Genomic DNA, 72089 nt, shown 5'->3' on the forward strand with positions numbered 1-72089 from the left:
TGGGTATTGGCAATTTTACCTCTAATGTTTAGACCAATGTAAATGGATTTTCAAAAGGAAATATAGTCCTGATGGGTCCGTTGAAAAATACTAAGTTAGATTACTTGTTTTAATTGAAGAGAATTAATTATTTTTTATATTTACCAATTGCATTGGCTACATATCATATAACCTTGAAATCCATTAGATAGATGTTAAAATTGTTTTTGTTAATGGCAAATTAGAGGAAGAAATTTATATGGAGCAGTTAGTGGATTTTGTAGTCCTTGGTAAAGAGAATAAAGTGTATAAGTTAGTCAAATCTTTATATGGTCTAAAATAAGTTCCAAAACAATGGCATGAAATTTTTGATTGGGTAATCCTTTCTTATGGTTCCAATATATTTGATTTTAACAAATACATGTGGTAGATTTTTTTATTATTTTATGTATTTATGTAGAAGACATTTTAACATTTTGAAATGAACATATTAAAATTTTAAAGGTGAAGATATGCCTTAATGATAATTTTGATATGAAAGACCTCAGTTTAGTGAATATAATTTTAGGAATCAAAATAATTAAAAATGGAAATAAGATTGTCTTGGGTCAATCTCATTATGTGGAAAAAAGTTTTGAAACGATTTTGATAGATGAACTTTAAACTGGTTAGCATACCATATGATTTTATTAAAGAAGAATGTTGAGAATATTGTTTCTCATATGAAGTATTCTCAAATTATAAGAAATCTAATATATTTATCAAATTATACCAGACCAAATATTTCTTACATAGTAGTATATTCTGGATTTCCTATTGTACTAGAAGGGTACATTGATGTTAATTGGATTTCTAATCCTGATAACACTAAAGTCACTAGTGGTTTTGTATTTATATTACGTGGTAGGTAGTTTGCTTAGAAATCTTCCAAGTAGACCTTGATTACTAGATCTACTTTGGAAACTGAAATGGTAGCATTAGAGTATGTTTGTGGAAAGGCTCAAACATTCCCATGATGGATAAGCCAACTCCAACTATCTTGATTAATTGTGATTAGGGGTAACATTTAGTCAAACTGGATCGCAAACCATCAAACTTGGCTTAAAAAACTCAGCTCAATTCAATTTTTACTTGAGTTTGACTTGAGTTCAAACTTGGAAGAAAGTTCGTTAATTATCACAATTCGAGATCAAGAATTTTCAATCTCGGTTTGTGAGGTCGTGAGCTGACTCATTAGCATATATTTTTTTTTATTAAAATATCCTTTTACCCTGATTGCAGTTATCGATTCTCTTTTTAGTTGGTTGATGATTGTTCTTATTTACCTCAAACCTCAAAGACGATCGATCGTGTAACCCTTTTAGGTCCCTCAACTTTCGGTGTTGTTGGTTACCAATGGAATAGATGCTATTAATAGAATAGTTCATTTTTTGTATTAGGTCTATTAAGTTGGTTATTGTGCATTAATATGCTCCATTGCAAAGTCTTGGCTCCTCTATAATACATGTAGTTTAATGGTACTAAATTCATTAAACTACATGCTCTCTATTTACTTTTGTAATTTTTATATTTTGTAGTTTTAAATGTATGTTGAGGTCGAACCCGACTCCAGTCCGAGCTTGAACTTATTTAAAAATTTGAAGTTTGAGTTCAAGTTGAATTTAAGGTTTGACGCTGAGCTTGAGCTCGAGCTCGAGTTTGAACTTGAAATCTTGATATCAAGCCAAGCTCAAATCTGCATAGGTTCAAGTTTGTCTTGAATTGATGATAATCAGGAGACTGTAATGAGATTAAAGTAAAAATCATAATTCAAAGTCGTTTAAACATATTGAGCTTCAATATGGAATTTTAAGGAAGCCCACTTCTATTAAAGTTATATCTTTATCTTAAATTAGTGGAAAACTTGGCAAATCACCTAACCAAGGGTTTGTCAAGAGGACAAGTATAATATGCTTTGAGGGGGATAAAATTAAAGCTTATTACTTGAGTCACCATTAATGACAACTCAACCTATGTGAGGGGGATATCCCAAAATGAAGGTTCAATGAGAAAAACAAGTTGAATGAGTGACTAGTTGGAGCACCAACTTAAGTGAACTCAATTCACACCCTAGGGTTTGGGTGGTTTATTGCTGGATATGAGATTGGTGTATGACCTTAATGATATTGAAGCTATTATAGTAAGATATAGAGTTACAATATATCCTAGGAGATATCACCGATGTGAGTGTGATTATGGGGCCACAATTTAACAAAGATTAGGACTTTGTTCTCTAAAAAGCACTCACAAAAAACAAGATACTTGTGGTATGACTAGAATTTGGCAGCTCGTCACTTCCGACTTGAGAGATCTCGAATTCTGAGTCAAGCCAAACTGGCTTGACCGATACGAGCTCGAGGTGGATCCGATACCGGAAAACCCTTTGTCAGTCGCACGTGTCCACGTAAGCTGAACCTCCTCCCGTTACACTCTTCGTAGAAAAGAACTTTGAGGCTTGGAAAAATAGAAAACGTCAAAAAACCTAATAAGAGGCTTGGAAAAATAGAAAACGTCAAAAAACCTAATAAGAGGCTAAGGACTGCTTGCTCTTACCTCCTTTCGCTTCCAGCAGTTCTCCGCCCTGGACCTCGGCAGCTCAAACGGACGAGAGTGACAGAAGAGAGAAAGAGAGTTGGAGAAGTGATGGAGAGTAGCCTCATCTTCGGGAGGCTTCGAAACGGCAGTCCCCTCACCTCACCTTCTCCATTCCCTTCAGCCTCTGAAAAGAGGCACGTCTCCTCGTCTTTCGTGAAGGTACTTCTGCTTATCTTGTTTTCACCTTCGCAGTCTGGAAGTCTTTATGGAAATTGTTGAAGTCGATGCCGGAACGTTTCTGGAATACTGTGGGGAGTTTTCTTGCATCTGTTTTCTGTATCAGGAATCTTTAACTTCACCTCTCTTCTGAGTAGGGATTCACGTTTTAGAGATTCGGGGGGGAGGGGGCGCGTTACTGCAGTTTTGAGAGTGAATTAAAATGAAAGCGAACTTAACTGGTGAAATTGAAAGTGAAAGTGAATGTTTTGTGTTTGAGTGGGTAATAGAAAATATAGTGGAAAGTGTTTTTTTTGTTAGTGTATAGTGAAAATTACAGTAGAAAGTATATATAAAATTTATTAATTTATTAATAAAATACTTTAATCTAATCGATTTAACTTTTATAAGATAGTTTTTATTTAACTTTTTTATTAATAAGTTAAAGATAGATTTTAACTTGTCTGAATTATTAAATAATGAACAAAACTAAACTAACTTTATTTATTTAATTAAATATAAAAAATATTTAAACAAATTTTACTTTTATAATATCCAAATCTTTAATCAAATTGTTACTTTTTAATATCTAAATTCTCACTCTTAAAATATTAATTAAACAGAATATTAAAATCATTAATTTATGTAAATACAAAAGAGGGTATATTATTATACAAAATTAATTTTATAGATTTAATTTTAGAAGATACTTTTATTCAACTAGACTAAAATATATTTTAACTTGTTTAAAATTAATAAATAATTAAAAATAAATTAAGATTATTTATTTAATTAAATATATAAAAAATATAATTATTAAACAAATTCTTACTTTTATAGTATCCAAATGTTAATCAAATTATTACCTTTACAATATCTAAATTCTCACTCTTAAAATAGTCATTAAATATAATATTAAAAATAAGGAATTTAAATAAATAAGTGTATTTAATTATGTAAAATTAATTAATAGAATTTTATTTTATATAAGATAATTTTTGACTAAACTAAAATAAATTTAGCTTGTTTTAAATTAATAAATATTTTTATTAATTTAATTAAATATATAAAAATTAAATGTTTAAACAAATATTTAATTTTATAATATCCAAATAATTAATCAAATTGTTACTTTTGTAATATCTAAATTCTCTCTTAAATTAGAAATCAAATATAATATTAAAATCATGAATTTATATAAATAAAAAAGAGGGTATTTTATTTTATAAAATTACTCTGATTGATTTAATTTTTATAAGATAATTTTATTTAACTATTCTGTTAATAAACTAAGATAAATTTTAACTAGTTTAAATTAATAAATAATTAAAAAAATTAATTAATATTTTCTAATTTAATTAAATGTATAAAATAAAATACTTAAACAAATACTTAATTTTATAATATCCAAAATGTAAGAGTGAGAGGGCATGCTAGTGAAAGTGAATTCTCTAGTCTTAAGGAGTGATTTCATTTTCCCTCGTTTTTCTTAAGAATTAGGTAATTTACTTTCACTCGCAGCTTACAGTGCACATTAACAGGTTTTGGGTTATTTTCACTACTGAAAGTACTTTCACTTTCACTTTTAGAGTGCACTAATAGGGCCTAGATTATTGAGGAAAAACATGACATGATGCAGTTTCAGGAATTGATCCTTTTCTTAAAAAAAAAAAGGGAATTGAAGTAGGGAGTAAAGACAAGTGACCACTCGTGACTTTTGTCAGAGTAAACTATTCGATTCACCACGGCTATGGCACTCATGCTAATGGATGATCCAAGCTTTTCAGTTTGATTTGTGGATGTACTTTCATCTCATCTCTCTTTTGATGGTGTATTTCTACACTATGGAGGAAATAGTCGTATGTTTGTTTTGGTTAAAAAAATGGTGCTTTAACCGCACTTTATTCTTTTGATAAATTATTGCTTATTTTTACGTTACAGCATCGAAATATTACGTCTTGTATATTCCATGTATATGGAACTAAGTCTTCCTTTTGTTGTTACATTAGTTTTGCCGAGGCATGAGAATCAAACTCTCTGTCTCTAGCTGAATTTTGCTTATTGCAGAGCATAACGGGCATTTAGTTTCATATGGAATGATAGTCCACAGGAATTAACTCTTATCATGTGTCCATTGTGCAGCTACCACGTCTCTTTCCTCTTACTTCTGCCAGTCAAGTTGTCGTGAGTAAAATACGCGATGCAACAGTCAATAGCACTTGTCGGTCAGTATCCTAAGCGCTTTTTTTTTTTTTCACCAAATCGATTAGACCAAGCTTAATTTGTACTCATTATTTAATTTTTAAATTGAAGTTCAGTTTATAGGGGGACAACTGGTGGAAATGGTTGGTGGCTTCATTCTTGTCACTAATTAATCATCAATAATGAATCAATGCTTCAGTGTCTATAACATAAATCTCACAAAATGTTTTGATCAAGACATGCTATATGGTGGATATTATGAATTTAAGCAGTAAAGAAGGTTAATAGGTTATATAAAGGCTGAAGGTTGCTCAAAGAATGATCTGTTGTCTTTCTATAGTAGCTAGACCTGAATGATCTGTTGTCTTTCTATAGTAGCTAGACCTTGAACTTTATCAGCCTAATGATTTTTTATATGAATGATTAATGAAAAAAATACTGAAAAATCCTGAATATTTGAGTGGTTCTTTGTGGAGTTCCTGAAATTGTATACATACTAAGCAGAGAAATTAATTAATACTAAGAATTGCTTCATAAGGAGTACTTTTTATTTTTATTTTGGGCTGCTGTTAAGGCACAGCTCCATTTCATCCCTCATCTCTTCTGTAGATTACCTTTTGGAAGAAGCTATCATCAGTAGAAAGCTCATGTCTAGCAGCTGTAACTCAAGCATTCTTCACTGCTTTCTTCAAATATGTTGGCTATCAAGGGCAAGGCATAGGGATTGTGATCGACCTCCTTGTGCATCCTTTCTCTGCTACCGAGTTATTGAAGAGAACGGATTTGATGTACATTACGCTGCTTCCGTTTCTAAACACAAATCCTGGAAGTTGGTGAAGGGGCTTTAATGTCCTTCCAAAATACTATCCTTCGTGGTTTCTTCTCTTCTTGACTGAATAACATTTATTTCTCTGCTCATGCCTACTGTTGCTGTCTCTTTGACTGTATAAATCTTCTAACCTTTTTTTTTTCAAAAGCAATGAGAGATGAGATTTCAGTAAAAGAATCTCCTCAAAGAGGAGTCATTTTTGTCAAGAGGAATTTACAAACTGAAGATGAAAAATCAAATAGGAAGAGAATTGTCTACAAAAAAATGTTGCCTATTAACACCTTCCTTAGCTAGAGATTCTGCCAACCCATTAGCACTTCTAAGAGTGTGGCACCAACAGATATTTAAGTTACAAGAGATATTCATCAAAGTACGAAATCTGCCTGGTGGATTTTTCTTCCCTGAAACCTAACTTATAACTACAAAAGAATCTCCTTCAACAATTGAAGGAGAGGTGACATGTGATGAATAAAGTCTCTATCCTTGAAGAAGAGCCCTCAAATTTGCCACTGCTGAATCATTTAAGCCAAAAGGAGCAGAATTAAATAAGGAGGATATAGCTGTACAGTTCTGAATAGACCAATTCCACCAGCAAGTGCCAGGTTTCTACAATTACTACCATCAAAATTTAATTTAAGGGAACCTTGAGCAGTGGGGGTATTGGCTAAAACTGAGTGAGTGTTTACTCTTTTCCAATTTTTGCTAATGTGAGAACTAGGTTGGTGGGAAGTTTTTGGAAATTTACTAAGCCCAAAAGAGTATACAGTGTGTGACAGCCTTGACAAAACTATCATTGGACCTTTTCTTGTTTTCAAAGTTTTTTTTTTTTTTTTTTTTGGGAGATTCAAAGGTTCTTCTTTTATGCTTTTTCCGTAGACTTTATGCAACAAGAGTTAACTTCCAAATGTTTTTCCAAATCTTACCCATGGGACCATGGATGTCTATTCAATTGTTGAAACAAATCGTTGAGTGAAACACAAATAACGACCAAGTTTTAAAGAGAAGGCAGACCAAACCTGTTTTACAGAAGGATGTAGAAGCAATGAATGATCAATGTTTTCAAGTGCATCACCACACATTTTGAAAATTTGATATTCAATTATTTTCATTTCTCCCAAAGTTGATCCACAATTTAGTTCTTATCTCTTGCTGCTTACTGAAGGAAATGAGTGACTTAAAGGGGTGCAAGGAATCGCCAAAGCATTGCAAATGGATGTTTTTACTGGTTTTCATAACCTGATATGAAATTGTATTGGGAACTAACAATTTAACAATTAGAAGGATGGGCCATCATCTGCTTGTCTAACATAAATGTGTTGTAATTTGGCTATAAAATTACGAGCCTCAGATGTCTCATCATAAGAAATAGCTCTTCTAAAGTTCAAATTTCAATTGCAATGACCATTAATGATTCTATTGGAGTTCATTATTGCTTCCTGACTGGATAAAAGAGGAAAGGCCGAAGCCTGATTGTTCTCTCCTCCCAAATATCTAGCTAAAAATGAGTGAATTCACCATGTCTAACATATATAGTGAATTTATTTGTTGACCCGCTTCTATCCCAAAATGACTAGCCACTTAGGAGGCCTATTGCTCATCAACTTTTTTTCCCCAATTTCAATGTGGGACTTTTTCTCAGTAAACACTTCCCCTCACATCTAGGCTTTATACATAACAAGCTTGAGATATGGGTACAAACTTTCAATGGGGCACACAAATTCCTACTTCATGGTGCCCACAACACACAAATTTCTACTTCATGGTGCCCACAACATACAAATTCATACTTCATAGAGTCTACAACACAAATAACCTTGGGAGCACAAACTGGGCCTTGGCCTGCACACACAACTTGCTCTAATACATGTTCGGTTAGGCCCTGGTTCCATTCTAAAATAACTGGTCACTTAGGAGGCCTTTTACTCAACTTTATAACCCATTAACGTTTCTTCCCATTTTCAATGTGGGACTTTTTCCCACTCAACAAAATTCATTGTTAAAGTACGTCCTAAGTTTAAAAATCTCTTCAAAAAATACAAACAGATTTGTATAAACTTGAAGCATAAGTAGGAGTGCGAGGAGGAGGCCAATCTTTTTTGAAACTTTTATATTTGCTCAAAATGACTCTCCTTCACATCATATTCCTTTCACTACAATACTTCCAAATCATTTTGTCAATAGAGTCAAATTCATGCTTTTAAAATGTGTTTGGCAAGCCATTCAATTGATTTTGGTTTGCAAACTTCATTCTATTTCATTTAAAAAAAAAAAAAAAACTTCATTCCATTTGACTTGGTGGTATTGAAAATTCGATGAAGTACCCCTCCATAGGAATCTCCTTTCAATAGCTTCAAGGTGTTTTGCCGTGCCCATTGGCCATGGCAAAGAGAGTAATAGTTTGATAAGCTTGAAAGAGTTGATCTGATTGATCTTACCCAACCAACCATTGATAGAAGATTACCATGACAACTAGCTAGGTGCTTGTCAAATATTTCCATGATAGGGTTCCAAAGTGCTTTAGTTGGCCTCCTAATGAACACTACAAATCCTAAGAAAGGGAAGGGACGAACCCTGCTTGCAATTGAATACAGCTATCATATTATTCATGAGGCTTGAGTCTATGTTGGTTCCAAAGAATGAAGATTTTGACTAGTTATGCTTTGTCCAAAAGTTAATTCATAAACAAATGGAAGAGCCTTGACATACGTAACTTGGTTAATATCTCCAGTAAAAGGATAAATTGTGTCATTTGCAAATTGAATGAGTGAGTTTCCTGATGAAAAGTCTATGGATGAAGGAGAGTGATCCAACTTTTCCTCCTAGCCATATTGAACAAAGAAGATATTACCTCTCCAACAAGATGAAAGAGTAGAGGTGAGAGAGGGTCACCTTGTCTCAAACCTCTTGAGCTGTGCAAATTCCCATGAGTTGAACCATTTATGATTGGGGAAAATTTTGCTCAAGATATATATATCTTTCAATCCACATTTTCCATCAATCCCAAAAGCCTGCCCATCTTATGAAGGACAAGTCAAGGAAAGACCAACAAGCTCGGTCAAATGTTTATTCCTTGTCCAACATAAGGATGATTCTTGGTCACCCACTATTTGAATAAGAGCAAGAAAGCTCATCAATACTGGTGTTACCTTAGAGCGCTTTGTCTGAGAGCGAGATGAGGTGAGGTGAGGTGAGGTGGAAGAGATTGAGTTGTGGGTTGAGATGTTGTGCCTTAAGGGGGAGGGTTAGGACACAAGTCCATAACCTATTTCTTCCTCCTATTTTCTCCCAATGAGTCCCTCTCTCCTTTTCTCCATGAGCTAAATCCATAGAGTCCTGAAAATTAACACTAAGGAAATATTTGAGGAGTCCCAAGTCTTTTGTCTTGAATTCCTTAAGTTTTCTTTCACCTAGGTGATGATTTTGGAGTCACTTCTTGTTGTAATAATAACATCGAAATACATGGCTAGGAGAACAACCCCTTTGTTAGTATGTTAAACAAAAAATGAGTGATCCTTCATACATAGGGTCAAGCCAAATTATCAAACCATGCTCTAGGTGATTGTTTTAGCCCACATAGAGATTTCTCTTAATTTGCATAACTATTCCTCCTCAACCAAAAAATCAGGTGGTTGATCCATATAAATCTCTTCTTTAATATCACCATTAGAAAAACATTTTTCACATCAAGTTCATATAAGGACCATTGAAAATTTGTAGCAAGAGATAATAAAATCTGTATCTAATTTAATTTGGCCACAAGGAGAATGTCTCCTCATTATCAATACCATAACACTAAGTATATCCTTTAGCTACCCGTCGAGCCTTAAGCCTTGCCATTATGCCATTTGGGTTATGTTTAACTGTAAACACCCATTTACATCCCCTGGTCTTTGTGTGGAGGTGGAGGCCCCAATTGCCAAGTTTATAAAGCTGACATTTCTTCTTCTATTGCTGCTCTCTATCTTGGATGTTGAAGGGCCTCTTGATATGACCTAGGAATAGGAGTTGAAGAAAGTGAAGCAAGATATGTACAACAAGTGGAAGACAACCGATGAGTGGATAAAAAATTAGATGGTTGACTGCAACCGTGGTTCTTTTCTAATGGCAATAGGCCTGGTGTCATAAGAAGGACTAAAACCAATAGGTGAACAGGAGGAGAACTTACCTCAGGAGGATCTGTAGATTCCACAAGAAGGTGTTAACTAATGAGGCAGGGGGATGGAGATTTTGAGTGGATCTTCCAATGGCACCATATGCTTGGGAGAACTTGTTGTAGGTGAAAACCTAGGTGTTGTAGTACCCAAAGGATACAAGGATTTTCCCTGAAGAAAAGTCACATCTGTTGACTCAAACAACTTTTTTTAAGAGGGATCATATCCTTTTTGGGTATGATCTAACAGCCCGAGGGTTTAGCTTGTTTGTGTAAGGAGATGTCTCATGAACAAAATGGTACATCCAAAAACTTTCAAGGGAAAACACATTATCATTGGGGAACAACATAGAGGATGTATTTTTTTGTGGAGAACTGTGGAAGATAACCGATTAACGAGGAAACATGCATTTGGCCAATAAAAATGGGGCACATTCATACACTGTAGTAGATCCCTAATAACTTCAAGTAAGTGTCTATTTTTCCTTTGAGCCACTACTTTCTGTTTTGGAGTGGAAGCACACGATGTGTGATGAATAATGCCATACTCACTATAAAATTTTTGATGTTCACTAGACATATATTATTTGGTATTGTCAGACCAAAGAATTTTTAAATTTTGAATCAAATTGAGTGGAAACTATAGCATTAAAGGATTTAAAAATAGGCAAAACTTCAGACCTATCTTTCATTAAGAATAACCAAGTTACTCTAGTATAGTCATCAAGAAATATGATGAAGTATATTGATTGAGAAATAATTGAAATATTCAGTGGTCTTGCACAACATTATGCATTAAAGAAAATGGCATACCATTCTTAATTTCCGACTGAGGAGAATATGTACTCTTATGGTGTTTACTCGAATAACACACTTCACATTGTAAATCAGAAACAAACTTAAAAGAAGGAAACAGTGTTTGGATGGGTTGAAGTGAAAGATGTCCCGAACCTTTTCTTGTGAACTTGTTGTGGCAGTAATTGCTGGTGTGTCCAAGAAGTAAAGATCCCCTTGCTCATGGCCTCCACCAATCATCTATTTGGTCTGCAGATCCTGAAAGATACAATAAATAGGATAAAAAGTTATAGAATAATTAAATTTTTTGGTTAATTGATTGACATGCATTAGACTCAATAGAAATTGAGGAACAAAATGATCATTGTGAAGAGAGGTTGTAGCGGTAGTAGATCCCAACCCTTGTACCTTGGTTTGAAATTTGCTATGGATACAAACTTTTCTTTTGGACAAGGAGATAAAAAGTTCAAGAGACTAACATTACCAGGGAGGCCCCAGAGTCAATGATCCAAGAAGATGAACAGAGTAGTAGAAAACATACTTGTCATAGTGGTTGCTCCTGTAGCAGAGTTGGATTTTGTGTTGGAGGTAGATTGAAACATAATCTTAAGTTTATGAGGTAATCAAATCCCTGACATTTTGGGATGATTTGTGGACAGGGCTAGAGCCATTGTGGAATTCCTTCAGGAATCTATTCCTCCTTTCTACACAAAGGGAGATGTTAGTTGCCGATGGGGGGGGGGGGGGGGGGGCTGAACCTGCACCCTCGAAGGGGCCTTTCAGACTCAGAGGCCTTGGAAGCGAGTAGTTTATTGGACTCTTTGAATTCTGTCAGAATGAGACTTTTCGATGCGAACAAGCTTATTTGGTGCCCTGACAAAAGTGACGCAATTTCAATTTCATCTGCATACATTAATGGCTGGGATTCGATGTAAAGGGAGCATGATATTCAGTTTGTATGGTGTCTTTGCATACCTCCAAAGATAAAATTCTTCATGTGGAGCTCTTGCCAAAGTAAGATTCTCACGAGTGATGTGCTTAGTAGAAGGGGCCACCCATCTATCGACCGCCTCTGTACTCTCTGCAGCACTAAAGTAGAAACCGCTAGTCATATTCTTCTAAATTGCTCATTTTCATGGAATGTGTGGACCTCTATTCTAGGCAAGATGGGGCTACAATTTTGTATATCAGCTGATCTGATCTCCTTCAGCAAGTCGATCGTTGGCCTCCCCCTTCCTGGTCTCGGAAAAGTGATGATATCTGCCTGTGCCAGTTTCGTACTGTGGGGCCTCTGGAATGAACGCAACCGAAGGCGGTTCGATGCTAAAAGTGAATCTAAAGTAAGAGTAGTGGACAGGGTGTCGGGGCAAATATCCTCTTGGCTTCTAACTAAGAAGGGTTTTTCCTCCTTCAAAGGAACCTCTATCCGTGATAACTGGAGTATTTTGGCAAGGATATACTTTGGGATCAAGACTCTAGCAATGCAAGAGTGGACCCCCCGGAAGCTGGATACCTCAAGTTGAATTTTGATGGCTTTTCTCTCGGCAATCCGGGGATTGCTGGTTTTGGGGGAGTTATTTCGGATCCATCTGGCAATCAATGTTTCTCTTATGCCGGCCCGTTAGGCATTTATGATTCCACGTCGGCTGAGCTCTATGGTCTACTCAATGGGCTTCGCATTTTCAGAGACAACTGCAGTGGTCCCATTCACATTGAAGGTCATTGGATGGTGTGAGTGTGCTTCCCCTCCACCGTGGTGCCATTGTAACATCTTTCGGGAGATTTTAGATATTACCTCACTCCACTCTTGTATTTGGTTTCACATTCCTAGATCTACAAATTCGGTTGCAGATGTGCTAGCCAAACAAGGAGCGTCCCTGCAATCTCTTGTTGTGAGGGATCTGCCCCCTCTTCCTTTGTAATTTTTTCTTATTAATATGAATATATCTTTATCAAAAAAAAAAAAAAATCAAACCCCTGACCTGTTAAGGCTTGTTTGCATTTTTAAGACTCAACATTCCCTTCATTTTTAGCTGCAGTAATGGCGAAAGCTTGATTAACAGTAACCTATTCTGGTTTTTCATGTATAAACTATGTTGGAAGATAGGGCCCAAGCCCACACGACCAAGGAAGGCCCACATATCCAAGTGTATTAGAAGATGGGCCCAAGCCTAAAAGACCAAGGAAGACTCATGCAACCAAGAGATATAGAAGACGGGCTCAAGGCCCACAAATCAAGGAGAAGGCCCATAGGCCCACATACAAGATGGTAGGATGGTAAATAAAGGGTCATTTCATAGAGATGACATTGATGTAATTAAGTTAAAGTTCCAGGGTTAAAACCCTAAACTCTAAACCCTAAGTTCAAGGGTATTATTGTAATACAGTAGTTTCATAAATCTATAAATAAAGCTTCATGGGGAGGATTAGAATAATCAATTCCAGAACCCTTCTTCCTCCAGTTTTCTCCCAATGGGTTTCTTTCCCCTCTTCTCCATGAGCTAAATTCATGGAGTCCTGAAAATCAACATGGTATCAGAGCATTGATTTTCAGAACTCGTAGTATGGTTTTCAGGATTCCAGCTTTGCTTATATTCCTTTTAGTATGGTTGATTATTCTCTGTTATATGTTTCCACGTTGGGTTACTGCTCATCATATCGTCTAAACTGATCTGTTACAGAAAAAACAAGGCCAGTCACGACGGGGAGGGGGGGGGGGTGTCTTTGGTTCTGTTTACTGCTGCATAATCAGATTTTGCTCGGTGGATGATCGATCTGTGGTTGATCATGGTTTTTTGAGTTCTTCATGCTGCTCAGAGAATAAGTCTTCATTTTTCTCTTTTCTCTCATTCAGTTGTTTCACTGCTGCAAGAATGGGATCCGTTTATTGTTTTTGAGATTTGAGGATCGGTATTAGTGGTCTCTCTGTTGAGTCTGGAACTAGCAACAGATCATTGCTTCTTTCTTTGAATTCAGAATCATCATTTTAGATGTTGATGTAAGAAAAACAGTAAGATAAGTGTTTTTCAAAAATTTGATCATGTTCTGGTGCCTTGATGAATCGTGAAAAATCAGCCGACGAAGGAAAGTTTCCAAGTTTCCTGTTCAGAAACATGGAAACTTTCCAGTCTCAGATATTGGACAAAAGGCAAGATGTAGAAGCATATCTTTATTGTTAATTTTTTTTTTCCTAAGTTAAGGAAACCTGGTGAATTAAGACATGATCGTATATGTGATATCCAGTCTCAGATTGTATTCACCATATCTCTGTTTTGAGAATATTTACTGCAGTCATCGGTTAGCAGCAAAGGAAACTTTCTGGTTCTTCGGCTCTGGCATCTGAATCGCTGCTGGGATACGATTGGCTCAGCTTCAGAGGTTGCTCTCTCTGGTTTTCACGTATCTGGCATCTACTTTAATGTTCTGGGTTCAACACGGCCAACTTCCTGCCATTTTAGAAACTTACTGCTGTTGGAAAGTTTCCTCCCGAAGAGAAGGTTTTCCGCTCTGTTCGGCCGTGGGGGGAAGACGACCCACCATTGCCGAAGAAGAAGAAGAAGTCGGCCACCGATGGTTCTCCCTTCCGCAAAGAGCTCCTGACGCCATTGGTGCTGTTGCCGAAGAAGATGACTACCGCTCTGTTTAGAGCCGTGCGGGGAAGACGACCCTGTTGCCTAATTAATTTTTTATGCTCGTCTCCGGAGATAGCATTTTCGTTCTTCCGAGCTGCTGCTGTCCCTCTGTTCGGCCGGCTGCGGGGAGGAAAACGGAAGCTTTGTTTAGTCGCGGGAGGAAGACGAAGACACTGTAGCTGGATTAAATTTTCCTAAATTAAAATTTCCTAACTTAGGAAAATTTAATCAGCGCCGGTTCAGCGCAACCCGCGCCCGTTCCAGCCCAACTTGGACTGGACTGAGTTACCAGCCGACCCGAGGGCACTTACTGTTTCTGTATCAGCTAGACCGAGTCAACTCGGACCAACTCGGTCCGGGTCAACCTGAATCGAGCCACTTATTTTCTGACTCGGTATACGTGCCTAGATTATTGGTCTTCAGCGACTCGGATATATTGGTCTACTATTTGACTCGGTGCGACTTGGTAAATTTTTTCTCTAGCTGGATTATTATTTTGAAGAATTGATAGATTATTCCTTGGTTAGCATATTATTTGGTACAAATATGTGCATTGGATTATTTCATGGGTCATTTTACAAGGATTATTTTGGTTCGTGTTATATGGTCCAAGCCCATTTCAGTTGCTACATTGTGTCTCTTTTGATGAGACATTATTATTGAAGAAGAGGTAGCCTCGTACCATTATTTATTTGTTCCCGTAATAAATATAAAAAATAGTTGTGGTTGGGAGTCCATGATAGAGGAACTTCATCCCCGTCAAAAATATCAAAATTATTTGTGGTTGGGAGTCCATGACGGAGGAATTTCATCGACGTAAAAAATATCAAAATTATTTGTGGTTGGGAGTCCATGTCGGAGGAATTTCATCCCTGTAAAAATATCAAAATTATTTGTGGTTGGGAGTCCATGACGGAGGAACTTCATCCCCATAAAAAATATAAAAAATATAAAAAATATTTGTGGTTGGAAGTCCATGATGGAGGAACTTCATCCCCGTAAAAAATATCAAAAATATTTGTGGTTGGAAGTCCATGACGGAGGAACTTATTATTACATTTATGTTACTTCCCCCCATTAATGTCATATATTACTCTACCACTTCAGAGTCATTGTCCTGTGGAGGAACACGGTACTTGGACTAGTGGCAAATGAAGACTTGCACTAAGAGTTGTTGGATGTAAAGACAACCTTTCTTTATGGTGACTTGGAGGAAGAAATTTACATGATGCAGCCACAGGGTTTCAAAGCACAAGGAAAGGAGAAAATGGTGTGCAAACTTCAAAAGAGCTTGTATGGTCTTAAACAACCTCCAAGACAATGGTATGAGAAGTGTGACACCTTTATGAGTAGTAATGGTTTCGAGCATGAGAAGGGAGGGCTCTACCTGTTTGATGATGTTTCTGTTCCCAAAGCTGTGACACTTACTATTGCACAATCCTCATACTTATATCACCTACATTTGGGGCATCCATCACCAGTTAAGTTGCTTCAGTCTTTTTCTTCCTTGCCAGCAGATATTTCTTTTGATTGTGAATCCTGTCAACTGGGAAAACATCGTTGAGCAAGTTTCTGAGTTAGTTGTAGTCGTAACACCAAATTGTTTGAATTTGTCCATTCTAATGTCAGGGGTCCATGTCGGGTTCCTAGTCCATTTGGATTCAAGTATTTTGTTTTGTTCATAGATGATTTTAGTTGGGTAACTTGACATATCTCTTACAAAAGAAATCTGAAGTATTGGATGTATTCCTAATTTTATTTAATGAAATAAAGACTCAATTTGGTGCTTGTGTTCATGTTTTTCGTACTGATAATGGATGGGAGTATCTCAATCAAAGTTTTCATCATTTTGTGTTCATCATGGTATTACTCATGGGACATCTTGCATATTTTCCTTAACAAAATGGGGTACCAGAATGTAAAAACAGACATCTCCTTGAGGTTTGACTTTTTTACTACATATGAATATTCCTAAATTCTTTTGGGGAGATGTTGTTTTGACTTTGTTTCTTAATTAATCACATGCCCTCATCTGTTTTGCATGGTCAAGTTCCTCTTCAAGTTTTTAAACCTCATTGTAAGTTGTTTGACGTTGTTCCTTGTATATCTGGATACACATATTTTGTACAGGTGTTGGGTAATTCCTCAGATAAGTTGTCACCTTGACCTGTCAAGTGTCTCTTTCTAAGATCTTCTCATCAATAAATGGGATACAAGTGTTATGACCCTATTCATAAAAAACATGTGTTAGTTGATGTAATCTTCTTTAGTATACTCTATATTTTGCATCTTTTGTTGAGTTCTCTTATCATCTAGTCCCTCTATGGGTAGTCCTGTTACTGTAGCAATTTTGGATGCACCAGTCACCTCAGGTTCTTCTTGATCTCTTCAAGTTTATAGTAGGTGCCCTCACAGTGAGTTACCACATACTATACCTCCAGCAGCTCCAACTCCTAAGCCCTCTCCTTCAGATTGACTATCTTCCTTTTCCTGCTGGTCTAGTTCCGTCAAATTTGGATTTACCCATCAGTCTTCTGAAAGGTAAAAGATATTGTACTTCTCATCCTTTCTCAAAGTATGTGTCCTTTGACTTTTTATCCCCATTCTTTCAATCTTTTTGCCATGTCCTTGTCTTCTTCCACTATTCCTCGTTTAGTGTTGGATGCTTTATATTCTCTCGAGTGGAAATAGGCTATGGATGATGAGATGGGTGCTTTAATGTTTAGGGGAACATGACATCTTTGTGATCCACAAATTGGGGCAGCTATTGTAGGGTGTTGGTGAGTATACACCATTAAATATAATGCTGATAGTTCTATTAAATGACACAAAGCAATGCTGGTGGCAAAGGGTATACATTTGATTTTTTTAGGCGTTTTCATCTGTGGCCAGACTTACAACAGTAAGTATATTTGTCTCTGCAGTAGTTAATAAAGGATGATCTCTCTTTCAACTTGATGTGAAAAATGCCTTTTTGTATGATTATCTTCATGAGGAAGTCTATATGGAACAATCTCCTGGGTATGTTGCTCAGGAGTAGACAAGGAAGGTATGTAAGTTAAACAAGGCTATCTATGGACTTAAACAAAGTTTGTGAGTATGTTTGAAAAGTTTAGTACAATAGTGATGCAATTTGGTTTTTACAGAAGCCATTGCAACCATTCTATGTTCTTGCTCAAAAGGAAGATTGGTGTGGTTATCTTGATGGTCTATGTGGATGATATTGTCTTTTCTAGGGAAGATCTTGAAGCCATTGCAGCAGTTAAGAAGCACTTGGCCATTGACTTTCAGACAAAAGATTTGGGTCCTCTGAAGTATTTCTTTGGCATTGAAGTTACTCGCTATAAAAGAGGTATGGTTCTTGCTCAAAGCAAATATGTGTTAGATATGCTGCAGGAATATGGTTTATTTAGGTCCGAAACTAGTAGACACACCTATAGAAATCAATCATAATCTTCATGACACAGAGTCCTCTCAAGGACAAAACACAACAGAAATGCTTGGAATTGCTCTATGCTGTAGTTACTAGGCCCGATATATCCTTTGTTGCGGAAGTTGTGAGTTGAATTCATGGAAAATCTTTAGGAAGTACATTTAGAAGCTTCCTAGAGGATTTGAAAGTATTTGAAGGGTGTCGCGGAAAAGGTTTGTTGTATAATTCGAAAGACAAAATAGATGTGCTTGGATATTTTGATGTAGATAATGTTGGGTGTAAAATGGATAGATAAAGTAAGAAACATATAGTTGTGGTAATGTCGAGTATAGAGGCCGAATATAGAGCAAGAGCTCACATTGTTAGTAAGCTTACGTGGATCAAGTCTATTCTTCTTGAGTTTGATTTCCATATGCCAGAACCTGTGTTATGAAGTGTGACAATCAGGTTGCTATTTTCATTGCAAACAATTTTGTATTCCATGAGAGAAACAAACATAGAGGTTGTTTGTCATTTTATTAGAGATGCAGTTATGCAAGGGAAGGTGGTAACTCCATATGTGAAATCATCAAACCAACTTGGAGATTTGTTTACAAAGCCTTTGGGAAGACGTGAACACTTGTTTTTCTGTGGCAAGTTGGGTTTGTTTGATATCTACTCTTCAAGTTGAAGGAGTATTAAAATACTAATTCAAGGGTATTTTGGTTATTTCCTATACTCTGATTTATCTTAGCTTATGTCTGTTAGTTAGATAATTACATTACACTTTTATGTTTCAAGTTTCAGTCAAAATAGGGTTGTATCATAGGAGTTATATGATCTTTTGTAACTAAGGCGTTTTTGTCCTTCTTGTAATTGTCACTTGAACCCCTAATAAAAGAGAGAGAGCTCATGCTTTTCAGGCACGAACTCCGACGCAGCCAAGTCTGCTTGTTCCCTTATTCTTTTCTCAACTTTCTCCACTTCTTTCTCTCTCTCATACTTCTTTCTTTACAATCTCTTATTTTGGTCCTATGGGAGCATTTGATTCTTCCTCGGCTGATCTCATGGCATTCCTTAAAGGCCTCTTCATCTTTTGGGATCATCTCTCTAGTCCCCTCATTATTGAATATGACTCTACTGTGGTGATAAGTTGGTGCTCCTCCTTCCTTGAGCTCCTTGGCATCAATGGGTCACCTTCCATGACAATAGAGATATTCCTCCCTGTTTTCTTGTATTTGGACTCATGTTCCAAGATCAGCCGATTCTATGGCTGACTCTCTTGCTAAAATTGGAGATTCCCAACAATGTCCTATTATAACAGAAATGCTCCTCTAATTGTATGGTTTTTTTTCTCAATAAAGCTCATTAGTTTAAAAAAAATAAAAAAATTGGGCTCCTTTGTGAGCCTAGTAGGACCAAGTCATTTAGGGAGTTAATTATGGCCAATAACAGAGCCCAAGGTGGAGAAGAAAGCTAGCAATGAGGAGGAGACAAGTGGTTCCAAGAAGAAAGAGCAAAAATGTTAGATCAGGCCCCAAAAAAGTGGTGCCAGTTCGGAGCAAAAGAATCAAAGAAGATTCTTGAGGAGCCAAAACCAGCTTGTTCACGGGCAAAAAACAGTCCAAGAGCATGCTCTAGATAGAGGTGCCACCCAAGCAGGGGCAAAACTATCCAGGAAAGGCCTAGAAGTTGGCGCAACCTAGCTAGAAGGCAGAATTGTTGAATGGACTTCTCCGTAAGGGGCACAACTCAGCAGAAGAGTCTAAAAGCATCTAGGTTCGATGCATGGCTTGGAGCACAAGCAAGGGGCCATCCAAACTCTATTAGTTCCACGTAGGAGAAATTTTAGAAATAGGCCTTAATCCCAATATAGAGTTCTAGAATAGGAGATTGGCAACCTCCTCTCTTAACCACTTCCCTATCTAGACTATTATGCTATCGGTGTCCCTAAGCCCTCAACACCATAACCAACATCGTTATACCACTCTAAACCACTTCCCAATGATAGCCCCAAATACCCACTTCCCAATGGTAGCCCTAAATAACCATTTCCAGCTCATTGGACCAGCTACAACCTTCAATTTAATCTATTCTGTCTAACGAGCTGTTTGTCTGACCTTTGATCCCAAAATTCTCTAAATTGCCACTCGCACACTCTAAACCCTTAAACCCCTAAACTACCAACCCTACCCTCGCTCTCCAACATTCTAAATTACTCAACCACAGCCTCAAAATTTCATTTCCTACCTCTCTATCTTGTCCCATAAGCCCTAAACCCTAATTTCCTTCCTATTATTGCCAACCTGACTCCTAGTCCCAAAACGTCTAAACTTTCAGCTTTCCGCTCTTCAAACCACTACAGACCTTCACTAGTAGATTTTCAACTGCCCATGTTATCAAACTATAGTCTCACTTTCACTTCCCTAACTCCCTTACCCCTTCTTTTAGCATTAAACTCCCAAAACCCTGATACTATCTCTACAACACTTAGAATTCTATCACGCAAACCTACCTAAAATCACTCCTCTTCCATTTAATCTTTCCATTAGATCACCTAGGTTCCAAACTAAGCCCTCTTGCATGGGATCGTAATAGAGAAAGTGGCAACCTTTTTACAGAAAGTGACAATGCAACCCATTGGTTCCAGGGCTTTTCTCACTGAATGACAATGGTGGCAATAATTTCATTGGTTGGTATTGAAGAAGCTGTATCAAGGTGTCTAAGATGAGTCTCATGCAAAGCATATCTCACAAAATTCAAAACCGAGCATATCCCTCAATGTGCTTGTTAGAGATTAGAACAGTATCAGAAGTGAGAGTTCCATCAACTTTTAAAAAAGAGATCTAATTGTTTCTAAACCGAGCTGATGCCAAAGAGTGAAAAAACTTCTTATTTGTGCCCCCTCTGCAAGCCATTTGTTTCAAGCATATTGTTTCCAATATATCCTTTCATGTGAAATAACTTCTTCAATGCTAGCTTGTGGTTTGATCTTGGAAAGCTCTCACTATCTGAAAGTGGCCTTGTTTCTTCTATCATATCAAGCAGCTGAATTGAGGACAGTAGCTCTCTTTTCTTTGCTTGATGTTGCCAAATGAGGATCTTGACCTCCTGTTATTCTTTGCCTTGAGCATCTTCAATTTGAGTGAGAATATTACAAGTTCTGACCCAATAATTAAATTTCTCTATTCCTGTAATAGAAAACAAAAACCTGAATGTTCAAACGATGTTTTTTCAGAACAGAATGGATGCGTGCCTGAAGGAAGAAATCACAATCAGAGTAACTTAGACAATTATCCTTGGGACAGTTTGGGCATGGGCACTAGGAAACAAATTCAACCACTCTGTAGCTGCTAAAAAAAGTCAGTCTAGATAATACTGCTGGTTATTGTCTATTTGACCAGGTAAAGAGGGAATGAGCCATAAACAAATCCACCTACACATTGTTATTGATGAAGTCCGTGGGTGTTGAATCTCATTCCTGGTGTTCCTGGAATGTTCCTCTTCTACTTGTCTTAAATCTTTGCAAGGAGATAGGTTAATATCTATGCCTGTTATCTGATCCGTCCCAGAATGGTAAATACTTCTTTTGGTTGTCTCTGTTTTCGGCTTTTTTTTTTTTTTTTTTGAGAAACTGTTTTCAGCTTTCATTACTTGCCTATGTTACTTATCTGCTGCTGTGTTCACTACACTACCATCATTTCTTACTTTCTTTCCTCGTCTCTTCTCTTTGGAAGTCTAAGCACGGTCCTCTGTTGCTTAAATACACATCTGTTCTTATGTTGACAAATAATATCATGATTAAAATGCTGCTCAACTGCATAAGTTTAAGCACGATCCTCTGTTGCTTAAATACACATCTGTTCTTATGTTGCCTTTTTCTCTTGTTCTTTTTCTTGTCCCTGGCTCTGCTTCTTTCTCAACAAAACGAGAAAAGAGGAAAAATACCATCTTCCCAAGTAAGCGAAAGAGTTGGTGGATGAAGACCTCTAATTGTTAGTCTTTTATTCTTCATTTCTGGGTCCTCTATCTGTAATCTAGTTTTAATTAAGTTGGGGACCTTTACATTATATAATTTTGCTTTTTAGTTAATGCAGTGTAATACCTATTGAGTTGGCGGATATAAATTGGGACAACCTTGAATTTGGACTTGTGCCAACCGATTATATGTATATCATGAAGTGCTCTCGAGATGAAAACTTCACCGAAGGTGAACTCCAGCGTTTTGGCAACATTGAGTTGAGTCCGTCATCTGGAGTGTTGAACTATGGACAGGTTGGTCACCTTAAACTGTTTTTCTTTTTTGATATAGTTGGTCACCTTAAACTGTTAATGTGCTTTGAGTGAAAGTTATTCAATTCAATGCAATTGATATTCGACAAAGCTCCTCGTTCAGCTGGTTTGCTTCCATAATTTTCTGTTGAATTAATTATTTTCCCTCAAACTTCTGTTTTAATTTTTCTTCTTTTCAAATTTTTTTATCATAATTTTTTGTGTATAGGGATTATTTGAAGGTTTGAAAGCTTACAGGAAAGATGATGGTTCGGTCCTGCTCTTCCGTCCAGATGAAAATGCCTTGAGGATGAGAATGGGTGCAGAGAGGATGTGCATGCCTGCGCCTAGTGTGGAGCAATTTGTGGAGGCTGTTAAGCAAACTGTATTGGCAAATAAACGTTGGGTAAGTTTTGTGAATTTTTGTTGGACAAACAGTGATGAAGAGATTTGTTTTTTGTACAATTGCAAGATTGAGAGGATTAAAGAGGAAGAGAGGACGAAAATAGGTAAGTTTTGTGAATTTTTGTTGGACAAACAGTGATGAAGAGATTTGTTTTCTGTACAATTGCAAGATTGAGAGGATTAAAGAGGAAGAGAGAACGAAAATAGAGTCCCAAGAGAGGGAGAAGCAGCTTTGAAGAGCTGCATTGAATGAGGGCAGAAACGATCGAGCCTTCCCTCTTATCTTATTCAATTAAGTGAGTTAAACATGAAATAACCATTCTGCCCCTTCACAAAAATACTTATAACTTCAGAAATATATATCAGAATTAATTGAAATTTGAAATATAAAGTCCTGATAATTAGTCTAAGCTTGCTGTAACCAGATGAGATCCATATGATAGGGTGAAATAACCAAAATATCCCTATAGTATTCTAACACTACCTTTCAAGTTGGAGAGTTAATGTCAAACAGTCCTGGTTTGTTAAAATGTTCACGCTTTCCAAGGGGTTTTGTAAACATATCTCCAAGTCATTCTGAGGACTTCAAATACAGAGTAAAAACTTTCCTTTACATGATAACATCTCTAATGAAATGGCGATCGACGTCCATGTGCTTAGTCCTTTGTGGAATATTTGGTTACTTTGTTATGAATATGGCAGCCTGATTGTCACACTTTATAACCATGAGTTCTAGAATAGGAAAACTAAACCCAAAAGGAATTGACTTCACCCATGTAAGCTCACTAAACTGTGTGAGCCATTGCCTTATACTTTACCTTGACACTTGATCCAGCCTCTACAACTTTTTTCTTACTCTTCCAACTCACTAAGTTACCCCCCAACAAAACAACAGTAACTAGTGATGGACTTCCTATCCATCTTGTACTCAACATAGTCTGCATTAGAATATTCCAACACATCAATTTTCTCATTTCGAGTGTACAACAAACCTTTCCCTGGAGCACCTTCAAATAAATTAGAATCCTTGAGCAGCTTCTAAATGTATTTTTCTTGTTTTTTTTTTTATGAATTACTCACTACTCCCACTGCAAATGATATATCGGCTTAGTCCCCTTTGTAATTTTCTTTGTCAATATATACATCTTTTTCAAAAAAAAAATGATATATCAACCTAGTGATTGTAGCATAAAATCAATTTACCCATTTGGCATCTATATCAAGTCTTGTCCTTAAGTACAAGATTTTTAGAGTCATGGTGGTTAGCATCGACTTCCATGGGAGTATCCATTGGTCTTGCACCCAAGAGACACTCCTACAACATATCTAAAAACATTTTCTGAGAGAAGTTGCTTACTTTGAGCCATTTCAATGCCAAGGAACTATTTTAGTTGTCCTACATCCTTTGTTTCAAAATGTGTGGCCAACTACACTTTTACTTACTCAATTACTTCAAGGTCACTCCTAGATAAAACAATGTCACCAACATACACAACCAAAACAACAATACCGGTGTTCCTTTTAAGAAAAAAATATAGGATGATCACAACGATTTCTATAGAATCCCAGCTTCATCACCTGATTGCTGAATTTTTCAAACCACGCTCTAGATCTTGTTTAAGTCCATAGCTGGCCTTCTTTAACTGACGTATTTTCCCTGTCTCCCCCTAAGCAACATATCTAGGAGGTTGCTTTATATATACTTAATTTTTTCAAAAAAATTTCAACACCGAAGGTTTGTGTATAACTCTTGGTCATTAATCTGGCCTTGTATTGATCAATAATCCCATCAGCTTTGTACATAATTTTGTATACCCAATGACATCCCACATAGCTATCCCTAAAGGTGGATCACAGGAATTCCACGTTCCCCTAGACATCAAACCATCCATCTCATCACCCATAGCTCGTTGCCACTTAGGTAAAGTCGTAGCATCCTGCACTAAACGAGGTATAGTGGACATAGATAATTACATAACAAATGATTTATAGAACGGGGAGAAAAAATCAAGGGAAACATATTATGATATGTGATGAGAAGTACATGACCTTTTACCTTTTTGAAGGCTAATAGGTAAACCCAAATCAAAAGGAATTGGACTTGTAGGCAAAGAGGACTGTGGCTGGTGCATCTATAACAAGAATAGGCATTGGATTATTCATAGAAGGGCTAGATGATGACTAAGACTCTGTAGAAAAGGCAAAGTAGGAAGTATTCTCAAAAAATGTAACATCAGCGGACACATACGTCTTTCGTTTAATAGAATTATAACACTTATATCCTTTTTTATGATATGAATATCCCAAACAAATACATTTAATGGAGCGAATAGACAATATTTGCTGAGTAACTAAATAAATGAACAAAACATGTGGTCCTGAAGATACAAAGAGAAACATCAAACAATTTATACTGAGGTTTTAAAACTTGCATAGGAACTTGTCCTTGCAAAATAGATGAGGGTATATGATTGATTAAGAAACAAGTTGTTAACATTGCATCCTCCCAAAAGGATTTAGGGACATTCATGTGGAGCTGTAAAGTACAAGGAGAAACATCAAACAATTTATATTGAGGTTTTAAAACTTGCGTAAGAACTTGTCCTTGCAAAATAGATGAGGGTATATGATTGATTAAGAAACAAGTTGTTAACATTGCATCCTCCCAATAGGATTTAGGGACATTCATGTGGAGCTGTAAAGTATGAGTAGCTTTAAGATGTTGTTTTTACATTCAACAACCCCATTTTGTTGGGGAGAATATATGCAAGAAGTTTGATGGGTAATACCATGTAGAACACAAACTGAAGTAAATTTGAGATCGAGAAATTCAAGTCCATTATCAGTATGAAAAATATGAATACAAGCGCCAAGCTGATTCTTTATTACATTGAAAAATATATCAAAGACTTTAGATTTCTCTTATAGGAGATACACCCAAGTGACTCTATTGAAATAATTTATAAAAGAAACAAAGTATTTAAAATCAAACGAACTAGGGACTCAACATGTACCCCATACATTTGAATGTATTAGTTCAGAAACTCGAGAGGTATGACTATAACTAGCAGGGAAATTAGTTTGACTATGTTTCCCTAGTTGACATGACACGACTCACAATCAAAAGAAATATCAGCTGGCAAAGATGGAAAGGATTGATGAAGCTTAGCTAGTGATGAATGCCCCTAATGCAAGTGGCATAGGTATGGAGAATCTTTAGTTGTAAGTGCCACAACCTTAGGAATAAACATATCATCCAACAAATAGAGCCTTCCCTTTTTATGTTTGGAGCCAATCTTCCTCTTCGTGTGCAACTTCTGAAAGACACAAAGTCGGGGAAAATGTTAATTGAATAATTTAGAGATTTAGTTATATGACTCACAAACAAAAGATTGCTAGGAAAGTTTGGAACAAAAAATAGAATACAAGGATATCTGACATGTGGTGTGCATAGTACCCTCCCCCTGAATTGGGGAGGTAAACCGATCATCTAAAGTAACATGACAATAGGACTAAGAAGGGTTAACAAACTGAAACAAAGAAGCCATACCTGACATGTGTGTAGATCCTCCTGAATTGATGATCCAGGAAGGAGAATGAAACACATTCAGTGCTACTTGCTGAGAAAGAGGAGTCCGGCTCAATGGTAGGTGTGGTGGTCAATTGACCAAGCCTTTGGAGTAACTGTTGAATTTCCTACTGAGGACCAGAATAAAAAGTAGTGTCTCTACCTGTCATAGTAGATTTTGCCTTTGTTGGTTTGCCAAAAAATTTCCAGCATTTGTCAAATAAGTGGTTTGTTCGGCCACAATGAATACACTTCATGCCCTCTATTACTACGACCACGACCTCGATTAGAGGAATCTCTACCACAACTTTGGGCCTTAGACTTACTAAAAGATGAATAGGTTGAGAGCAATTGTATCATAGAGTTTTTGTTTCCTTCTCACTTTTACTTGTCATTGCTCCTGCCCGAATAACTCATTTAAAAGCTTGTTCAAGTGTAGTCACATGATCATTAGCTAACAATTGTGCCTGAATAGTGTCATTTTTAGATTCTAGACTGTCTAAAAACCTTGCCACCTGAACTTTGGTTTTTCTCCTTTGGAATGCCATTTGTATTCGTAGTAAAAGGATGATAGGTGTTGATCTCCTTTTAAACACCTTACATCCTTGTAAAACACCTTCCGTCTTTAGAACAAATGGGAGCCGATGTAGTCCACACCGGAAGTCTCACAACTCAAGATCTGATCACTAAATCGTGGCTCCATGTTACCTACTAACCAAGTCATAACTTGATTTGTTTTTGGTCGTCCAATCTTCAGTTATGAGACTAGGAGGACCATCCCTGATGTATTTTACCTTCTTTTTTGCCTTAAAAAAATGAGTAAAAATTTGCACCAATTCACATAATTGGACCCATTCAGCTTTATTGAAGTAATCTGGATGAATGAGAGTCTTTACTGTTTGAACTCTCAAGGGGCTTAAGTACAACAGCATGCTTGTTGGAATCTGCTATTTAGTCCTTTGTATACACAACAATTGGACCAAAGAAGATGCTCTTAATCCAAAGAATCAATCAACACATAATCCACCTAGTGCAAGTCAAGTGGGCCGTACACTTCGAAATTAGGCACAACCACAACACCACAAAGAGCAATAACATGCACAACCATGATGCAGTCATAGAAGAGATGACACAGGCACAAAATGGTTGTGCATGTAGGGATGAAACAAAAGCTTTAATTGGGAACCCTTTACGGGCATAATGGCTGCTCAATTAGCTGTAGAAGCCATCAACCAAATGGTTATGATAGAAAAAAAGGAAAAAATCTGACCTTTTACCAGTAGAGAAATTGTTTGAAGAACCTTCTATAGGGATGATTAAATGGGGAAGAGAACTCAAGAACTGTAGAAGAACTGCACAAGACCATCTTCTATCACTCTGATATCATGTAGAAATGCAAGATTGAGAAGATTGAAGAGGAAGAAAAGTGGAAAATACAGAGTCGAAGGAGAGAGGGAAGCAGCTTTGAAGAGCTGCAATGAATGAGGCTGAAAGGATCAAGTCTTCCCTCTTTTCTCATTCACTTAAGCGAGTTTTACATGAAAGGACTATTCTGCCCCTTATTACAAAAATACTTAAAACTCTAGAAATATATATCAGAATTAAATGAAACTTGAAATATAAAGTCTTGATAACTAGTCTAGCTCGTTGTAACCAGATGAGACCTATATGAAATTGTGAAATGACCAGATGCGTCTATGGTTTTAATTTCATGTAATTAGGTGTGTGTGTGTTAGGTTATAGACATGCAAGTGTATAGAGGGCATTTATTTCTTTTTACCCTTTTTCACTTAAGTTATAATAAGGCAGGGAGATTGTGCACGAATTCCAATGAGAACTCTCCCTATTTGCTCTCTTTTCTGAACTACCTTCTCCTCTCCTTTTTCATTCAATCCTCTTTAATCTTTAATTTTTTAGAGAAGGTTTTGGTTGCCTTGGTGATTGCTCTGAATTGTTCTCTTCTCAGTCGCTCCATCTTTCACCTATTTCACTTGTCTCCTATAGTGTTAAGATCAGATGATAGAAAGGTCGTTTCCATATGAAATTTCAAAGTGAGCGTGAGCATGAGCCCACAACCTTTGAATTTCTTGGGCTCACAACGGCGAGGATCAGCAACAAGGAACGTGGAAACATGCGTATAAACTTCTATCGGAAATGATTTTTATCGGTTATGGGCTCTATTGTGACAAGAGAAAGAGGATGGATGAAACTCAGCAGAGATGCTAGATACAAATTAAAGGCATGGAAGTGAGGATGCTGAAAGTGAAGGTCCAAAAGTGATACCAAAAGTGAACGTCCGTTGAGGTGTATCAGATATGGATTTTGAGGACCTTTTCAGAAGAGTAATAATAAGAGGATTCAAAGGCTGAAATGTAGAATTAATTTTACCACATAGACTAAATTTATGAACTAAAACAAAGAAACAAATTGAGAAGAAGAGTTTCATTCTCTTAGAATGACCTAGTCAATAGATGGGTCATAGAGGATGAGCTGCTTTGACACCATTTAAATTTGGCAGGAGAAAAAATGATTCAAAGATTATGAATTATAGACTCCTTTCTTCTATTTATAGCTTACACAATATCCAAAATTACATTCATGTCTCTACTAGAATAATAAGATGATTCAAAGGGACAAAGACGGATTATTTTTACAGTTAAATTGGGTCCAAGGTCCATCCAAAAATGACTAGCCACTTAGGAAACTTCTTTTGCCAACTAATAAACTCAAGATCTTTGATCTCACTAATCCATGTGGGACTATTCCGCTCCAACCGCTGCCCTTCCACCGGACAATGCGATTTCATCCGCCCTAGCCGCTGCTCTTCCATCGGACGATGCGATTCTGTCCGCCCCAGTCGCCTCCAGTGCTGCTGCTCTTCATTTGGACGATGCTATTCTATCCGCCCTAGCCGCTTCCAGTGTCGCTGCTCTCTCCAGACCACTTCCGAGAACACGCTTCCTCCTCTTGGAGCTCTTGATAGAGATAAAGATAAAGATAGTGATAGAGATAAAGATAACTGGTGATTGAATTAGAGATAAACTCAAATTGTAGAGTTGTAATCTTCTACTGTTATTGTTGTAACTCTTGTAGAGTTGTAATCGTCTATTGTCACTGTTGTAACTCTATCAATAGTGTACACCTGATCAATAATAATCACGGCAATATTATTCTTCATTCCTATATTTAATATGGTATCAAAGCAAGTTCTGTGAGTTGACTTGGTCAACCCACAGAGATAATGTGTTCCTTTTCTGATCTATTATCTCCAGTAGTTTAAATTCGTATTTATCTTTTTTTTTCTCTTTTCAGTCCCTATACTTGTTGTTTGCTTTGCGTTTTCACCTCTATATTGACCTTTTCATATTGCATATTATATATTGGTGGAAAGATATTCGAATTTACTTTCCAAAGAAAAATGAATTTTGGCAATCGGAGTTTTCTACAAAAAGAAATTAATATTTGAAGCAGCTAGGTCAGATTGCAAAAGAGGTTCGAGTAGTAGCAGAAAACTTCAACTTTCGAGCCATTTTATGCTATCAAGAACGAGACTTTATATGGAGAATTATATGTCAAAAGAAATATTTGTAAGTCTATTTTCTTACCTATTCAACCAATTCTCTATCTGAGTTTTTTATATGGAGATATTGATTTTGGAAGAGTCAATGATCATGCTGGAAAAAGGAGAAAGAGTACTTAGTTCGGCCATATTATAGAGAGCGAAATCTATCAGATTATTTATCTCAAAAGAAGCATATTTTATGGAGAGAAGTTATACTTGGATGAAAGGTATTTAAGTCTAGTTTTAGAAGGAGAAAATTTCGTGTCAATATGATCTATATTAAGGATATATTCGCATTGGAAGAATCAAAGGTCATGTTGGTATCCTGTTGCATTCAAAAATCCAAATGTAAGCCGATTTTTTTGCGTCGGTTGTTGTTATTGATCAATAATATTAGGCAAATATCTCACTTACCTCTTTTGTTGGTTACCTTTCTCCTACCATCCTTTATTTGACTGTTACATACCCCTTTGGGCCAACCTCTTGTGTGTTGTTTCGATTTGTTTACCTTGCTATATATATATATATATATATATAAAGAGGTGTTTTAAGTCCATTGAGACTTTTTATATGTATCCGTGGTTTTTTTATTGCCGTCTTGTGAATGTCAGGCATTACCCACTTATCACCTAGTTCTACCTTTGAGAGTCGGTGCCCGGGTTGGGACACCGTGATGGAGGAGTTTATTACTACATCTATGTTATTTGGTTCAAGTTGGGATTACTACATTTACCTCCCAGCTTGAGGGGGAGAATTAAAATAAGTATAAGAAAGGTATTTTATTCCATATGTTGTGGTCAAGAAAGGGGGAACACAAAAGACGAAGTTTTTGCATCTATGAAGAATTGTATTTGTCAAGAATTTTTTTCAGCAAAAGAAAATTGAAGACCAATAATCCTTTTCATTGCAAGCTGAAGTTATAAACTTCACCTTGAGGGGGTGTGTTGAGGAGTAAATATGGAAGAGTCTTACATGACTCTCACAATAAGAAGTCTTACATAGCCAAAATTATTATGGAAGCATGTATGACAGAAGAGTTTCAGTTTAAAGGTGTTTTAGTTATGCTAGTCTTCTATTTATGTTGAGTTATTTAATTATGCTAGGACTTATCTTTAAGTGTTAGAGTTTGGGTGTAATTGGGACAATGGTAGTTTAATTGTAATTGGATTCTACTAATTTCCTTTATTATAACTAGGGGTTCATGTACTCTGATTACAATAAGTCAATGGAGTTTTTCTCTTTTCCATAAATTCAACATATACCACATAGACTAAATTTAAAAACTAAAACAAAGAGTCAAATTGACAAGAAGAGCTTCACTGTCTTGAGAATTGACCTAGTTGACTGATGGATCATATAGGATAAGCTGCTCTTACACCATATAGATTTTGCAGGAGAAAAAATGATTAAGAGATTATGGTTTATAGAGTCCTCTCCCCTATTTATTGCTTAAAAAAATCCAAAATTACACATATGTCCCTACAACTTGTAAACGGTTGAATATATTTTCTAAAGTAAAATACTTGACTAGATAAGAAGGAAAACTTAACTCAAAATAACAACTTTAACAAATCATAATAAAGAACCTCAATAGGGTGTCTGCCTTGGCAGCATGTTCAAATGTTCCACCAAATGACTTTATATAGCAGGTGCTGGTGGAGGTTTATGATAGGTCATCAAAAAGACTTGTTGCTGGAATCACGTATTATGTGTCTTTGATGTGGCTTTATGATTTTCTGCAGGTACCACCTCCAGGCAAGGGCTCTCTATACATTAGACCATTGCTGATGGGAAGTGGAGCAGTTCTTGGTCTTGCTCCTGCTCCTGAATACACATTTTTGATTTACGTATCTCCTGTTGGAAACTATTTCAAGGTTGGTTGGACAAACTCGTTTGTTTTCTGTTTTTCCAAAAAATAAAATAATTGAATCCATTTCGTTTTAGGAGGGTTTGTCACCTATCAACTTGGTTGTTGAGAATGAATTTCATAGGGCCACTCCTGGTGGAACTGGAGGTGTTAAGACCATAGGAAACTATGCTGCGGTAAACTCTGACTGTCTTTGATTATGTTTAACTTTTTTTTGTTTTTAAGTTATTGCTAATTAAACAACCTCCCTCAGTTTTTTGACTGTCATATATAGGTTTTGAAGGCTCAAGCTGCAGCGAAAGTGAAAGGCTATTCTGATGTTTTATATCTTGATTCTGTTTGCAAGAGATATCTTGAAGAGGTTTCGTCATGTAATGTTTTTATTGTCAAGGTATATATTGGATGTCTTTTGAGTTTCTTCTGTTTCTCTGGTAGTTAGGAAGAAGGCTGACTTCTTACTAGGATGATCAAAACATATAAACATCATGTAATTGGGAGATTTTATCAAGAGAGAGGACCAGAAAAGGCTAAAAGTACAAAATGAAAGAAGAGAAATAAAGAATACAAGTAACAGAAATATAACAGCCAAATTACAATGATAAGCCAAAGTACACCAAGAAATAGAAAAGAAAGATCTGTCCACGAGTTAGTGCAATCTCTACCTTATTTATTTATGTATTTCCATGTTTTCTTTGGAGTATCTTCTATAACTATTGCATTGTATGAAATGTTAAGGGAGTTGCTGTTATTATGTATGTTAAATGTGTTGCCTTCATGGAAGGGAAGAGGACCTAAAATCTCTATGAAAGATTGATTTGTAACATTAGAATGGTTGTCTATGCTCTCTTCACTGGAAATCCATGGAGACATACCTGTTAATGGTTCAAACCTTAATTCACAAATGCATTCTAGGTCATCAAATCTGATAGTTAGGTGGTGTATTTTTTGCTTTTGGTCTGTCATGAAGTTTGTATTGCTATTATCTTTTTTCCTTGGTACTCAGTGTGTGTGTGTGTGTATATTGTAAAAATCCAGATTTGGGTGAAGGAAGAGGAGAAAATTGAGAGAAAAAGGAGAAAGGAGAAGAAAAAATTTCGGAAGTGCCTGAAAGGTTTCGTTGGGAACTGTACACGAATTCCCAGACTTCTTAAATAGGTGTTTTGAGTTATAAATTACAAAAATGCTCTTATGCACTTAATAAAACTTAATCACCTTATATCTCCCTAACTGCACATCCTATGTACATGAAAATTTAACCATTGATATAATTTAACATGCATAACAAGATTACATAAAGAAAATTAACCACTGAAGTGGTAAAATGACTAAAATACCCCTGGGGGGTAAAATGACCAAACTAACCCTGGATGTATTTTCTAACACTCTCCCTTAAAGCTGGAGCGTATATATCCAGGAGTCCCACTTGTTGTAGAATGATATAAATTCTTGCTCGGCAAGGGCCTTGGTGAAGACATCTTCGAATTGATTTCTAGACCAAACAAATGGAGTCACTACCTCCTTTTTCATCATCGCATCTCGAATGAAGTGGCAATTCACTTCTATATGTTTAGTCATCTCATGGAAAACTGGGCTGCTTGCAATAAAGATCGCAACTTGATTATCACAAAACATGCTCATCTACTCATCCTGGTTGAAATCCAACTCTCATGAGACTGACCTAACTCACTTCAACTCACTCACTGTGTGAGGCATTGCCTTATATTTAGCTTCTGCACCAGACCAGGCTACAACATTTTGCTTTTTACTTCGCCAACACACCAAATTTCCTCTTAAGGAGACACAATATCCAGAGGTTGATTTTTTGTCCAGTTTGGACCTTGCATATTTTGCATCACAGAAAGCCTCTATCTTCATTTGATTGTTAGGTCTAAAGAAAAGACCTTTTCTTGGTGCTCCTTTAAAATACCTCAAATTTCTTTGTGTAGCTTCTATGTGCTTTTTGAGGACGTTCCATAAACTGGCTCACTACACTTACTATAAAAGAAATGTCAGATCTAGTAACTGTTGCATAAATTAACTTTCCCACTAATCTCCGATACTGTGTTCTATCATTTAATTCATCACTTTGCTCATCATGGAGATCATGTCCCACTTCCATTGGGGTATTAGGTGGCTTGGATCCCAACAAACCATACTTTTGAAGCATATATGTGACATACTTACGTTCTGTCATCACAACGCTTCTTTACTTTTCGTTACTTCAATGCCCAAAAAGTGTTTTAATGGTCTCAAGTCTTTAATTTGAAAAAGTGCAAACAAATGAGAATTGGTATCCTCTATATCATAAATATCATTCTCAGATAATATAATGTCATCTACATAAACCAAAAGCATCACAATTTCGGAGGACCTCTTCATTACAAACAAGGATTGATCACAATGACTCCTTGAGAATCCCATAGATACCACAACTTGGCTGAATTTTTCAAGCCAAGCACGTGGACTCTGCTTTAGGCCATAAATTGCCTTCTTAAGTCTGCATATTTCATGTGTCTCTCCCTGAGCAAAATATCTTGGAGGTTATTCCATATATATCTCTTCTTCTAGAACACCATATAAGAAGGCACTTTTAATGTTCAGTTGATGTAGGGACCACTCCTGATTCACTGGAACTAATAGAAAAATATGGACAAACGACAAACGAGCAACAAGTGAAAAGGTTTCAAATACATCAATACCAAAGGTTTGAGTATACCCCTTTGCAACCAACCGAGCTTTATACCGCTCAATAGAACTGTTTGCATTACACTTGATAGTATGAACCCAGTGGCAGCCAACAACTTTGGCCCTAGATGGTAGATCACGCAGTTGCCAAGCATACCGATCTATCAAAGTATCCATAGTTTGCTTCCAATTAGACGAGAAGGCCTCGTGCACTGAAGAAGGAATAGTGCAGGTAGAAAAGGACAATTTTTTTATAGGAGTCAGATAAGGAACAAAAAGACACATATTGAGATAACGGATACCGCGTACCTTTACCTTTCCTGACACCCTTCTTGAGTGCAATAGGAAGATGTCAGTGGTGATACTTCTTTTTGGCGTTTATATACCTGTAATGGTTTCTCGATAGTGGCAGCTTGTGATGGTCCAACGGGCTCATCAACTGGTACATGGATAACTGGTAAAGACAACATGATCAGAAGGTAAAGACACAAATAAAAAGAACTGTACATCCTCAAAGAATTTAACATCAGTAGATACAAATGTTTTTCTAGTGGATGAATAAAAACATTTGTACCCTTTTTGTGTGCGAGAGTATCCCAAAAATACACACTTAACTGCTCGAGAAGACAACTTATCCTTTGAAGACCCAAATACATGAGCAAAGTAGACACATCCAAACACGCGGGGAGAAATGCAAATAAAGGAGTGAATGACAAAAGAACCTGCAAATGAATTTTTCCTTCTAACACAGACGAAGACATTCTATTAACCAAGAAACAAGATGTAAGAACATCATCACCCCAATAAGACTTGGACACATGCATATGTATCATCATTGTCCTAGCTACCTCTAGTAAATGGCGATTCTTACGTTAAACTATGCCAATTTGCTGAGGGGTAAAGACAACCTCTAATGAATAATTCCCTATGCTTGACAAAAAACTTGGAATTTATGACTCATGAACTCAAGGCCATTATCACTATGCAAGATATGAAATGAAGTAGCAAACTATTTTTTATTTCATTGAAGAAAAACTTGAATACATCAAAAGCCTTAGATTTCTCCTTATGAAGGCGAATTCAAGTACATCTACTAAAATCATCAATAAAGGAAAGAAATTAGCTATGACCAAACTGATTCGTCACAGGACAAAGACCGTTGATGTCTGAGTGTACAATCTCAAATAGATGGCTGGTTTTATGAGACGTGATTGGAAACAAACTTTTGTGATGCTTGCCTAGTTGACATAGACTCGCACTGAAAAAAAGAATTAGACGGGAAGTTTGGAAATACTTGAGTCAGTTTTGCTGTAGACGGATGACCTAACCGCAAGTGCCATTGTAGAGGAGAATCTGTGGTATGTAATGCCTGGATACTATTCTGTCGATGGTTATCCAAGTAGTATAGCTCATCTCTATCACGAGCGGAACCAATCATCTTTCTCGACGCAAGATCCTTAAAAACACGATGAGTAGGATAAAATGTGAGGGAACAACTCATTGACTTGGCTAGTTGACTAACCGACAACAAATTTAGAGGATACTTGGCAACAAAAAGCGCTGATTGAGGAGACAAAGGAAGGAGTAACATTACCTACTCCTACCCATATCAAAGGCTAGCTTGCATTTAGAATCGTGAAAACCCCCTGACCCCCCTGAGGCCCCGTCATTCCCCTCCCTTCACGGCCCTCATCTCTGCCCCACCTCTCTGAGTGGGACAAGCCTTAGAAAGAGAAACGGGAACCGCACAGATCGAACCAATGCAGTAGCGGCAACGAAACGGATCACCACCAGAGGAATCTAGAACGAAGCTACCAGAAGATGACCCAGGATGGCAAACTGTCATTAGTCGCACATTGAGACGAAGGATTAGGGTAGATGATCCTACAACGCTTCACTTCCAGAATGGAAGCACCTCCGTCTCCTTTTGGCGAGCAAAGGACAAAAATGGAGAAACAATCCGAATCCTCTCCCGATTTGGTGCAAAAAAATCTTTCATCTCAATCCCTATTAGAGCAGTAGAAGCATTCGTTGTCATCCTGGACAAGGTCTTGGTCGGCAGGATGGGAAGGAGCATGGGAAGATCTCTCTTCACCGGAGATCTGGAATTCCAAATAAACACGCAGTACCACGGAGGGAAACTCGAGTGTTCCATCATGCAGCGGCGAGGAAAATAAATCATGGGTATGCTATTTCTCCCTCAAAGCCCCACCTTTGGTCTAGGAGGGAAGAAATTCCACCTCTCTCTCACAAATTATTTAGAAAGCAACCCCCTCCAAGAAGCCAACATCATTGCCTCGTACCAAAAAAAGGCCAACCCTCCACCTCCCACCATGTCCCTCCCAGGAAACAAAACTGCGCCTCAACTCCAGCTTCCTACCCCCCACAAAACCCAAAGCCAAACCTCAAACTTCCGCCTTTGCCCACACCACAAATTAACCAAGCGCCTATCCATGATTGCAGTCATCTTAGTCCATCCCGATTATAACTCAGGTAAGCAGATTGGAGACTAGATCTAGAAAAACGCCAAAGCCCTCTGGACAATGGACATCACTTACATTCAGGAAAGACAATAGTTCATTATCTTCGGATCACAAGATGATCAAAATACACTGCAATGTACCAGGAGTGAAGCCGATTCCCCAATTCTGTGCATGGAAAGTTGGGCCCCTGGCCTCACAATCACTGGCCACTAGGTAACAACCAAGATACTTTGATCTAGACACCTTGTACAAAAGTTTTCTTCTCTACTGCTTCAGCATACAACTTTCTCTGTAACTTTTGCTCAGCTGAATCAAATCACTCTGCGACCACTGCTTGGAATGTCCTTGCCCCGCCTTGAGCAAAATTTTTTATCTGGATTGTCTGTAGGAATAAAATCCTCACCTCTGACTCCTTAATCCGGCAGGGAACCCCCATCCCGGACCTCTTGTGCCCTTTCTGTCAAAATGATCCAGAAACAACCAATCACATTCTCCTATCCTGCCATTATGCCCATTCTATCTAGACCACTCTTTTAAACAAAATCAGGCTCCAGTAGTGCATTACATAGAATCTGTCATCCACTATTCTCTCACTCACTGACACTGGCCTCCCAATGCTAGGAAAGATGATTCTCTTGTGCTGCATTGGGCATATCCTATGGGGACTATGGAAAGAAAGAAATAGGAGGAAATTCAAATTCAAATCTTTTCCCACTGAAATTCTGATTGATAACATTACGGGCCAAGAAACCATCTGGCTTCTAAACTGAAAAGAATTCAGAAACTTCAGCAGCTAAAACTTTAGAGGAAATTGGCAGCTGGTTGCTGGGCTGTCTCAGCCCTCTCGCCCCCCAATCATGGCTATTTGGCTACTTCGATGGAAGCGCTCTTGGTTGCTCTGGTCTTGCGGGATATGATGCAAATGGTCATCTCATCTTCTTCTGCGTAGGCCCTCTTGGTATTTCTGACTCCACAATAGTAGAACTCTTGGGCTTGCTGAATGGAATTCAAGTTTTCTCTAATCGGCTCACGGGCCCACTCTGCATCAAAGGAGACTCAAAGATTGTCATTAATTGGTGTGCAAACTCCATCAATCCTCCGTGGCGTCACTGGGACATGTACTCAGAAATTTGTAATTTAATTTCCCTTTTGAATTGTACTTGGAAGCACATTCCTTGTCTTGCCAATCATGTGACATACATTTAGGCTAAGGCGGGCATTTCACTCCAACACTTTGTTGTGGAGGAAAGACCTCTTTCCTAGGTTTTGATTTGTACTTTCACTCTTCTTTTAATAGTTTTTACACATCATTTCAAAAAAAAAAAAAATTACCTACTCCTTGAATAGGAGATGTAGAACCATTTGCAAGATTAACATGTTTGACACATAGAGACTCTTTGAAGTCAAAAAACAATGACAACATACCTGACATATGTCTGGAGGCTCCCGAGTCAAGAACCCATGATAGTGACGAGTGAGCATGATAAATCGCCACACCTGAGTCAACACTGGTAGAACTAGGAACTGGGATGAAACCATGAGCTACAGATGCTGAGGTTGAAGCAACAGAGATCCGGGCCATGTGTTGAGCAATTTGCTGCTACTACTGTATAAATTGTTGCATCTCATTTGGAGCACCAAGTGTAGCCAACATAGAAGAATCTAAACTCCCACTTCTACTATCAGGAGTTGTAGAATTTGCCCATGCAGGCTTCCCAAACTTAACTCAACATCTATTAGAATAATGATTATTTCTGCCACAATGAATACACTTCCTTTTTGACTTACAATCACCACGTCTAATACCTCTGCTTGGGCCCTCTCTACCTCGGCCTCTACCTCTACATCTAGAGGAATTTGTAGGGGCTGATGTAGTGTTGGAAGCATTGAGAGCAGTGACTTCCATTATCTTACTTCTTTTACTTGTTCCAAGTACAATAGTCTTTCTCAACCCTCATAATCCGATTAAAAGTGGTAGAGAGAGTAGGGATTTCATCTGAAGCTAACACTTGGCTTTTAATAACATCAAATTTAGCACCTAAACCATCCAAAATTTTTGCAACAAGCAATTGATTTTGCTGTTTTTCAACTACTTTGATCCATAGTAAATGGATTTATGCATTGATCTCTTGCCATATGCTAAGGAGTGCACTATAATATTCTGTAACAGTTCGATTTCCTCTTTTCAACCTAAAAAAGTCTATATTCAGCTCATGAACTCAAGAGAGATTACTCTCCTGTGCATTAATGATTCTAGAGACGGCCACATAACCTTTGCTATCTCACAATTCATCACCTGATTTCTAAGAGTAGAATCAATACTATTGACAATCTAGGTCATAACCTGACTGTCCACTTACTCCCAATCATCATCTGGAGGCACTGGAGGATCATCTCGGATAAACTTCAACTTCTTTCTACCCTAAAGATATATTTTGATAGACTTAGCCCATTTAAGATAATTAGACCTCGTCAATTTTTCCGAAGTAACCATGATGGTATCTTTTCCATCAAACCCAGAATTTACTCTAGTTGGGGTATAAACTTCTCCTGTCTCAGCTGTAATACTGATATTTGATCACAAAATAACCAATTTAAGCTTCAAGATTTATCACCATGGTGGGCCACTCACAAAATTAGGGTTAGGACACAAAAACAGGATATGCACACTTCAACAATCTAATAACCAACAATTCATAGCTATTTTAACCAATATCATGCAAAAGTGGTAGCAATTAGGGCTGACATCATCAATTGGGTGATGACGCAGGAATCCAACACTGGGTTGGGTGACGCAAATTTAAAAAAACTCAATTAGGGCAATTAAAGTGTAGAAAATTCTTCAATGATTCATAAAGACTTAGTAACCCTATGGTTATGACAGAGAAACAAAGAAAAAAACTAACTTTGATGAACCAACATCAAAATCCTGTAGTTTTTCTCCTTTCAGCAGGTCATCCTCTTAAAAAATGCAAGAATCTGCACTAGAATGCTCCCAGCAACAAGCTATTGCTCTGATACCATTTAAAAATCCAGATTTGGGTGAAGGAAGAGGAGAAAATTGAGAGAAAAAGGAAAAAGGAGAAGAAAATATTTCTGAAGACCCTGAAAGGCTTCGTTGGGAACTGTGCACGAATTCCCAGACTTCTTAAATAGGTGTTTTGAGTTGTAACTTACAAAAATGCCCCTATACACTTAATAAAACTTAATCTCCTTATATCTCTCTTAACTACATATCCTATGTACATGAAAATTTAACCATTGATATAATTTAACATGCATAACAAGATTTCATAAGTAAAATTAACTACTGAAGCGATAAAATGACCAAAATACCCCTGTACCCCTAGAGGGTAAAATAACCAAACTACCCCTGAATGTATTTTCTAACATATATATATATTTTGATTATTTACTAAAAAATGTGATATCTAGATACAAGAACGAATCTTGCTTTTCGCTTTCATGTTTATGCTAGACTGGCTGCCAAGTTTCCTAGTGTGCTCTGAAACTCAAAATTCTTTATGGACGAACTGACATCTCAAGGGTCCACCTCCATTGGAGTTGGCATTCAAGCTACTCAAATGGAGCAGAATGTGCATACAGTAAGAGGAGCCTTACTCTTCATGTATGAATTGATTAGGAGACACCATGGCTATCTCTGAAGTTGGGCTAAGGTTGTCATCATCTAACAGTTTAAATCATGATTAGGTTAACCAAGTGGGATGATCACTGACCATTTTTTATGGACCCCATTTAAATCAGATCAATCTTGTCAATTGTTTCTATTACAAGCTGTACTAACTGCTTTTATTCTATTTGACAATTTAATCCTCACTTAAATCTAAACTGCAAATGAAAAAACAAATGATCATGTAGTACTTTCGAGTAGTGAATTTAGCTAACTAAATAATATCAATAATGTCTTTGGCTATTCTCTGACTCTTGCAAGGCATTTCACGCTTAAGATTCACAGCAGTTGAATATGGATGGAAACATAAAGTTTGTTAGAATATTCCTTTTTTTTTTTTTTTTTTGTATTTGGTGATTCTTATAATTCTCCATTAATTTATTTTTCTTGATACGCTTACCAATAGGGTGAAGTTATTGCAACTCCAGCCATACAAGGGACAATTCTGCCTGGAATTACACGGAAAAGCTTAATTGATGTTGCTCGCAGTCAAGGGTACCAGGTTTGGCCTTTTTGTCATTTAATTCTTTTCAACCTCTTGCATAAAACTTTGATTGATTTTACAGTTTTAGTTGCAGTTTTAATTCTATACAGTTCACAACTTGATGAAGGGCATATATTCAGAGATTATATCTTTGTATGTACACCCTTATGTACCAGGCATTAGGAACATTGTTCTTATATTATGACTGGTGAATTATGCTGTATCACTTTTATCCTTTTCATTTGCTGGTGTTTCTTCCTTTTTTCTTCATACAGATATTTACGACATGTTGTGACAGTCATACTAGGCTATCTCACTTTATATGGCTCTGCAAATAATGAGACTGTTTTTTGCAGCAGTGTTGTAGTATATCATGGAAGACACCATAACTTGGAGTTTTAAGAAATTTATAGAAAGTCGGAATTGCTCCGCAAATAATGAGACTGTTTTTTGCAGCAGTGTTGTAGTATATCATGGAAGACACCATAACGTGGAGTTTTAAGAAATTTATAGAAAGTCGGAATATACCTTCATATCACTTTCTTTACTATGAACTTTAATTTTGAGTAACTATAAGGAACTTTAACAATTTGTGCATTGAAGTGTATTATTTCAGTTTCTGAAAAAAAATGCAGATGTGAATGTGTCTGAGGTGTCAATATACTTTCTTCTGTCTGATTGAATTCTTGGCTTGGATAGACCAGATTTTATCTTTTCCTTAGTATCAAATATTAGATTCACTGTTACTATTCTCTGGTTTGAGAGGGTCTAAGCTCTGTGTAGGCTCTTATTATTCAGTGTTTGACTAGAAACTTGAGATGAAGTGTCAAATTACCTTGTCTGTCTCGTTGAATTATTGGCTTGAATAAAATATCCAAACTTATTTTTTTCAGTGTCCATGGTAGAGAGTCATGATTACTATTCTCTGGTTTTAGCGTGAATGCTATCATAATCATGCTCTAAAGGGCTTTCACTGCTGTCAATTACTGCTTGGATTTTTTTTTAATTTTTTTTTATTTTTGGGGGTGGGGGCATGGGTGTTCAATTGACAACTTAAGAGTTTTATATGGTTTATAAGCACTTTGCTTTTGGCAATTGCAAATAGAATTCAGCATAATAGCTAGGTCTAGTTCTGGAATAGGTTCGGCCCTGTCAACTGATAACTAGAGAACAAAACCGGGATAAAGACCAATGCTTTTAGCAATTGCAAATAGAGCTCGGCATAATAGCTAGGTTTAATTCAATAAACTAGTCAAATTTAATCTACTTTAATTTTCAATAATTTATGGCAGTGGATATAATAGACTTAAAAAAGTTCAGATAATCCATTTTCTTTATTTAAATTTTTTTTATTACACACGCATACTCCCTTTCCTGCATTGAAGTTTTATCCCATTATCTCAAATTAACCACCATCCTCCTCCCTCGATGTGGCAATTGAACCAAAGGTCCAATCTACAGTTCTACTATTCTCTCTTTCTTTTTTGTGAAAATCAATTCTCATATTCTTTTAAACTGTTATATAATTATACTTTGTTAGATTTGTCCTGCTTTTGTCTTGTTCTCCGTTTCTGATGTTCTTATAGTAACGGTTGGTCCACCTTCCATCCCCTTGGCTTACCTTTTCACAACAAGCTACTTCCACAAATGTTGTAATTTTGGGTTAAAATATCACCGTGTGGCAAGACTAGCTTTACCTTACTAGTATGTCATCTAAATATGATGAGACCTGAGAGTGGTAGTTTCTCTCCAAAACAGGTAAAAAACAGTTGTTAGATGTTTATTGGTCACTTTATTATCTTGGCTCTAATTCTGCAGGTTGAGGAGCGGCTAATATCAATAGAGGAGTTGCTTGAGGCAGATGAAGTGTTTTGTACAGGAACAGCTGTGGTCGTGTCACCTGTGGGCAGCATAACGTATCTTGGTGAAAGGTTGATATCTCATGCTTAAGAATTACAAACTATTTGACATGGACCTGTATGACTGGCTCTTTCCTGACTAAACCAGTTTCCTCCAGTACTAGTTATGTGATGGTCTAGATGATTATGAAAATTAATGTTGTAAATCCTCATCTAATAAGGTGACCAGGTTTGGTTGAACTTGTTATGACATTATTTGATGTCAATGTTGATAAATTATGGTGAGGAAGGAAGTCTCTCCAGACCATGGACTGGGGGAAGGGAGGGTTCTGACTCCATTTTTTCTCTGCTGAGGACTCCCCGCGGTTGTGATTGCCACATAATTGTGGGATGGAACAGAGGGTGCCACGTAATGGCGGTAGGGTGGGGGATCCCTTATCAACAAATAAAAGAAGGGAGGAGCAGGGGAATAAAAGAGGGGAGTCCTGTACAGAGGCTTCTCATCTGTACAGGGGAAGCCGCCACCCCTCTTCCCCCCCCCCCCCCCCCCCCATTTTTTTTCATTGATATGAGACGACTTGCTCCCTTGCTGTTTGAGGGAGGGATTGGCTCTCCTCGTCCCTGCTTCTGTCTTGTGGTAATTCGGGTTCTACAGTTTTCAGACCCAGTAAGGGACAGAAGCACTGGTCAATAATATTATAGTTTCACATGAATAATTTTTTTGAAGTTTGCTCAAGCTGTTTTACGTGTTTGGCAGGGTGTCATATGGAAACAAAGGAGTCGGCATAGTGTCTCAGAAACTCTATTCAGCCCTAACAAGTCTCCAGATGGGTCAGGTAGAAGACAAAATGGGTTGGACTACGGAGTTAAAATGACGTGCGGTAATTCCTGCCTCATTTAAGCGATAGATTTAGAATTCATCTTGAAAGTGAAAATTCACGATGAAGATTAGATGTATACATTTTAGGTCTTCTTCCTGTATTGCGTAAATTGATATATTCAACTGCACAATTAAGCAAAAGGGTTGGTTGCTTATTTGGAGTGGTAGTTTAGTGGCAAAGTTTCCCACTTGGAAGTCAGAGTAGGTAATGATGAAAGTACTCATTTGGCCATGACTTGCAAATGTGGTTAAATTTAAATAAACCATTTCAGCAGCAAAAGACCAATATAATGATGGAAGTAAATATTTCAAACATTGATGGAGGAGAGAAAAAGTTGGAGGCAATATTGAACACATGGTTCTAAGAAACTTCCAATTACAAGTTTCTTTCCTTAATTCACTCCATTCATATCTTATCTTTGTGACGATATTGTCAAACCTTTACAGATCAGGTCCAAACAGACTGGTTCTCATCCTCCCAGTCTAACACGCACAGAACACCGGAGTCAGAGAAAAGGAGGTCTAAACACTTAAGTTAGATAAAAGGTGCTCTTGATAGTTTACTCGGTTCAATTGATAAATGAACAAGTACACCTCACTGAGCGAGCCAAAAATCAAGTCATGAGAGGTCCCTTCTTGTGCAATGTGCAATGCAAAAATAGAGGGCACTGTTTTTTGCATCGACTAAAAGGCCCGCCTCCCCTCCCTATGGTTGGCTCTTGGTAAGGGTTTTGACACTGCTTTATTTATTTATTTTTAATTGATCTGACTTAGAAATTTGAGTTCATGCATAAGTGATTAACGTACACAACAAAGGAATCAATTGTAAAATAAACCAAAGAGTTCTAGGTGGTTCTTGTTGAAGAGCATGAATAAAAGAATCTTAAATGATTCTCATAGTAAGAAGTTTCATAGAACCAGAATTAATATAGTGAGTCTTAGGAGTGTCATAGGAGGTCTTGTAGAAGAGTCTCATTTAAATGTGTTTTAGTTATGTGAGTCTTCTATTTGTGTTTGGTTATTCAATTATTTTAGTATTTATATTTTATTATTTAACTTTGGGTGTAACTGGGATAAAAGTAGTTTAATTATAATTAGATTCTATTTGTTTTCTCTATTATAAATAAAAGCTTATTGTATTTAAATTAGAACAATTTAATGAAGTATTTCTCTTTTCCAAAAATTCAACATAGTCTGTGAGTGGGTTCTATAAGTTGAGTTGGTCAACCCACAATGATAATGTGTTTCTTTTCTGAAGTGTCATCTCTATTAGTTTAGGTTTGGATTCTATCTTTTTTTTTATTTCATGTCCCATTCCCTATTGTTTTCTTAGCGTTCACACCTCCTTATAAAATATTTCATATTGTAAATTATATATTAGCAGAAAGATTTTTGAGTCTACTTTACATTGCAAAAATAATTTTGGCAATCAGAGTTTTATACAAAAATAAATTCATATTTGAAATAACAAATGTCAGATTGCAAGAGAGGTTCTAGCAGTACTAAAAAACTTCAACTTTTGAGCTATTTTATACTTTCAAGAATGAGATTTTATATGGAGAATTATTTATCAAAAGAATTATTTTTAAGTCTATTTTCTTACTTGTTCGACCAATTCTCATTCAAAGTTTTTTAGAGGGAGATGTTGATCTCAAAAGAGTTAATGGTCATATTGGTCAAAGAAGAAAGTGTACTCGGTTTGGCCCTATTAAAGAATCCAAAATCTATCAATTTTTCCTCTCAAAAGAAGAATAATTTATGAAGAAAAATTATATTTGGATGAAATGTATCAAAGTCTAGTTTTAGAAGAAGAAAGTTTCATGTCAATCTGATTTATATTTAAGGAGTTATTCGTATAGGAGTAGGCAAAGATCCTATAGAACAAAAAAAAAAATCAATAGGTCTTAAAAGATTCAAGAATGAAGTTTTTTATGTCAAATTAAGTATCAATTTAAATATGGTTAAGTCTAGTTTCTTTAAAAACAACCTTTTGTGATTTTGAGCTATATTTTTTGAGATATCGATATTGGAAATAGCAAAGGTCAGTTTTGCCAAAAATCTCTCTTTTTTTCCTTACTTTCTCTTCTTTTTTCTCTCCATCTGTTGACGTGAATTGAGTTTCCTTTTCTCTTAAAATTTAAGTATTTTAGCCAAGTTTCTCTTCTAATTAGAGAGTTTTTATTAGACTTAATCACTCCATGATGTGCTCATTCAAGGTAATTAATATCCTGCTTCGATGTTGTTTTCAAGTTTTACATTTTTTTTAGTTGGTTATGTACTCCAAAAAACATGGTCACCCCAAATGAATTTATACTGCATCAAATTTATTAAGTTCTATCATCATAGTTTCCCCTAATTTTTTTTAAAGGTCACTTTAGAACTATGAGTATTGCATAATTACATCCGGTTAAAGTTGTTTTCCTCTAGTATCTCTTTAGTTTATCATTTTATGTTTTAATAACTTCGAGCAATGCCTAGACTCACCACCTAAAGAAGTATACGAGTGTGTCGAACATCCAGCTTGAGTCAAGTCTTTTGTTTTTCACCCAAGAGGTGATTTGTGTTTGAACTACCCTTAAAAAGTGAGTGGTTTCTTTGTCGTACCCTAAAGTTAAACTAGTGTTCCACCTTAAAAATTGAGCGGAGACTGTTTTAATTGTTGTTTGGAGTTTTTTTTCGTATAGCTTCAATTGATTTTCTTCTCCCATATTGTGTTTTATCCAAGCTGGGTTTCTATGTCCTTTCTATCCCCAACTCGAGGGGGAGAAGTAGAATAAATACAAGAAAGAGGTGTTTTGTTCCACATGTTTTAGTAATTTTTATGTGACCAAAATATTCAAGAAAGGGAGAGAACAAATGATGAAGTTTTGCATCTATGAAGAAGTTTTAGTCAATGAATAATGAAGACCAAGATTGAAAACCAAAAATATTTTTCATAGCAAGTTGAAGTAGTAAACTCCAACTTGAGTGGAAGTGTTGAAGTACAGGTATGGAAGAGTCTCACATGACTCTCACAACATGAAGACTCACAGAGCCAAAATTAATATGGTAAAGTCTTACAGGAGTCTTACAAGAGGTCTCATAGAAAAGTCTTAGTTAAAGGTGTTTTAGTTATGTTAGTCTTCTATTTGTGTTCAGTTGTTCAATTGTTATAGTACTTATCTTTTAGTGTTTAACTTTAGGTGTAACTAGGATAAAAGTAGTTTAATTATAATTGGATTGTTCTTGTTTCCTCTCTTATAAATAGAGGTTCATTCTACTCAAATTACAACAAGTTAGTGAAGTATTTATCTCTTCCAGAAATTCAATAGCGCAATTTTTCTATAGATTGTTGGTCCACTCCCGAGATGTTTTTATATCTTTAGGTTCCACTAAGTTAGGGTGACCGTATGACATTTATAACAAAATGTCTCTAATGCCAATTGTAACGCTACACATATAGGGACTTGTTGCTCTCAAATGAATAAATAATTGTTGGAATATGGGCCCAAGCCCACACGCCCAAGGAATGCCTACATATCCAAGTGTGTTAGAAGATGGGTCCAAGTCCATAAGATATGGACCCACCATGATCACACGAGCTGGTGGGACCCATCATGATCAGGTGAGGAGTCTTACACAATAAGAAGTCTTATAGAGCCACAATTATTATGGAAGCAGGTCTCATAGAAGAGTTTCAGTTTAAAGGTGTTTTAGTCATGTTAGTCTTCTATTTATATTGGGGTATTTAATTATGCTAGGACTTATATTTAAGTGTTAGAGTTTGGTGTAATTGGGACAAAGATAGTTTAATTGTAGTTGGACTATACTACTCTCCTCTATTATAAATAGATGTTCATGTACTCTGATTATAATTAGTTAATGAACTATTTCTCTTTTCCATAAATTCAACATGGTATCAGAGTCAGGTTCTATGAGTTGACTCGATCAACCCACAAAGATAATGTGATCCTTTTTTTTATCTGTTATCTTTAGCAGTTTAGGTTTGTATTTATCTTTTTTTTTAATCCCTATCCTGTTATTTGCTTTACGTTTTCACCTTTATACTGCTATTCTATTTCCGGGAGTTTCTGGTTCATGAACACCGACCGCGATGATCCCTCTTTGCCTTTGAAGCTTCTCCCCCTTGGCATCACCTGTGGGAAGATATATATTACAATTTGGACGTCTCCCTATTTGGATTAATCTCTATTATTCAAGTGTCGTCACGTTACTGTTTTTCTCCGATCCAAGATATATATTACAATTTGGACGTCTCCCATTAATCTCGTATTGCTCTATTTGCTAGAAGTCTTCCACATTGCTTCATAACCCGTTCGTCTTTTTGCTTCGTAATTTCCATTGTTGAATATTGAATTTAGGATCCCTTTTCCAATATTCCGAGCAAGAGAAGGGAGAAAGAAAACGAAGAAAAAGGAAGAAGAGTTATCGGGTAGAGAAAAGAGAAGAGGAAAAGAGAGATGTGCGCTAACCAAAGAGAGAGAGATGTACTCAAGAATGAATTATGTAACTTGATTAATTCTGAATTAAAACACCTCTATTTATAATAGAGGAAGTGATAGAGTCCTTATACAATTAACCTTTTAATCTTCTAATTACATTCCAACTCTAACTCTCTAAGATAAGTCTATCATGAAAAGATAACACAATCCACTAGAGGTCTAATATAAGTTGAACTAGAACTCTTCTTCAATAATGTGGACATAAGGGAGGAGGCTAGCTCGTGGCCTTATCCTTGTGGGTTCCACATGATCTTCCAGCTCATATTGATAAGATTACCAGCTCGTGGTATCTTTGTGGGTCCCACTTGATCTACAAGTCTTCTAACTCATTTCAACTTGTGCTTCTTATCTACTTAACTCATACTAGCTTGGGTGAGGAATCTTCTTGGCATCCCACGTCCTCATGGTGGGTCCCACCAGCTCGTACATTGTGGTAGGTCCCACATTGTAACACTCCCCCTCAAGTTGGGGGTGAGAAAACATCGTAGATGCCCAACTTGTTGTAGATGGTAGACATAATTTTTTGAGTGACTGGCTTGGTGAGAATATCTGCAATTTCACTTTGTGATGATATAGCCTTAGAGATAAAAAGCCTGCTTGGAACTTTTCTCATATAAAATGGCAATCCACTTCAATATGTTTTGTTCTTTCATGGGAGACTGGATTTGATGTAATGTGTATTGCTGTTCGATTATCACAATATAGATCCATCAGAGTTTCTTTGTAGAATCCCAATTCAGTGAGAAGAGATTTTATCCATAGGAGTTTACTAACAGTGTGTGTCATGGCTTTGTATTCTGCTTCTACACTAGACCGTGCTACAACATTTTGCTTATTGCTTTTTCATGTAACCAAATTCCCTCCAACCATCGTACAAAATCCTGAAGTAGATTTTTTTGTCATTCGGGGATCTGGCCCAGTCTGCATCTAAGAATCCTTTAATGTTAAAGTGACCATGGTTTTTATAGAGAAACCCTCTTCCCGGAGCTCCTTTAAGATATCGTAGTATATTTTCAAGTATTTTCTAATGACTAAGTTGTGGCTTGTGTATGTATTGACTCACCACACTTACTTCATATGATATATCTGGCCTTGCTATACACAAGTAAATAAGTCTTCCCACTAGTCTTTGATATTTTCCAGTATCTACATCTTCCCCAGTGCCTCCACATAATTTTGTATTTGAGTCCATATGAGTTTCTACTAGTTTGCATCCCATCATTCATGTCTCCTCTAATAGATCAAGGGCATACTTCCTTTAGGATAGCACAATCCTATGTCTGGATTGTAATACATCAATACCCAAAAAATGTTTGAGTAGTCCAAGATCCTTTGTCTTGAATTATGCACATATTTTTTCCTTTGTTTTCTGGATGCCCTCGGAATCACTACCGATTAAAATGATATCATCAACATATACTACCAGAATTACCTTACCTCTCGGTGTGTTTTCAATATATACTGAGTGATCTCCAGAGCATTTGTAAAATCCGGCCCGTATGAGGGTTTGACTAAATTTCTCAAACCAAGCCCGAGGGGACTGCTTGAGATCATACAAAGATTTTTTTAGTCAACATACTGACTCCTCCTCAACCACATACCCAGGTGGTTGTTGCATATAAATTTCTTCTTTAATATCCCCATTCAGAAATGCATTTTTAACATCAAGTTGATATATCAGCCATGATGAATTGGCCACCAGAGATAATAATATACGTATCGGGTTCATTTTTGCCACTAGAAGGTTTCTTCATAATCAATACCATAACACTGAGTATAACCTTTAGCAACCAGTCGAGCCTTCAACCGTGCTATTGACCTATCCAGATTATGTTTGAAAGTATAAACCCACTTGCAACCGACGGGGTTTTATCTGTTGGAAGAGGAACCAATAACCTTGTCTGATTGTCATTAAATGCCTTCATTTCTTCATCCATAGTTGTTTTCCACACTGGATGTTGTAGAGCCTCCTGACAGGACTATGGAACAAATATGGATGAAATAGAAGAAAGAAACTGGCAACATAAAGGTGAAAGGCAATGATGAGACACAAAATTTGAAATGGGATGAGAAGTAGAAGGTCTAGTGCATCTAGGTTCTTTCCGTACAACAATAGGATGAGTATCATATTGAGGGGAAATGAAGGACTTACCTGTGTGGGATTTGTTAACTCGACAGATGTGGTGTCGGCCACTTGCTCTGGGGTTGAATAATCTCTTTATCACGGGTCACAACCAGTCAAGGGGAACCTGGTACTGGGGACAAACCAGGAGGAGCACTGACATAATAAAATGAGGAGTCTTAAAAAAAGTTTCATCCATAGACACAAATAAAAGTTGAAGAGTGAGACTATAACAAACACAATCCTTTTGTGTGGGAGAGTATACCAAGAAGATACACTTGATAGATTTATGATCAAGTTTGTTGTGTCTAGGAAATGAATTATGAACAAAGCATTGACAGCTGAAGTCTCTCAAAGGTAGTGAAAAACAGATCATCATTTGGTAATAATCTAGAGTAAGGAGATTTATTACCAAAAACGGAAGATGGTAGACGATTTATAAGAAAGCAGACTGTAAAGACTGCATGAGGCCAATAAAAGTAGGAAACTTTCATGGCATATAATAAACCTTGACCTACCTCAAGAATATGATGATTTTTCTGTTCTGCTACACCATTTTGTTGAGGAGTGTTCGCTCATGATGTTTGATGGATAATGCTATTTTCTTGACACAAAGAGTCAAGGTATTTGGAAATGTATTCTTTGGCATTATCAGACCGGAGTATTTTTATTTTTTTATCAAATTGTGTGAGTACCATAGCATGAAATGACTTAAAAATCAATGATATTTCATAACGCTCCTTAAATACAAACAACCAAGTTGAGCTACCTCCTCCCCCCCCCCCCACACACACACACACACACACTTTAGTATGAATTAAATAAAAGGGAATAACACTTTTGACTTATGGACGAGGAGAGTATGTACTCCTTCGATGTTTACTCATTAGACAAACCTTGACCTTACTTTAAGAGTAGGAAACATATAATGAAGAGATTGTGCAGATGGATGTCTCGACCAATTGTGTCATAGCCTTATCTCATTTTTTAGTGGTGGAAACCATATTTATTTTTGGCACGTCCAAGTAGTAAAACCCCTCTTGTTCATGGCCTCCACCAATCACTTGCTTCGTTATAAGATCCTGAAAGACACATGAAGTGGGTGAGAAGGTAATAGAGAAATTAAAATATATTCTCAGCTAACTAACAGATAATAGATTCAAAGGGAAAGTAGGAACGAATAGAATATCAGTGAGCAGAAGTGAGGGTGTGACAGAAGTTGATCCTTTCCCTTGGTCTTTGGTTTGAGAATCGTCAACTATGGTAATAAACTTGTGTGAAAGACATGAAAATAGAGAATGTAATAAATTTTTATTACCTGTAAGTTGCTAAGAAGCTCCTGAGTCAATTATCCAGGATGAACTTGAAACAAATAGCATACCTGAAGCCGTAGTGGCTGAGGAACTAGAAGAAGAACCCAACATTGTCTTTATTTTCTGAAATAGCTCATACTCTTCATCAGTAAAAAAATTTTATGTGCTGCTGATTTGGTGGGTTGTTCTTCTTTTGTATCACTTGCAAAGGTTTGATTAGCCTTTGTCAATTCTGATTGACCATTGGCTTTATGGCATATTTATTTAGAATGACCATATTGTCCACAGTGACTGCTTGGCTTGTAATGGCATTGATCTACAGTGTGGCCAAATTTCTTACAATTAGTACATTCTTTGCCATCTGCTCTACTGAAGCCATTCCTTCGACCTCTTCCTCGGCCTCCTCTATAACCTCTGCCTCGGCCTCGACCTCGACCTTGGCCGTAGTCAGATGATGTTTCCCTATGATCTGAATACATAGCAAATGATACGTCAGTAGTGGAGGAAGAAGTGTCTGGAATACGGAGTAGTGTTGCACATACATCATCAAACATGGGGACAACATAAGCACTCAAAAGTTGACTCTTGGCAATCTCAAGATGTGGTTTAAAATTTGCAAGACAAATAACAGTAATTAAGGCTTCCTTCTATTTGTCTTGGACAAAAATATTTGTGGTTGAAGGCTGAGCTAACTTCCACTCTTGAAGAAAACCTCTAAAGTGGGCCAAGTACTCATGGATATTTTCTCCTTGTTTAGTATTCAACATCCTTTGGAAAATATCATATGGTCTATGTAGAGTATTCGGGCTAGAGTACATCTTTGCACATGTCGTCCAAATTTGTTTAGCAGTGTCAAGATGAATGACATTGTTAGAGACATATTCTTCCATGTTGTTCAACCATTTGTTATAAAAAATATCTTCTTCATCAATAGGTGGTCCTCGGTTGGTGAGGTGACCAAGTAGGTCCTTTGTTATAAGAAACCTCCGAACCGATATGGACCAACTTATAAAATTTGATATCCCATGTAAGGGTATAATGGTAATTCTTAGTATATCAACTTTGATATTTATATTCTCATCGGCCATGATAGGCCCTTCTCCAAAAAAAAAAAAAAATCTAACAATAACACCAAGTAGTATTCTTCAAACAACTCGATGTATGGAGAACTTTAGCATTGATGCTAAATCATTATTCTGATTTTTTTTCATTAATACCACTATAAGAGACTCAATATCCATCTTCTATATCAGGTGACTCTTATTCCCATGATTGTTTTTTCAACAATTTGATCATGGACTGGTCTCGGTTAACAAGATTTGCAAACCAACAAAACTGTTTTGATAGCTTCTTCTAGATGGAGAGACATGCATATCCACAATATCATAAGATGAAAAGCATTCACAAACTCATCTTGAAATCATCTTCTAAATTTGGAAACCAGTAACATGAAGTAATAAAAAAAATGAAGAACTTATATCACGGTTTGTGATCTTTCTTCACAAAAGAGCCTTCTTTGAGTGGTGTTGATCATATCTTCTTAGAGCATTCCTTTTGACGTAGGATCCTAAATTTAATGCTCTGATACCATGTTGAATTTAGGATCCCTTTTCCAATATTCCGAGCAACAGAAGGGAGAAAGAAAAAGAAGAAAAGGGAGGAAGAGCTCTTGGATAGAGAGAAGAGAAGAGGAAAAAAGAGATGTGCACCAAGCAAAGAGAGAGAAAGATTTACTCAAGAATGAATTGTGTAACTTGATTAATCCCGAATCAAGACACCTTTATTTATAGTAGAGGAAGTGATAGAGTCCTTATACAATTAACCTTTCAATCTCCTTACATTCCAACTCTAACTCTTTAAGATAAGTCTATCATGAAAAGATAACACAGTCTACTAGAGGTCGAATATAAGTTGAACTAGAATTCTTCTTCAATAATGTGGACATAAGGGAGGAGGCTAGCTTGTGGCCTTATCCTTGTGGGTCCCACATGATCTTCCAGTGCATTTTGATAAGATTACCAGCTTATGGTATCTTTGTGGGCCCCACTTGATCTTCAAGTCTTCTAACTCATTTCAACTTGGTTTTCTTATCTTCTTAACTTGTGCTTGCTTGGGTGAGGACTCTTCTTTGCATCCCACGTCCTCATGGTGGGTCCCACATTGTAACAGTGAATTGATGGAATTATGTACTGGTGCTATTTGGAAAGTTGCCGATTACATATGATTTCTTCTGCTAGGTTAGTCTGCTTTGATTCTGCTCAACTTCTTGCTATCATCTGGCTATAATATCGTATCTTTCATCTATGGTATAATTTCTTCATCCAACAAGTCATATGCTGGAAGATTGCTAGACAAACGTCGCCCTGGCCTTATCTGTTGTCATCCGACTGCAAGTCAACCATAATTAGCTCACTGTAGAGCCACGACTGAGACGGATTGGTGCCGAAGCATCAGCTGCTGATTTGCCTATTTGTTTCCGAAAACTTATCTTGATATTACTATTGATTTTTAGAAAAATCCACTGATCGGCATTTAATCTACCAGAAAGAGGTCTCTGTTTCTGCTCGTTGATCTTATCTCTGTTTCAGAATTTTTCGGAGGTTTCTGTTTGCCGCCCGAGATCTCTCGCCAACTATTCTGGAGCCAGTGTCGCGGGATGACTTTGATATCCCCCGTTGTTCGGGGAGATGATGATTGCAATTTAAAGGTAAATCTACATCTTTCCTAAGTTTCAGATACACTACGCCAATTCAGCGCTTGCCTTGACTCAGACCGAACTCTCCCAAGTAAGCCATGGAACCAGCGACCCAAGGTTGCTTCTTTTTTGCCAAGTCAACTCGGTCGGGTCAACTCAAGTCCAGGTCAACCTGACTCGGCCCACTTATTTTTTGCCTCGACTATAGTGGTCTACTATTTGACTTAGCGCAACTCGATTCTTTTTCTCCGGTTGGATTATTATTTTGAGGTATTTGCAACATATTCCTTGGTCAACATATTACTTGGTGCATATACTCACATCGGATTATTTCATGGGTCCTTTTACAAGGATTTTTATTATTTTAGTTCGTGTTATATGGGCCCAGACCCATTTCAGCTACAGCTATTGTGTCTCTTTGGATGAGACATTATTATTGAATAAGCGGTGACCTCAACATCCTATCTTCTTGTTTACCCATTACTTATTGGTTATTTGACAACCTTACTCGTACCATCCTTTATTTGACTCTCACATACATCTTTGGGCCAACCTTTTGAGTGTTGCTTCGGTTGGAAGTTTAAGTCCATCACGTATATGGGTGTTTTAAGTCCATGGAGACTTTATATATATATATACCCGTGGGTCTTTTATCGTCGCCTTGTGAATGACAGGCATTACCCACTTATCACGTCCTTTATTGTCGTCTTGTGAATGACAGACATTTATCATGTATCACGTCTTTTATCGCCATCTTATGAATGACAGGCCTTTATCACCCATTTGTACCTGTGAGAGTTGGTGCCCGGGTTGGCACACCGTGATGGAGGAGCTTATTACTACATATATGTTACCCCCCTTAATTAACATTGATTACTCCTACCTTTTGAGAGTCATTGTCCTGTGGAGGGACACGGTGTTGGAGAAGTTTTTATTACACTTCTGAGCATTACGTATAGACCCACTAACTTTGAAAGATAGGAGTGCCACTACTTGAGAATGATAGTTGAGAATGATAGGAGTTTGGCCTGCATCTAGCATGGGTTATGATTAGAGTATGGAGCGATGTCATATGGCTTGGAATGATTTTACTCTTACTTATTTTATGCCAACTGGGCCTCATGGAAGAGAGCACAAATATGAGGGGAAGTTTTGGAAGATATGGAGGATTTTCATTTTATACAAGAATATTTTATTCATCATTTGCAGCAAGCTGGAAGTTCATGATGTTCTCTAACCCCCAGCTAGAGGGGAGTGTTGGAAGATGGGCCCAAGCCCACATATTCAAGTGTATTGGAAGATGGGCCCAAACCCATAAGATATGGACCCACCATGATCACATGAGCTGGTGGGACCCATCATGATCACGTGAGGAGTCTTACACAATAAGAAGTCTTACATAGCAGGTCTCATAGAAGAGTTTCAATTTAAAGGTATTTTAGTCATGTTAGTCTTCTATTTATATAGGGTTATTTAATTATGCTAGGACTTATCTTTAAGTGTTATAGTTTAGGTGTAATTGGGACAAATATAGTTTAATTGTAGTTGGACTCTACTACTTTCCTCTATTCTAAATAGAAGTTCATGTACTCTGATTACAATAAGTAAATTAAGTGTTTCTCTTTTCCATAAATTCAACAACAACAAACTTATATATTACAACCTTAGATTTATAGTAGCTAACTAGGCTCTCAACATATAACCATAAAGGGATTTTCAACAACTTATTAGGTAATGTTGCTTAGACCCAAAATGAGATTTTTAGCATCGTTGGCTTGCACAATGTCTTACAATTCAAAAAAATAGCAACAACAATGGTTCTCAACCCTTTTCCTCTTTTGCCACACCGACTTCAATCAATCAACTTGAGTTGATGATAGTCTTTCTTATGCAAGGCTTGACCTAAATTACAAGGGTTATTTACTTTCACAATTTGAGCACAATAAGATAGACACACAAATCTTTAAATACCTATGCAATGTTATAGTAGCTCAAAAGTTCTTAAATGATGAGATTTCAAAATATAAGATTAATGAGATTGGATTGTTTTTTAAATGGGTTTGGGGGGCAACATATAAAGCAACTCAAGTCAAATATGATTTCACAGTATAAGTGCACAAGTTAGGGATCTAAATCTTTGAGTTTAAATTTTCTAGAGAAAGATCCATAAAAAAATTAAAAGTGTAAGAAGCTCTACGATACTTGGATCTTGAAAATATGCTCTAAACGATTAAAACTTTGTAAAATCCATTTTTAAATGTTCTAAATGATTTCAAACCAATGTAACAACCACTTTAAATTCACTTGTTAGAATAATCAAATCTATTTCAATGTAATGGTGCACAAACTCTAGCAAGGCTAAGGAAATGACATTTCCAAGTAAAAGTAAAAGCACAAGAAAGTACTTAACTCTTAACTACATGGTCTTTTCAGTTGCAATTCCAATCTCCAAGTTTAATTTCAAAGTACAAGAGTGCTTAGGAGTGGTTGTTTTTGCTACAGGAATCAAGAATGAAAAATCTTGGAGCAAGATCAACTAAAATAAACAAGTTATCAAAGTTCAAATTTGGACTTGTTGAGGTTGAATAGGGACAATTTATCCTTCTTGAAATCTCAACAAATCTAGTTTAAAATTCATGAGAAATACTTAAAATGTTTGTAATGAGCTACTCGTCACATAGATACGTCACGTTAAAATTTTGGGAGATCTTGGCCGAATTGATACCATCAATCTTGTCTTGTAACTTTTCTAGAACTTGTTGTTTGGTTGACTTGGAGTTGATCAAACAGTCTTTGATCTTCTCTTCTGAATGTTCAACCTCTTTGGCTTGATTGTCTAGTCGTCCCAACAAAGTCGCTTTTATCTCTTCTCGTCTAGTTAACTTGGCATTATTCAATTGACAATTATATGTGTTCCTTTTTTCTTGCTTTTGTGTGCCTTGGTTGTCAGATTGTCCTGGCTTACAACTTCCAACAAAGATTTTCTCTCTATTGGCCAATCAACCTTCATTATCTCCCCTTGGGATTTTTTATTCAATATTTGGTTGATCAAACTTAGACAGATAAGGTGATTTTGTTGACCGTATGTAGGCTCCTTCTTGATTTTGATGATAATAAAATTAATAGAGCTAGCAATTGTAAATCTAGTATTTCAGATCATTTTCCTTCAAGAGACTTCCATTTCAAGGTCTAAAACATTAAAATGAAACAAGCTTCTCAAGACCTCAAACTTCATGGAAAGTTAAGAAATCTTGAAGAAGTGAAGACTAGAGTTTTAGGATTCATTGAAAATTGTCAAAACTCAGTCAATCTAAAGAGAATTATTGACTCTTTCCAATTTGAGTTACAATACAAACTTGGAGCGTTAGGATATATTTTGCATTCAAATATGTTTTCACAAAATCACATACATATTTCATACAAGTTAGAAACACTTAGGATTATTTATTCCCATGCTCTAAAATTTTGTTAGATGAATTGACACAGGAATTATTGATCAATATCTGTCAATGATTGATCAACCAGAAGTGCGCAAGCCAAAATTATAAAAAATATCGATCAACCTAACTCGATAGATCGTGTATCCAGAACATTGCCAAACCATGCTATAAATGGGATGATCAATCAATAATGTCCATCAAAAGCAAATTCATATTGATTGATCAATCAACTTCTAAGACTAATCGATCATATAAAACTTTGCCAGTTAGGGACATAAAACATGATTGATGATTGGAAGATCATTGATCGATCATATTTTCAATACACTATCAGAGAGAATTCTAATTGATCAATTATACCATGTCATTCATCAATCAACTTAAAATGTCAGACCCAATCAAAAGATATTTTTTTATTATACCATCGATCAATAAGACACATTCTGTAAGAAAAATAGTCGTTGTACTCGATTGATCGATCAATCACTTTACACTGATTGATAAATATAAAACTCAACTTTTTGCAAATGGGCAAAAATAGGGCTAGTTTGGCTTGAGGAACCTATAAATACCCCATTGAACCTTCCATCGAGAAGTTAATGAGCATTTATTGGCATATCTACAACCCTTGATTTTTAATCCTTTGAAAAATCCTCCTAAAGTGCTTTTTTGAGAAAGAATGAGCCCAAACTCTGGAATTTTTTTTCCGCGTTTCTCAAATCCTCTCCTTTGCATACACATTAGACAAGCTCCATCATTTACATTGTGCTACAAAATTTCCTTCCTTCAATTTTTTTTTGTTTGATCTCACATTGCATTAGTTTCCTTTAGAAGTCTTTCCCATTATGGTCTCCTTTTCGAAAAAGTCTAAATTTTTTTATTTAGAAAGGTTTATGTCCAAATTCTAGATTCAAAATAAGTGTTCTAAATCTCCCTTATTCCAAAATTACCTCTTGAATATTTTATTTGTAACATTGTCAAGTTTTGTTAAAAAGTAATTGCCTTATATGAAAAGTATATTTTTACAAAGTTTTCATTATTATGTTCCATCTCAAAACTTTCTTATCGAGTTTTTTTTTTAAATTTTCTTAATCATCATGTTCATGGAAGAAGGATTCAACCCTGACTGAAGTTGTTGAATAAGAAGGATCATACCCCTACAAAAAAGTAGCGACTCCTAAGGAAAATAGAAGATATGGGATTCAAGACAAAGGATTCGACTGTGAAAAGAGTCATTGGAGCATAATGGATTTGACCCCAGAGCAAAGGATCTGATCCCAAGCTATAGAAATGGAAATTCAAGATAATCAAGAAGCCATAACTTTGGTTATCCATCTCCAATTCATATAAGCAACCTATCAAAATGAAGCAACACTAGGAGAATTTATTATTATTTTTTATTTTTGGATTATTTTTCTATGATTTTTAATGAAAGCTAGGAATAAGCCTTATTGAAATTTAGGATTACATGATGTATAATCACAATAGAAGAAAATTAAGGGGTGAGAAGATGAAGAAGATTTGTGGAGAGAAGGTTTTAGGAGGAGAAGAGGAAGAGTGACGAATTTGGGGAAAAGAGGAGAAAGATTAGGGTAATGGACTTGTCCAAACCTTCCTTCTTAAGTTGTATTTATAGATATCAAAAGTTCTAATATTACATGTTGAATTTAGGACCCCATGACAGAAATCTAGAGCAAGGTGAGAGAGGGAGAAAAAGAGAAGGAGAGAGAGAGCTCTCGGGTAGAGAGAAGAGAAGAGAAAAAAAGGAAAAAAAAAGAGTTTAGGCTAGAGAGGAATACTTCACGAGTTGAGAAGTGGAGAACTAATTTGTTTGATTATAATTCGAGTACATGAACTTCTATTTATAGTAGAGGAAAGTGGTAGAGTCCAAATACAATTAAACTACCTTGTCCCAATTACACCCAAACTCTAACACTTAAAAATAAGTCCTAGCTTAATTAAATAACTCATCATAACTAGAAGACTAACATAACTACAACTAAAACTCTTCTATGATACACATGATCATATGATAAGGATGCCAACCCATGGTTATCATGGTGGGTCCCACTTGATTGCCAAATTTTCCAACTCATGCCAGTAACTCGTGTAACCATGGTGGGTCCCACATTGTAACACTCCCCCTCAAGCTGGGGGTGAGAAAACATTATAAACGCCCAACTTGCTACAGATGGTGGACAAGATCTTATGAGTAACTGGTTTGGTGAGAATGTCTGCAACTTGGCCTTGTCAAGATATATATTTGAGAGATAATATGCCGGTTTGGAATTTCTCTCGTATGAAATGGCAATCTACTTTGATGTGTTTTGTTCTCTCATGGAAAACTGGATTTGAGGTGATATGTAGTGTTGTCCGATTATCACAATGTAGATCCATAAGGGCTTCTTTATAGAATCCCAGTTTAGTGAGAAGGGATCTGATCCATAGAAGTTCACTAACTGTGTGTACCATAACTCTGTATTCTGCTTCTGCACTAGACAATGCAACTACATTCTGCCTCTTGCTTCTCCATATAAGCAAGTTCCCTCCAACCATTGTACAATATCCTGAAGTAAATTTTCTATCATCTAAGGATCCGGCCTAGTTTGCAGCTGAGAATTATTCTATGTTGAAGTGACCATGGTTCTTATAGAGAAGCCCTCTTCTTGGAGCTCCTTTCAAATATCGCAATATTCTTTCTAGTGTTTGCCAATGACTGAGTTGTGGTTTGTGCATATATTGACTCACTACACTTACTGCATATGATATATCCGACCTTGTTACACAAAGATAAATGAGTTTCCCCACAAGTCTTTGATATTTTCCAACATCCACATCATCTCCAGTACTTGCAAACAATTTTGTATTTGAATCCATAGGGATTTTTGCTAGTCTACACCCTATCATTCTTGTCTCCTCCAGTAGATCAAGGACATACGTCCTTTGAGATAGTACAATCCAATGTTTGGACCATAGTACTTTAATACCCAGTAAATATTTAAGTTAGTCCAAAATATTTTGTCTTGAATTCTGCACATATCTTTTCCTTGGTTTCTTGAATGCCCTCGGGATCACTACTAGTTAAGACAATATCAACAACATATATTGATTGCCTTTAGGTGTGTCTTTAATAAATACGGAGTGATCTACAAAACATCTTTGAAATCTAGCCTGTATGAGTGCTTGGCTAAATTTATCCAACCATGCACGAGGAGACTGTTTCAGACCATAAATGGATTTCTTCAATCGACATACCGACTCCCCCTCAACCACAAATCTAAGTGGTTGTTGCATATAAATTTCTTCATTGATATCCCCATTGAGAAAAACATTTTTCACATCAAGCTAATAGACCTGCCAGGAAGAATTAGCAGCAAGAGATAATAAAATATATACCGAGTTCATTTTGGCCACCAGAGAGAATGTTTCTCATAATCGATCCCATAACATTGTGTATAGCCTTTAGCAATGAGGAGGGCCTTAAGGTGAGCAACGTACCCATCCGGATTGTGTTTCATAGTAAAAACCCACTTACAACCGATAGGTTTCTTATCTGATGGAAGAGGAAATAGACCCCATGTCTGATTTTCATAGAGTGCCTGCATTTCTTCGTCCATTGCCGCCTTCCACCCTGGATGTTTTCGAGCCTCTTGATGGGACTATGGGACTGAAATGGAGGAGATCGATGAAATAAATTGACAACATGAAGGGGATAAATGATGGAGAGACACAAAATTGGATATGGGGTGAGAAGTAGAGGGTCTAGTGCAAGTTTTGGATTATTTTCTTAAGGCAATGGGACGAGTATCATATTGTCGGTCAAAAACAACAGGAGAAGATGGGCTTACCTCGAAGGGATCCGTAAACTCTGCAGGTGTGGTGTCAACCAGTGTGTCTCGGGTTGAACAGTTTCCATAGCACGGGGCACAACCGATTGAGGAGAGGTTGCTACTGAAGAGAGACCTGGAGGAGCATTGTCAGAGTAGTAAAAAATCTTCTAAAAAAGTTATATCCCTAGACATAAGTAACCTTTGGAGAGTGGGATTATAGAAAATATAACCCTTTTGTGTCTGAGAGTACCCTAAGAAGATACACTTGATAGATTTTGGGTCAAGTTTACTTTGTTGTGGGGAGGTAATATGAACAAAGCATGTACACCCAAAGACTTTCAAGGGAAGTGAAAAAGGATCATCATGTGGTAGTAATAATGAATATGGGGATTTATTACCAAGAACGGAAGAGGGTAGCCTATTTATAAGAAAGCATAATGTAAGAATGATATGCGGCCAATAAAAGTATGGGACTTTCATGGTATACAGTAAACTGCAAGCTACCTCAAGAAGATGACGATTCTTTCGTTTTGCTACACCATTTTGTTGAGGAGTGTAGGCACACGATGATTGATGGATAATGTCATTCTCTTGACAAAAAAAATCCAAGGTCTCTCGAAGTATATTCTTTGGCATTATCAGACCGAAGTACTTTGATTTTCTAACCAAATTGAGTGAACACCATAGTATGAAAGATTTAAATATGGATGGTATTTCATAACGTTCTTTAAAAATAAATAGCTATGTGGTACGAGTAAAATCATTAATAAATGTAATAAAGTACTTGACTTGGGAAATATTTGAGACGCTCAAGGGTCCCCATACATCTGTGTGGATCAATGAAAAAGGAGCAACACTCTTAAGTTCTGGACAAGGTGAGTATGTAGTTCTCTGGTGTTTGCTTAGTTGACAAACTTCACAATTTAAATATGACCTATCTTTAAACATATGGAAAAGACCATGAAGAAATTGTGTGGATGGATGTTCCAACCGATTGTGTCATAGACTTGTCTATGTTTCACTTTTTAAAACGGTATTTATTTTAGGCACGTCCAGGTAGTAGAGCCCCCCTTGTTCACGGCCTCCACCAATTACCTACTCCGTTATATGATCCTGAAACACACAAGAAATGGGTGAGAAGGTAATGGAGCAATTAAAATAATTTGTTAGCTGACTAACAGATAAAGGATTCAAGGGAAAAGTAGGAACAAAAAGAATATATGTGAGCGGAAGTGGTGTAACAAAGGTGAATGCTTTCCCGAAAACTTTAGTTTGAGAGTCGTCAGCTATGGTAACAAATTTATTTGCGAGATAAGGAGAAACTAAGTGGAGTAGATTTTTGTTACCTGTGAGATGTTCGGAGGCCCTTGAGTCAATTAGCCAAGATGAAGAGGAGGCAGGGAGCATACTTGAGGAGGAACTCGAAGAAGAGACCATCAATGTTTTAATTTTTTGGAATAAGTCATACTCATCATCGGTAAGGGTTTTCTTTTCTGTTGATGTAGTAGATTGGTACTCCTTTGTATCACTTACTAAGGCTTGATTAGCCTTCATCCAATTCGGTTTGCCATGGATTCTATAACATGTCTCTATAGTGTGGTCATATTTCCCACAATGTGTGCATTCCCTGTAATAGCACGTATCTATGGTGTGGTCATATCCCCCACACTGAGTGCATTCCTTGCCATTTGTTCTGACAAAACCATTCCTTCCACTTCTTCCTCGTCCTCCTCTATAATTTCTTCCATGGCCTCAGCTACGGTCAGTTGATGTTCCCCTATGCCTAGAGTACATAGCAGATGATACTTCAGTAATAGAAGAAGAAAAAAAGTCTAAAATATGAAGTAATGTCGCACATACATCATCAAAAGTGGGAATAGCAGAGGTGCTAAGGAGTTGACTTTTAGCAACTTCAAGATATGGCTTAATGTTTGCAATGCATGGTAGGACCCGCCATGGAGTCACAAGCTAGTGGGACCCACCCCCAAGGGTTGGTTTTGCTCGGTTCTATTGTGGGACCCACCATGGAGGTACAAGCTAGTGGGACCCACCATGAGGGCATGGGCCAGATTTACTTTACTACAATGTGGGACCGACGATGGTGACACAAGTTGGTGGGACCCACCATGAGATCTGGTGGGACCCACAAGGATATCCACGAGTTGGCAACTTATCTTAGAAGATCTCGTGGAATCCACCACAATATCTACGAGTTGGCAACTAATCTTAGAAGATCATGTTGGAATTAAGTTAGGTTTCTATTTTTAGCCAAGTTACTTAAGTTTTCCTTTAATTGAATGTAATTAGGGGTAGAGATTTATTTACCTAGATTCTACAACATCCTCCATTATAAATAGAGGACTTGAACAAAGATTAAAAAAACCTTTGATCATTATTGATATTGTGTGAGTTATTCACTTTTTCCGAACTTATCAATGTTTTCCTTGTGGCGTTCAATATCGACTTATCAAACGGATTTCTATCCCCATTTGTGGCGTCTTCACCGTACCAAGGTTTTTGCTTTGCTAAGCAACTGGTCATGGTTTCCATCCAAACTTGAAAGGTCTTGGGGACGATTATCAGATTTGGTATCGGGTTTCGTCACAAGTTGATGTGGTTCGTATCAGTTGGTATCAGAGCTTTGGTTAATCAGGTTTGCCTATCTTCTTTTGTTTATTTTTCTTGTTTGTCAAAAAATAAAATCCAAAAAAAGAAGAGAAAAAAAAATAGTTCGTCGTTGCCGAGAAGGATAAAAAAAAACAGTAGAAGAGAATGATTGATTTAGCCTTGGCCAAGAAGGAAGAGGAGAGAAAAAATGAGAAAAAAAAAGAAAATGAACGACTATTTCTTTGTTCGTGCCGTTGCCGAAGAAGAGTTTCTTCTGCGCTGTTGCCGAAGAGAAAAAAAACAGAAAAGAAAGAAAGACGACGCTGGTGTTGAGGCTCGCGAAAGAGAAGGAGTGGAGTTTAGCTGCTCTCTGTTCGTGCTTTGCCAAAGGAGGAGAAGTCTTCTCGACGTCGTCGCCGGAGAAGAAGAAGCTCTGTTCTGTGCCGTTGCCGAAGAAAAAAAAATTACTACGCCGACGAAGACGACGGCCTCTGAGCCCGTCGGATAATCACCGAGCTTTCGGGAAGCAAATCGGACGTTCCTTTATCCTCGAAGAACCACTGGAATGTGTCGTGAGGAAGACGAAGACCGTCTTCCGCTCTGTTCGGTGCCGTGAGGGAGAATACCTCTATTCGGTGCCGTGAGGAAAAAAGATGACCATCGCCCGCCATTTTCGTTGCCGTGAGGGAAGGATTTAGCTGTCGAAAGATTTTCCGAATTTACCGACGCCGGACTGTTCGGGATTGGCAGAAGGAAGAGGTTGGAGACGATGCCCGATTAAAATTTTTCCTAAGTCAGGAAAAATTTAATCAGCTCCGGGTCGCGCCTCTTCAACTCAGTGAGCTGAGTCTCGCGTCGGACCGGGTCGACTGAACCGAGTCAACCCAGGCCAACTCGGACTGAGTCAACTAGGGTAAAAGAAGAGTATTCCCTGGCAAACTCAGACCAGGTCAACTCAGTGAGTCAACTCAGGTCAAAGCAAAAAAAAAAAAAAAAGTACGCAGACCCATTCTTTTTTGCATGTTATTCTAACCTTGTTTGCAGATTTTCAATCATGCCACATCATCAAGAGATTTCATCATTCGGTGGTTCAAATCTGCCATTATAAGCATTAGTGGGGGAGATGAAAAGGATGATGAGGGACGAGTTTGGGAGGTTGGAAAGGGCAGAAAAGGGAGCACAACGGGTATAACAATCATTTATTCCGAATATCCCAAGAAGGAACAAGTTGTACCGAAGGGAAGTTGAGGATATGGGCGAATTTGACAATTTCGAGAAGTATGATAGGATGTCAATGGCCAGCCATAGGAGACGACCGGAATCGAGAAGCTAGGAACCGGGTAGATCACAACTTGGGAAGTATCAAGATGAAAATTCCCGTGTTTCAAGGCAAAAGTGATCCTGAAGCATACCTCGAGTGGGAAAAGAAGATGGAGTTGGTTTTCGATTGTCACGACTACTCCGAATTCAAGAAGGTCAAACTCGCTACAATTCAATTTACTGATTATGCTATTGTGTGGTGGGATCAGTTGTGCATCAACAGGAGGCGGAATGGAGAACGTCCTATTGAAAATTGGGATGAGATGAAGAAAGTGATGAGACGATGATATGTGTCAAGTCACTACTACCGGGATCTACACCTCAAGCTGCAAGGTCTCTATCCAGGTAACCCAAGTGTTTATGATTATTATAAAAGAGATGGAGATGGCTATGATTAGAGCCAATGTGAAGGAGGATCGAGAGGCGACAATGGCCAGATTTTTGAATGGTTTAAACCGAGAGATGGAGGAGTTTTATTATACTTCTGAGCATTGCGTATGGCTTGGAGTAATTTTACTCTCACTAGGCCTCATGGAAGAGACCACCAACGTGAGGGGGAGTGTTGGAAGATATGGACTACCATTTTATATGTCATTTAATACGAGAAGATTTTATACATCATTTGTAGCAAGCTAGAAGTTCATGATGTTCTCTCACCCCCAACTTGAGGGGAGTGTTGGAAGATGGGCCCAAGCCCACACGACCAAGGAAGACCCACATATCCAAGAGTGTTGGAAGATGGGCCCAATCCCATAAGATATGGACTCACCACGATCACATGAGTTAGTGGGACCCATCACGATAAGAAGTCTTACACAATAAGAAGTCTAACAGAGCCACAATTATTATAGAAATAGGTCTCACAGAAGCGTTTCAGTTTAAAGGTGTTTTAGACATGTTAGTCTTCTATTTATATTGAGTTATTTAATTATGCTAGACTTATCTTTAATTGTTATAGTTTGGGTGTAATTGGGACAAGGGTAGTTTAATTGTAGTTGGACTCTACTACCTTCCTCTATTATAAATAGAGGTTCATGTACTCTAATTACATTAAGTCAATGAAGTATTTCTCTTTTCCGCATATTCAACACTAAGAAAATATGGGATACTTGTGCAAAACTATACTCTAGTTTAGACAATTTTCAAAAATTGTATGATGTCTTTTAGACAATGTTTAATACAAAACATGGGGAGAATTTGCATGAGTATCTAGCTCAGTTTAGAGGGCTTATTCAAGAATGGAAGATTGCTCAATCTTACTCTACAGATATTTTGGTTTAGGAGAACCAACAGAGGCAACTTCTATTAGTTTTGCTAGTATCAAACCGTATCTAGAGGTGGGAAAATCACAGCTTCTCAGTTCTACGGCTCTTCCATCCTTTGATAATGTTGATTTTCAAGGCCCCATGATTTAGCTCATGGAGAAAAAGAGAGAGGACTCATTGAGAGAAAACAAGAGGAAGAAGAGTTTATGGACTTATATCCAAACCCTCCTCCTAAGCTCAATTTATAGATTAATCAACCTAAAATATTACAATTATTACCCTGGAACTTTAACCTAATCACATCAATGCCATCTCTATGAGGTGACTCTTTATTTACTATCCTGCCATCATTGTATGGGCCTGTGGGACTTCTCCTTGATCTATGGGCCTTGAGCCGATCTTCTATATCTCTTGGATGTGTGGGCCTTCCTTGGTCTTATGGGTTTAGGCCTATCTTCCAACACACTTAGATATGTGGGTCTTCCTTGGTCGTGTGGGCTTGGGTCCATCTTCTAACACTCCTCAAGTTGGGGGTGAAAGAACGTCATGAATTCATAGCTTGTTGCAAATGGTGATTAAGATCTTCTCGTAAAAAATAACAATCCCCCATATCTTCCAACACTCTCCCTCATGCTAGTGAGCTCTTCCATGAAACCCAGTTGGTATAAGATAAGTGAGAGTAAAATCACTCAAAGTCGTATGACATCGCTCCATACTCCAGTCATAACCCATACTGGATGTATGGCACACTCCTATCTTCTGTAGGTAGTGGGTCTATATGCAGTGCTCAAAAGTGTAATAAAACTCCTCCATCATCATGTCCCAACCCGGGACACCAACTCTCAAGTGGTAGGAATAATAAATGCCAATTATGGGGGTAATAGATAATTACCCATAAGATAATATTTTGGGGCCACATTGGCTTTCGTCATCCATCTAAATAGCCAAAAAATCAGCAACTGAGAAGTCCTTCAATAATAATATCTCATCCAAAGAGACACAATAACATGAACCAAAATAATAAAAATCCTTTTAAAAGGACCCACAAAAAAATCCGATGCGAGTATCTATACCAAATAATATGTTGACCAAGGAATATGTTGTGAATACCTCAAAATAATAATCTAGTCAAAGAAAAGGAACCGAGTCGCGCCAAGTCAAATAGTAGACCAATATAGCCGAGTCGTAGGAAAAATAGGTATAAACCTTGTGACTCGGACCCGTATAACTGAGGCAGGAAATAAGTGGGCCAAGTCAGGTTGACCCAGATTCGAGTTGACTCACTGAGTTGACCCATACCGAGTTGGCCCGAGTTAACTTGGTAGACTGGTGCTGCTCGACAACAACTATAAGGGCAGCCCGATTCGCTGGGTTGACCTAGAAAGGTTTGGTCCAAGTTAGGCTAGCACTCAATTAAAACCAGTTTTTTAGGTTGGGAAACATTTAATTTTGCTATAGTGTTCTTCTTCTCCACGGCATCAAACAGAGGCAGATTAAACTTTCTTTCTCCCCCTTAGTGGAGGCTGTAATAGACAACAACTCAGTAACTCAGTGGAGGCTGGGGTTGTCGTCCCCTCCGACACCAACAGAGCTATTGATGAACATAAAATAGCGTCAACATCTTCCAGTGCAACACTAGCATAACCGAATAAGCAACAGCACATGGTACTAGCTTAGAAGAAATTTCCATAAATAAACTTGATGCTAGTAAAATGCCAGGACAGCAGAAAACCGCACCAAGTAGCAACAATTCCAGCCACAACATGCTGTCGTCGTCCCCGCTTCCAAACAGAGCGAAAAACTAGAGATAGCAACGCTAGCATTGAACAAAAACTTGATCTTTCCAAAAATAATTCTATCTTGTAGAGAGTCAATCACTGGGGCAAAATAATCTCATGGAGTTGCAGGGACGAAGGCGGAGTTTCAAAAATGGCGAAGAAGATATCTCCCAGAGAATCAACATTAAATTTTCCCAAACACAACAAATATATTTTTGGCAATCTTCCCAAAATAAACCAGCCGACAGAGATGATCACTGATTCAAAACAATGCAACAGAGCAAAGATCGCGGCTCCAGCAAAGATCACTCTACTCAATCATCGGTGTTGAGGATTCAATCTATGCTGATAGATATAGCAGTCATCCAAACAACACCGGGAAATCAGCAACATCAGCAAGATACCAAGAAGATGATAGAGGAGTTTCCAAAAAAAAATGGTTCACCTGTATGACAGAAAATGGTATTTGCAACGGTTAAATAATAGAGATTTTCTAAAGATAGCAAAAAATCTCAGAGAAGCAGTAGTGTTGAGAAATCAATCACCCAAATTTCCCAACCACAAAACAGAGAAGAAAGTGTTTGAACTTCTATTGTTCAAGTCTAACATGCAGCAGTAAATCTTTCTGAAACACCACGGCTAGGGGTGGCTTCGAACCGAGCCAGTCCGCGAGCCGGCTCGGTTCGGCTTGGTTCGATTAGTCATTTATTGAGCTCGAGTACCGAAATTGGCTCGTTTACCTTAACGAGCCGAGCTCGACCGAAGCTAGGTTCGGTACGTTGGCTCGCGAGCCGGCTCGAAATGAGTCGGATCGGTATGAATCGGTAAGGGGATCGTGAGCGAGCGGGGGAGCGGGAGGGGGGGGGGGGGGGGGGGGGGGGGGGGGGGGGGGGGGGATTTTTCCTCCCCCCTCGTTACCGCCGACCCCTCCCACTGGTTGTTGTCGCCGCCTCTACCGCCGTCGTAGCTGTTCGCCGGTGTCCATACCGCCATCGCAGCTGCTCGTCGGCCGCCTCTGTGGCCGTTCGTTCAATTTCTTCCTCTCCTCGCCGTTGCCTCTGTTTCCGTCACCGCCGACTCCGTCATAGCCGTCATCCCCGACGATAGGTCCTCCCCGACGCCGTAACCCCCAACGATAGGTCCTCCCCGGCGCTGTAACCCCCTTCCCTCCGCGTCGTCGGCGGAAAACCAGAACAGGGGAGAAATAATCTCCCCCTTCCTCGCGAGATCATAAAATAAAAAAATAAAAAAATTCATCTGGAAAAAATTAAAAATAAATTTTATAGAAATAATTTTCTATAAACTATTAGTGTCTCATGTTTTTTTAAATATTTTTCTAATTGAAATTTTTTATTAAAAATCATATAAGTTTCTAAGTAAGATTTTTCGTACCAAGATGGGGTAGAAAACTATATAGAAAATTTTTGAATAAGTATTTAACAGTTGATGCTGTAATACTTTTAGCATGAAGCAATTTTCATTGCAATTTTGTGTTTGATATTTTATTTAATTAAATTTTTATCGATAAGTATAATAATATATTAGATTGATTATTAATTTTTATTTATTTCCCTAGAAGAGACAATAAAAAGTCCATTTAACTTTACTAAGAAAATTTTAAAATATTTCCTGTAATTTTCTAATAAGTCACTAATAGTAATAAGATTTTATTTAAAGGTTTTTTTGGGAATATGTATCATAGGAAAAATATTTTTAGTTTTTCCTAGAATATAAATTTTTATCTAGGGGCACTAAGGAGGCCATAATAAATTATGGCCAGATTCAAAAATTACAAAAAAAGCTAGACAACAATTGGAGTAAAAAATATTAATATTGGTGTATTTTAATCCATTATTGAAATTCAATCCTGAACCTCCCCTATCATTATATTTTTTAAAAATGTATGCATAATTTTATATATAATTTATTCAAAGCCACCCCTACGTGCGAGATCATAAACAAGGAAAAAAAAACTCTTTGTCCCTTTCTCATGACTCTTAAATAAATTGAAAAGATATTTTAGTAGAAATACGTTTCTAGAGACTATTAGTAGTTTTTTCAATAAATGTTGAAAAGACATTTTTAATAGAAATATAGGGACCATTAGTGTCTCATATTTTTTCAAAATATTTTTCTAATTATAAATTCTTTTTAAAAAATCATATAATTTTCCAAGTAAGATTTTCTTGCCAAGATGGGTTAGAAAACCATATAGAAAATTTTTGAATAATTATTTGACAGTTGATGATATAATACTGAGGCAATTTTCATAACAATTTTGTGTTTGACATTTTATGTGATTAAAAATTTATCGATAAGTATAATAATATATTAGATTAATTATTAATTTTTATTTATTCCTTAGAAAAGGCAATAAGAGGTCCATTTAACTTTCCTAAGAAAAAATTAAAATATTTCTTGTAATTTTCTAGTAAGTCTGTAATAGTAATAGGATTTTATTTAAAGGATTTATAGTTTTTATTTGGGTGATTGTAAATTGATAGTGATATTTTATTTAATTTTGTTGTGTTTGATTATTGTATGGAATTTATTTATAATGTTATGCAGTGTATGGAGTGTTTAGATTATTTTATGAAGTATATAAACAATTTCATGAAGTGTTTATGGAATGTATAGACAATTTTATGGAGTGTTTATGGAGTGTTTATGCAGGTATTATGTATATTGATTATGCCCAATTTTAAGTAGAGGTCATGCCGAATTTTATATAAGTATTATATATATAGATTATGCTCAATTTTAAGTAGAGGTTATGCCCAATCTTATACACATATTATATATATAAGTTATGCCCAATTTTATGTAGAGGTCATGCCCAATTTTATGTAAAATGTATGCATAATTTTATATATATTTTATTCGATATATATTTTTTGAAAAGTTTTAAATGTATATTGAGGCTCGAGCTCGGCTCGAACTCATTAGGCTCGAGCTCGATAACAATTTCAGGATCGAGACGAGGCTCGCTCAAAGCTCGGCTCAAAATATTTAAATCAAGCTCGACTCGAACATAAGCAAGTTCAGGCTCGGCTCGGCTCGATGCCACCCCTCACCACGGCAACAAGGTTTCTTGTCATACTTACAAATATCCAAGACCAAAAAAAATAGACACCATGCTCAACCTTATATTGACAAAGAACATAGCTCCTTATTCGTTGATTCATGAAAGGACACAAGGACGACATCTTGCCTTCAAAACATATGCATGCATGAACAGAAACGTGATCACCTGATATGGGTTCTCATCTTAAAACAAAAACACGAGCATCAGCCAATCGATCAACCCACAGAAGGGAATAGAGCAAGCACTGGACTGGACTCACGTCGCTAGGCAGCGGAATAAAATGAGTAGTAATAAAAAAGGAAGTTCTAATAACTATGAAAAAATGAACCAAAATGGGTTTTTGGAATCCAGAAAACCATAGCTATGAGTTCTGAAAATCAATGCTCTAATACCATGTTGATTTTCAGGACTCCATGATTTAGCTCATGGAGAAAAAAAAAAAGACTCATTGAGAGAAAACAAGAGGAAGAAGAGGCTATAAACTTATATCCAAACCCTCCCCCTAAGCTCAATTTATATATTAATCAACCTACAATATTATAATTATAACCCTAGAACTTTAATCTAATTAAATCAATGTCATCTCT

At 37.0% G+C, this 72089-nt stretch overlaps 1 protein-coding gene across 2 annotated transcripts; it reads left to right on the top strand.

Annotated features, from left to right (window-relative positions):
- Positions 1 to 2554: 2554 nt before the first annotated feature.
- LOC137952892 (branched-chain amino acid aminotransferase 2, chloroplastic-like) lies at positions 2555 to 44279 on the top strand. 2 transcript variants are annotated; one of them, XM_068799996.1, is made up of 11 exons: positions 2555 to 2772; positions 4912 to 4994; positions 21887 to 22064; positions 22291 to 22467; positions 31339 to 31470; positions 31541 to 31639; positions 31738 to 31854; positions 40729 to 40824; positions 42625 to 42737; positions 43423 to 43546; positions 43993 to 44279. In XM_068799996.1, the coding sequence occupies exons 1-10, from the start codon at positions 2662 to 2664 to the stop codon at positions 43538 to 43540; spliced, it is 1224 nt and encodes a 407-aa protein (XP_068656097.1). In that variant the 5' UTR covers positions 2555 to 2661; the 3' UTR covers positions 43541 to 43546; positions 43993 to 44279. The 2 variants fall into 2 exon arrangements, with proteins under 2 accessions (XP_068656097.1, XP_068656096.1); XM_068799995.1 differs by lacking the exon at positions 43993 to 44279 and having other exon boundaries at positions 43423 to 43823.
- Positions 44280 to 72089: the final 27810 nt, after the last annotated feature.

The sequence above is a fragment of the Aristolochia californica genome, unplaced genomic scaffold (assembly GCF_029961685.1).
Source record: "Aristolochia californica isolate CCGP_79_NKW_82.1479 unplaced genomic scaffold, dmAriCali1.0.hap1 SCAF_16, whole genome shotgun sequence".
In the NCBI taxonomy this organism is placed as follows: Eukaryota; Viridiplantae; Streptophyta; class Magnoliopsida; order Piperales; family Aristolochiaceae; genus Aristolochia; species Aristolochia californica.

What these genes read in the sequence shown, in the direction of transcription:
- LOC137952892 (XM_068799996.1), top strand. Translation starts at nt 2,662, where the DNA reads ATGGAGAGTAGCCTCATCTTCGGGAGGCTTCGAAACGGCAGTCCCCTC. An exon ending in TCTCCTCGTCTTTCGTGAAG is followed by an intron (nt 2,773 to 4,911) that starts GTACTTCTGCTT and finishes TCCATTGTGCAG; the next exon opens with CTACCACGTCTCTTTCCTCT. An exon ending in TATTGGCAAATAAACGTTGG is followed by an intron (nt 22,468 to 31,338) that starts GTAAGTTTTGTG and finishes GATTTTCTGCAG; the next exon opens with GTACCACCTCCAGGCAAGGG.